General features: G+C 42.2%; 3 protein-coding genes and 1 long non-coding RNA gene across 8 annotated transcripts in view; 3 read left to right on the top strand and 1 right to left on the bottom strand.

The window, feature by feature from the left end:
* Positions 1–10,229, top strand: part of LOC127612139 (uncharacterized) — a 20,059-nt gene extending 9,830 nt beyond the window's left edge. The window contains exons 2-4 of one of the 2 annotated variants that reach the window (XR_007965597.1): positions 9,352–9,455; positions 9,529–9,586; positions 9,826–10,229. This is a non-coding gene — a long non-coding RNA (uncharacterized LOC127612139). Of the gene's footprint in view, positions 1–9,351; positions 9,456–9,528 lie in introns of both variants that reach the window. The other variant, XR_007965596.1, reaches the window with a different exon arrangement.
* An 18,234-nt stretch (positions 10,230–28,463) lies between these two features.
* On the top strand, positions 28,464–41,313 carry crfb1 (cytokine receptor family member b1). 3 transcript variants are annotated; one of them, XM_052083025.1, is made up of 8 exons: positions 28,465–28,722; positions 29,208–29,287; positions 29,458–29,578; positions 35,212–35,378; positions 36,195–36,361; positions 36,932–37,088; positions 37,258–37,385; positions 39,391–41,313. In XM_052083025.1, the coding sequence occupies exons 2-8, from the start codon at positions 29,239–29,241 to the stop codon at positions 40,132–40,134; spliced, it is 1,533 nt and encodes a 510-aa protein (XP_051938985.1). In that variant the 5' UTR covers positions 28,465–28,722; positions 29,208–29,238; the 3' UTR covers positions 40,135–41,313. The 3 variants fall into 3 exon arrangements, with proteins under 3 accessions (XP_051938986.1, XP_051938987.1, XP_051938985.1); XM_052083026.1 differs by lacking the exon at positions 29,208–29,287 and having other exon boundaries at positions 28,464–28,722; XM_052083027.1 differs by lacking the exon at positions 37,258–37,385 and having other exon boundaries at positions 28,464–28,722; positions 39,391–39,581.
* A 6,225-nt stretch (positions 41,314–47,538) lies between these two features.
* crfb2 (cytokine receptor family member b2) lies at positions 47,539–56,364 on the top strand. Its single transcript, XM_052083028.1, has 7 exons — positions 47,539–48,390; positions 48,960–49,089; positions 50,406–50,581; positions 52,291–52,439; positions 52,697–52,856; positions 53,433–53,548; positions 55,187–56,364. Exons 1-7 carry the CDS (start codon positions 48,342–48,344, stop codon positions 55,901–55,903), a joined length of 1,497 nt encoding a protein of 498 aa, XP_051938988.1. The 5' UTR covers positions 47,539–48,341; the 3' UTR covers positions 55,904–56,364.
* A 919-nt stretch (positions 56,365–57,283) lies between these two features.
* On the bottom strand, positions 57,284–71,142 carry il10rb (interleukin 10 receptor, beta). 2 transcript variants are annotated; one of them, XR_007965561.1, is made up of 9 exons: positions 70,960–71,142; positions 70,457–70,586; positions 69,849–70,036; positions 65,156–65,316; positions 62,686–62,839; positions 62,277–62,434; positions 60,800–60,972; positions 58,238–58,580; positions 57,284–57,905 (listed from the first exon to the last, which is right to left on the bottom strand). XR_007965561.1 is itself a non-coding variant. In XM_052083050.1 (8 exons), the coding sequence occupies exons 1-8, from the start codon at positions 71,048–71,050 to the stop codon at positions 58,358–58,360; spliced, it is 1,278 nt and encodes a 425-aa protein (XP_051939010.1). In that variant the 5' UTR covers positions 71,051–71,142; the 3' UTR covers positions 57,284–58,357. The 2 variants fall into 2 exon arrangements, 1 of the variants encoding a protein (XP_051939010.1); XM_052083050.1 differs by having other exon boundaries at positions 57,284–58,580.
* Positions 71,143–71,634: the final 492 nt, after the last annotated feature.

Genomic DNA, 71,634 nt, shown 5'->3' with positions numbered 1-71,634 from the left:
AACAACAATGCGCATTCACACTCACACCTAGGGACAATATAGAGTGTTCAGTCAGCCAGCCATGCATGTTTTTGGAATGTGGGAGGAAACTGCAGTACCCGGAGAAAACCCACGCAGGCCCGGGGAGAACATGTAAACTCCACACAGAGAGGCCGGAGCTGGAATTGAACCCGGTACCTCTGCACTGCGAAGTCGATGTGCCAATCACTGGACTTCCGGGCCGCCCATAGCAATATTATAATCAGTGATATTTGGAGTAAGTATTCCAGCTGTCTCAGGTTTGTGTGTGCCTTCTCTAGACAGCATGTTGAAGCCTATTCCACCAATGTTCAATACAATTTCGATCAAGTCTCATGAAGCCACTAAAGAATCCAATTAAGCAATGTTTTATTCTTGGAGATTCTTTTGTGTTTTAGCTTTGTTTTGAGTCAATATTTGTCTGACATTCAATTGTTCTCTGACACAGGACAGCACATTTTGGTCTGAAATGCCTTGAGAGTCCTCAGATTTAATTGCACCATGCACAGAATCAAGACAACCAGCTGCACACACAGCTGCAGCAAAGCATCCCCAGAACTTAACCAAGCCTCCTTCATCATTCATAGTATATATAGCGTCCTTTTGTTTTTACATACATCAACATAAATGCTTAAATGCATAGCTGATCTGACTAGCTAAAAAAAAGTCTAGCCGTTTTGTCTCATCTGTCCAAAGAACATTCTCCCAGACGCTTTGTGGCTTGTCACTGTGCATCTTGGTAAATCAGTCCAGTTCAGTCTTGTCAGTTCGAAGTTATTTCAGTGACTGTTGTGGCTTTTTACATTCTTAATGGAAGGGTACCAACAATTTTGCATGTGCCATGTGTACGAAAAAAAGAACACCGCACATACTGTGAAACATCTACGAGGCTATTCATTTTAACATTATTATGCCTGCAGCCGTACATTCATTATACGCTTTGCTTTTAAAGTACAGAATGTTATTTCTTATTTTATTTGAATGAACACAACCAAAATTTCTACTTTAAAGACAACATTTTCCTGTTGTGTAAAACGGTCTGGCAGGCCTCCGTTGCATTCAGCTTAGTGACATCTCTCATTGCTGGTGATTACCAACCAATCATATGCACAGGTCCAGTTGCCGCTTTGCTGCCAAAAGACGGTGATAATAATTGTGGAGCACATGTTTTGATGTCAAATATTTAGTTTGTAATGTGTTATCCTGGTGACTGATTGTGGAATCTTGTCACACTTGTTTATTCTATTAAAATTGTTCAACCTCCTCGGGATGAGACCCCCATCGGTTGAATATACAGTGGGCCGTAAATCCTCACCGCATGGGCTTGCAATGTGCCTTTTAATGCAACAGCTGTTTTTTCTGAGAGAAAACTCAATTGTCCCCTCCTCCAACCCCTGTTTCCAAGCCACTCTCTCACCTCCTGACTCCTCCTCTTTCCTGTCATCGATGCTTGCCTTTGTAAAACTCATTCCCCTCCCTGGGAGCCTTTGTTAGGGCATTGCTTTCCAAATCAATGCTATTTTCTCGTGTCTTTCTTTTCTGCCCTGACTACAATTTCCAACTTTCATTATTCTATGAAAAGGACTTTAAAAAAAAAAATTTTACATGAAATTAAGCCTTTCAGGGACAGTGGTTACTACAATAGACAGCTTATCATGTATACTGGAGTGGTTGATCAGTAATCACTTAATTGTAAAAATGCACGGGTATTGTCACCAACGAAAACTTCCAATTACTGTTTCTCAACCGGCGCCGTACATAGCACACACACAAACACACATACAATCAACCTTAATATTCAAAAAACAATTTTAACAGTCTCCAACAGAAAAAAAAACGGCACCACAAACCCCATTTCACGTCTAAAGTGAGGATAACACTGCATACTGAATATTTTTTAGACCTCTTTTTAACCCAGTAGCGTGTTACATTTATGACAGAGATGGGCAACTGGTCTCGACTAATTTCTGAAAAATGTTTGCTGTTGGGGCGGCACGGTTGCTTGACTGGTTAGGACGCCCCCTTCAGAGGGCAGTGGTACAGGGTTCGATTCCGGAATCGTCCCAAGCTGTGATTGTGAGCGTGGATGATTGTGTGTGTTTGTGTGCCCTGCGAGTGGCCTGCAACCAGTTCAAGGTGTCCCCTGCCTACTGCCCGAAGAGGATCAGAGGATGGATGGGTGGATGTTTGCTATTGCTAAGCCATTATACGATGTAATTTCAATGTTCGCCACAGGATGGCAGACATCACCCAATAGCACCTCCAACCACAGGGCTGGACTTATGAAGAAGAGTCATGGTAGCCACAACGTTGGTCTCAAAAGTTAAAAAGCTGTCGAGAGAAGTAACAGTTTGTTTTTATTTTGTGTAGTAGTAGATCATTTCTTTGTGCATTTGAAAATTTAAATATTTGAAGGTATTCTTCTTTACATTGGCTCACTTAAAAAACATGCGTATGGACATAATTTGTCCTGATGGCGTTTTTTGCCATACGTCTGGGAAGGAAATGTGTGGTTCTATGTGGCCCTCCCACTGGCGTTGATTAAAAATTGTGGTGGTTTCGGTTGTCCATCCCTCATTCATGAAATCAATGAACTGCTACAGAGAGCACCACATTTTATTTCTGCATCTAACAAAAACATTTTAAAAGCCAAAAAAGACACTTGGTTGAAGCTTACTTTCAAATAAAATAGCCTATGTCTCCATGAGCAGTCGGCTTAGCTGTCAACTTCAATTAGGTAAATTTCACTGAACAATTTAAAAATATATTTGCATTCAAAATATTTATTAAATTAGAAAGAACATTGGGCCTAACCCCAACCCTATTAATGTCAGGATGCGTGGTGGTGGTGGAGGACCCCAAAAAAGCAGGCAAGAGGGAGGAGCAGGTTATACTTGACGAATTGTATTGATAAAAACACAGAAAACTAAATCCAAAACAAAGTCCTGTAAACAATACAAATCCAAAGTATCAAAAAAAAACAGGCTATAGCTAAAAACTAACAGTCACCAAAACATGATCGGGAACATGACCAACAAACAGGATAGCGACAAAGAATGGGGAAAAAAAATCACTTGTAAACACGTCAAAACGGCCTGAATTGTTCTGACAAGAATAATTAAAAAAAAAAAAACAGAGACATAAAAAGAGACGGTCAGGCTATGTTTACAACACAACTCAATTCACCGCGTTACACAAGACGTGAGTTTGTAGTGCGTGCTCTCATCCATACATATCCGACCTAAGTGTTATCAAAAGCCCAACATTCATACAATTTTTTTTTAAATCAGGAATTTGAGATCGGAAACAAATGCACCAACAACATGAAGGCTCAGCTTGACCAAAGCTTTCCTTTGATTTCACAACTTCCCCCACTTGGTCTCGTGTTACACAAAATAGAAACATGCTTAAATTCCAGACCGCCCTGCAGTGCTGACAACCAACAATATTTGCACAAACTGGTTCAGAAACGCTTGGAAAAGTCAAGCTTGGCTGAGCAAAAACCCTGTCAAGAACCCTGATAACAATCAATGCTGGATCAATAATCAATGAACACTAATGGTGAAAGCATTTTTCTCAAAGAGGTCATTTTGGGTTGGAGTGGCTATCAGACCATCAGCAAAACCACCAGACCCTTAACCCCTGCAGGGAGTCTCGAGGGAGCTAGAATTAGAAAACTGATGTGTCGGTTACTTCCTTTCAAAAAGAGATCCCAATGTGGAGAATGTGTCTGTGTTTTTAGGGGTCAGGAAGCGAGTCTAGTGAGTTTAAAAAGGTCTGTCACTTATGTTGTTATTTAATTGACTATTGGCTATTTTCCTCCATTTACCATGAAATGACACTGCTGCGTCAAAATGTTTGTGTTGCAGTGTTTCCCAATCTTTATTGAGCTAAAGCACATAATTTACAACAGAAAAATCTCACAAGGCACCGCCACACAAAAATGTCACCAAGCATGGAAATCGAAGGCAATTACAATGATGTACATTCTGACATCTCATGGAAAAAGCAATTAATTATTTTGCACGGACCTGCATTGACAGATGAGGAAACAGAATGTTTTTTTATCGCAGGGGTAAAAAGTGAAAGGTCTTAGACTGGCCAAGTCATTCACTGGACTTTAAACCAAAAGAGCCTGCATTTTAGGTCCTGAAAATGAGACTAAAGGCACAAACACGAACTGAAAGTGGCTGCAGTATAGACCTGGAAAAGCCATTCAAAAAAAGAAAGCAACGATCTGGTTAAGTCAAGGGCTCGCAGGCTTCATGCCACCACATAATAAATATTACCGGTACTCACTTTCATCAATATAATCAAGTCCGCTCCAAGAATTTTGCTCACTCAAAAGGTTGGTGCTAAAGGTGCTACAACTGGATGTAAATACACCTGTTCCTCCAATGGTATGCTGCGTTCAATAGACATTGAAAGCAGAGTATGCAGAATGACAATAAAAATAAATGTATTGTGACCACAGCAACCCTTTTTCACTAAAAGAGAGAGCACCCTGTAAAAGGCAACAGGGATGCACACTGGCAGCCATGTCAGTTGGCTGGTGCCTCTGTGCATGACCATGCATGAGAAAATAAGCTCAGAGTGCAGTTGAAAGGATTATTGACTGTGCTAAAGTGAGGGTCAAGGGTCATGTGAAAGACAGCACAGGCAGAGGACAGAAAGGGACTGTGACATTGCTCCGCATGAGTCCTTACACCAGTGTTACTTTAGAAATAAAAATGCAGTCAGATAGCGAATCTAAATCTAAACTCACCAGCATTCAGTACAGTATTTCCCAAAGCTAAATTACCAGTGTGTTTTTCAATTCTTCTCCACCTGTTTCCAGACAGTGTCCCATGGAGACCGACAGGGGTGTGTCCTCTCTCCACTGCTCTTCTCCCTCTACACAAACAATTGCACCTCAACAAGTCCAGCTGTCAAACTCATAAAGTTCGCAGACGACAGCACGGTCATCGGTCTCATCAAAGATGGTGACGAGTCTGTGTACCGACAAGTGGAGCAGCTGGAGCTCTGGTGCAGCCGACACAACCTCGAGCTGAACACGCTCAAGACTGTAGAGATGATCATGGACTTCAGGAAACATCCTTCTGCACAGTTGCCCCTCACACTATCCAACTGCCCTGTGTCAACCGTCGAGACCTTCAAGTTCCTGGGAATCACAGTCTCCCAGGACATGAAGTGGGAAGTCAACACCATCTCCATCCTGAAAAGGGCCCAGCAGAGGATGTACTTCCTGAGGCTGCTGAGGAAGCATGGCCTGCCACAGGAGGTGCTACGTCGTTCTACACGGCAGTCATCGAATCGATTCTGTGTTCTTCCATCACGGTTTGGTTTGGGGCTACCACAAAAAAGGACAAAATCCGACTTCAACAGACAGTTAGGACGGCGGAAAAAAATCATTGGCACCGCCCTACCCATTCTTGAGGACTTGCACACTGCAAGAATCAAGACAAGGGCACGGAAAATCCTCCTGGATCCCCCGCACCCTGCCCACCACCTTTTACAGCTACTCTCCTCAGGCAGGCGCTACAGATCCACGTGCACCAAATCCAGAAGACACTTGAACAGTTCCTTCCCTCTAGCCATTAACTACCTAAACAGTCACTGACGTAGTCACTCCTCTTGTACAACAAATACTGATACTGGTCACTCTGAAATGGTTCAATGATATTCTGCACCAACTGTACAAACTGTACCGTTGTATTCTACTATTCTGTATTGTATTCTACCACTGATCACTTTAGCTCTGCTTGATACTTTGCACATTGTCTCACAGTTGTCACTGGGTGGTACCACCGCACTACGGTTCACTTACATTACGAAATGTCCTTCCATACCTATTTGTCATGTCCTTGTTTATGATGATACTAATGCAGCATGTTATATCGGAGACAAATTCCTTGTGTGTTCTACATACTTGGCCAATCAAGATGATTCTGATTCTGATTCTTATCCTATTATGCATGTTGGATTTAAGTTGGCGGCCGGGTGGGAGAGTGGTTATCGGGTCGTCCTCACAGCGCAGGGTTGCCCTAGTTCGATTCCGGCTATGGCCTTGCTGTGTGGCGTTTGCATGTTCTCCCCGGGTTTTCTCCGGGTACTCCGGTTTCCTCACACATTTCAAAATCATGCATGGCAGGTTAATGGAAGACTCAACATTGTCCCTCGGTGTGAGTGTGAGAGCGGATGGCTGTTCATCTATGTGTACCCTGCAATTGGATGCCAACCGGTTTAAGGTGTCCCCCGCCTACTACCCAAGGACGGCCAGGATAGGCACCCCATAAAGCGGATTGGAAAATGCATGGATAGATGATTCAGAGAGTTTATGGGTTCATCCATCCATCCATTTTCCGAACCACTTCATCCTCACTAGGGTCGCGGGGGTGCTGGAGCACATCTTCGGTCAGTAGGTGGGGGATACCCTGAACCGGTTGCCAGCCAATCGCAGGGCACACAGAGACGAACAACAATGCGCATTCACACTCACACCTCGGGACAATTGAGCGAGTTCAATCAGCCTGCCATGCACGTTTTTGGAACGTGGGAGGAAACCGGAGCACCCGGAGAAAACCCATTCAGGCCCGGGAAGAACATGCAAACTCCACAAAGGGTGGCCGGAGCTGGAATTGAACCCGGTACCTCTGCACTGTGAAGTCGACGTGCTAACCACTGGACTACCGGGCCGCTGTATGGGTTCATGCAGATGGAAAATCTTGGGAGTGATCTTGAAGATAAATAACACCTTTTAAACTAATTTAGGATTCAAACAGCCTTCTGGAATTTAACTTGTTTGTAAATAGGATCTTCTTTTTCTCCTTTCGGTTTGTCCCTTTTCAGGGGTTGCCACAGGGAGTCATTAATTTCCATCTTTCCCTGTTCTCTGCATCCTCTACTCTGGCTCCAACTACCTGCATGTCTTCGCTCACAGCATCCGTGAATCTCCTCTTTGGTCTTGCTCTGTGTCTCCTGCCTGGCAGCTCCATCTCTAACATTCTCCTACCAATGTATCCACTGTCCCTCCTCTGTACATGTCCAAACCATCTCAGTCTGGCCTCTCTTTTTTTTCTCCAAACTTTCCTGTCTGAGTTGTTTGTAAATAGGATAGTGTCTATATTTTGACCAACCCCAAAGCTCAAATGTGCTAATGCTCAAAGGAGAAGCAAAGGACCTGGATTTTAAGAAGGCCTCAACCAACAGTGCCACCTCACCTGGGCACCACCATCAACCGGGACCTCAAGTGGAAGCTGGCCATCAGCTCCCATTTCAAAAAGGCTCCCCAAAGGATGTCCTTCCTGCGAGACCAAGCTGCCAACCAAAATGTTGCAGTTTCACACGGCCATGATCGAGCCTGTCCTCACCTGCTCCATCACGTGTGGTACACTGGTGCCACTGGTAGGGACAAGCGCAAACTGCAGCGGATTGTGCTTGCTGCTAATAAGCTGAATGTCATTTCAGGACCTGTCAATCTCCAGGATTTCAGATCAGATTACAGGTGACACATCCTGTTCAACCCTCTGCCTGAGGGCAGAGGGGTCTAAAATCCATTCGGGCCAGAACCTCACGCCAAATGAACAACTTCCCCAGCTATCTGACTAAATATACTAGTATCACTTAAAATTTCAAAACTACACCTGATGTAGTCTACAGCACATTTTTTATTGTCTTTTTTGTGTCTGTACTTCTATTTTATTTTTATTGTGACGATTTGTTTTTCATGTTACACCATTGGACCAAAAAATAAAAATCCTAGTGGCAAACGTACCTTTCACTGACAATGGCAATAAAATTGATTCTGATTTTGCAGTGAGCTCTTAAATACTATACATCCATCCATCCATTTTCTAATCCTCACGAGGGAGCCTAAACTAGCTATCTTTGGGCAGTAGGCGCGGTGTACCCTGAACTGGTTGCCAGCCAATCACAAGACACACAGAGACAACCAACCATTTGTGCTCACAATAGGGATAATTTAGAGCAGGGGTGCCCAAACCTTTTTGACCAAAGATCTACTTTTCGATCAACCAGCCTCGACCCCTTACCACGCAAGCGCTCATATGCACACACTTGCACACGCATGTCATGATGACCAACAGTCATAACGGCCCCGAAGATGAACCAAAGAGAAAAATAAACCCAAGAGTTTAGATTTTATGAAAAGGATTTCCTGCCTACATGACGCGGTTGCATGCAACACACTCTTGCAGCCTGTTAACGATCGTAGTTCACGCGTACTGTTTTAAAATGCTTCTCTCGGCCCTCCACATTGCCATTCTTTGCGAGTGCCCTCGCCGAATTCGACATGAAACACACTCTGAATGAAAATAATGATAATAATAATAATAATAATAATAATAAAAGCTACAGTATATTGCAACAGCTCTGTTCGCAAGCTGCAATTGCCAATTGCTGACCGCTAACAACTTCCGGCGACGCAGGTCACGTGCCACCATAAGTTAAAGGTGAACTGCTTTATTGTATTTTATTTTTTAAATACTTTTTGTCTAAGTGAGACTGATAGGATGATTAGGTTGCAATGTGCATTAACACAAAAAATATATTACTAACAGCCACAAAGACAAACAAATGTTTGTTTTTTCCTCTACACCCCCTCGCAATTGACTTGGGAGCAGTCCGCGAGCTACTGGTCAATCGCGACCAATGTCATGGCCACACCTGAGCCATGCATGTTTTGGAATGAAGGAGTAACCCAGAGTACCTGTCGAAAACCATCACAGGCACGGGGAGAACATGCAAACTCCACATAGAAGGCTGGAGCCTGAATCGAACCCTGCACCTCTGCAGTGTGAGGTGGACGTGCTAACCAGTAGTTCTTAAATACTACTCAGCGCTAAAATATTTTGAGTGGTCACCATGTCACTAGTTTGTGATGTCGGCAAGAAAGTGGCAGAGTGACCCAGACAACAACCTGCATAGTGGTTGTGACGGACGGACGAGCAGACACAATTATCCCTTCACCCTTTCAGGGACAGCGGCTACTCCCATGGACAGCAGCTTATCATGTTACAGGGGGCATGAACGGGTTAAGGGAAATGAGCAGCAGTAATATTCACAATTACGCCACACATAGGAGCAACCTATCTTAACATATATTAACCTACAAATGAAAAGAAAAAAAAAGAAATACAATAGCAGCATCTGAGTGGAGTACCGAAGGAGAATTAATATCAAATTTAAGCAGGAAGAAATTGAGTCTGGTTTTAAGGTATAGCCTCTTGGGACATGGCAAGTTGTAAATTATAAAAGTGTCAGGTCTTCTGGCCCTCCTTTTCTCCCTGTGTGTCTGTGTATATCTATGTGTAGGTTTGGAGAGATGAGAGCGAGCTGGGACCAGGTACAAGCAATCATCATCTGTGGCAGACTCAAGCCATTTCTGAACTCATCTCGTGGCCTCACTCTGTCGCCCAGTCAGTCACGATCATCTCATGTCTACATTCTGTTAGCTCGATTCTGATTTCTGTTCTTTTCTTCTGTCTAAAGAGCCTGCAGCTGTACACCTGCTTGGGGCTGACCTTGTTTTCTTGCCTATCCAAATCCTGTATCCTTGCACCTCTCATCATTCTGCTCAGGTTCGCTATGCTTTTTTTTACCCTTAAAACAACAATAAAAATTGTGTCTACTCTGGGGTCATCTTCCCGCACCACAGACAAAAGTATAATTAGAGTCCAATTATGCCACAGCAGCAGCCATATAACTAGTACAAAGGGAAAAGGGGACTGTGATGTACAGCATAATGACATGTTTATCATGGGCCCTTTCTTTGACCACCAAGTCCAGAAAGTTGTCTTTTTTTGTCTCAAAGACATCTGAAGATTTCCAGCATTATATTGTGTAGCATCCAAAAAAATTAAACTCCGCTGAAACATGGAAACAAAATGGAGTCAACCAAAACAGGCCGTGGCAAACCTGGCTTCAGAATTACGGTCGCCCTCGTCAACATGTTTGCTGACATTTTTTGGTTGTTATTGTCCACATTCTTCTGCCGGTCAGTGACTACAAAAGAGGCAGGAGATGAGAGTAAGATTTTCCACCAACTGAGAGTCCATTTAATCTGTCTAAAAAAATATATCTCAAAGCAACAGAAGAACTTGTACTCAGAACCAGATGGGCAAGTCAGGTGTTCTGCTACTCATTACCATTAAATGTCAAAGGGGTGATTCTTTTAATCCACACATCTATACTATTTACGACATCCAAGGAGAAGTATCTGTCCTTGGTGGTTGCGCCTCCTCGGCAGCACGCCTGTACCAGGACAGATATTGATTGGGAGGAATGTCGGCGCCATTGACTGTCAGTGCTGGACAGACCTGTGGCGCTTGTGTTTTTTGCATCTGTAATGGGCAGCATTTTTCACAACCCCGTTGTTTTGTTCAGTGGAGATGTCGGCGCTGTTGGACAGTCGGCGTTGGTGCGGCTGGATGGCTGCTGAAGTTGAGGATGAGGAGAGAGGAGCTTTGGCGCAGAGCGCCGATGTGTATTTGGAACCGAGAGTCGCCGCTTGGAATTGAAATGGATTTCCATGGGACAGGAGAAATGAACCAATATTTTTTTTCATCAATGGATGCGACGGCTTTTTGTTGACTTTGAAACTTAGCTTGTAGCCGACGTGCACATTTTGAGCATGACGTCTCTGATCCACTGGTTAAAGGACACCTTGATTCTCTCCTCTTTCATCTCAAACTGCTTCAAACATCAAAGCGTGTGACGGAAAAGTGGTTATAGGACTGCACGACTGTCCGGGTTTTATGTTATGTGTTGTGTTTATTATTTTGCTTTATGTTAACTGTTTTGTCAAGCGCTTTGTTACAGCTGCCGCTGTTGTGAAAGCGCAATATAAATCAGCATGTATTGTATTGTATTGTATTGTATTTAAATGCACCAATGTTGTTTATCACACAGTATAATATAGGTCGGACTACATAGTAGTCCCCTCATTCTGTTTCGGATAGCCAGCACACTACTTTCTCCTCGTCACACGACCACCATACCCATCAATACTCATGTGCGCATTAAGCCCAAATATATATTTTAATCTGTAGATGATTTCTTTGTTGTAAATACTTTCAATTAAATAAAATTATTTAATTATTTCCATGGTGTATAGTTACAGTATCGCTTTGAAATTGTTGTTTTCCTGTTCACAAATGCATTGTGGTCTATATTAACCTGTTGAGTGAACATTGATATTACCTTTCCAAATGTGTTCCAGTTAGTTTGGAGTACTCTACATTTATCCTTCCCTAACATTCGGACACTCCTACAAAATGGCGTAAGCCCTTCTTAGTTTGCACATTTGGCCACACCCCCACACCCCTAATTATGTGGGACAATTTTGTCAAAACCACCATATACAAATATATAGAAAATTAGATTAGACGTTACATTTATTAAAACCCCTCAATATTAATACGCATCTGTACAATGTGATGTACAGTATTTTTGTAATTTCAGTGTACTTATTTACGCCCCCCTCCGCCCCTTATTTTGGATGATTTGTTTTAAACAAAATGTTTTGTGTTTTTCTTGAGAAACTACGATATGCAAGGTGAATTTTATCTGAGTCGAAAGCCAAAGAATCAAAATGGGTTTGAAAATTAGTTTTAAAAATGGACAGAGAGTGGGCTTGCCTATTTGTTCAGCGGTAGATCTTTCCAAAGCGAGGGACATGCGATGTAAAAAGCCCGATCCCCTCTGACCTCCACAAAATCCTCAGTGCCTGCAGTTCCATCTGGTCCACTAACTGTGGCAGCGGGCGGGACCATTTACAGATTCAAAGACCCCACCTCACCCCACCCCCGACTCCAAAAAAATAATCTTTAAAAGAACTCTAAAATTACCCATTAGTAGCGATTACACTGAGAGATAAAAATCCATTTGTGTCAGTGCTTAGTCTGTCTTTTTTTTTCCCTGTAATTTGTGAATCGTCAGAAAAAAGGGCGTTCCTCAGTAAGGTAGCTTCTGTCAGTATTGATGGAATGCCCACCTCTGGTAATAACTGTGCAGACTGTTTAGAGACTTTTGTTCCTGGATTATTTCAGTTGCTATTGTACATGGCACTGGTTAGCATGAATAACTGACAGAGCGAGCAGCAATCATGTTAATTATAACAGACAAGGCCTGTGCCCACACTCGTGCCCCCATCCGTGACTATGCACTCCAGTCATTGTGTTAATTATATTGTGGAAGCTGGCAGTTATACAAATAACCAACAATTGCGGTAGAGTAATTAATTATATGACACATCAATGTTGCGCGCCAGTGCATGATCAATCATACCAGGCCTTAGACCACCTCTTCCAAGTACAGTACGTTGTATGAGAGGAATTTTACACCCACACATCGATACATCAGTGCAAACGTATACCAGACTTTGGGTTTCAAGTGGGCAAATGTCAGTCCGGCCTTTGTGGGATAGTTGATGGGCCCGGGATCCACATGAAGTATAAACCATTGTCTTCCCGTCCACAACAGGTGTCTTGGTAAAAAAATAAATAAATAAATAAAGCTGGGGGGGGGGGGGGCACTTAAACTCTTATTCAAAATGACTGACTCCCTTCCAAAGATGTCTGTATCACAGTGACAGTGGCTGCAGTAATAGAGAACTCAAGTCAAGTTAAATATGCACTGAATCTAAAATGAGAATGTGTATTGAAAATTTTAATATACAAAAAAAATAAAAAGCAGGGTGTGGATAAAACTGGAAGACACTAGGAATGTCATTTTCTTTTTGGCACATGGTTGATTAAAACAAGAAAACGAGCACTGCTTGAGATAAAGGAAATGTCACATTCTATTCCATTTGTCAAAAGGAAAGAATCTTCTGACGGGCGTGTAATTGTTCCACTTGGCTATTCTTTCTCTTTCTGCATGCAGCGCGAGACATTTTCTATTCAGTAACTGGCAACCAGTCCAGAATATAGTTGCCCCAAGTTCCTACCGGTAGGCTGTTGCTCCCTCACGCTCATGAGTAGTATAAAATAAATTCCTAGATGAAGATCTCGAACCAGACAATCCAACTGCAGTAACTCAATACACTTAAACTACTCACTACTAACACTGACAACTAAATTTCCAATTCAGCATCAAACAAAACAATTGAAAGGACTATTCCAAACCAAATGTTGAGCCTGTTGTCTCAGTTTTGTGGCTGACATTTTGCCAAATCCACAGCGACTTGTAGTTGGCATTGTAAAAGTGTCCCGCGTTGAATTGAGAACCCTTTTTGTTCATGTATGTGAGCATAAGATTTACACACGTCCCAGCCACGTTTCCATGAAAGAGCACGGAGGAGCAACTGCTTCACCGCTATTGTTGCCTCCAAGTGTTTCTCTTCCACCCAAAGAGCTGGAAAGCCACTATGACCTAAAGCCAGATTGTAAATGTACATGAAGACGCCCCCATTTGCAAATGAATGGAACCAAAAGAATTAAATCAGAGTAAGGAGAATGAATGGTGGTAATGCTGTCAGATGTTGAGGCCGTACACACGTGCACTACACAAAGCTTACTTGTCACCAAAGCTGTGTGAAAGGAAGCCGTTATTCAAGAAAAAAAAGACTAAGGATACAGCAGAGGCTATCGAGTTGCTACAGTACAGTGATGGGGTAAGTGTGAAAAAAGTACTAGCGGCACTGTTGTGACTGTGACAGAGTCTTGCTCTTTGTTGCCATGATGGGGTTTGTAACTTTGGTCCTTTATTTGGTCACACCTGGCTGGGTTTGGTTTTCTATGTATAAGCTTGAGTTGCTCATTTGCATGTTGTCAGAATGTTCAGCCTTCTATGCCCTGCTGCGGCCAGCCCCGCTTTATGCTTATTACTTTCTATTTTTGCATATAAAGACTTTTACTTCGCCATTTTTGTCTCTTGTCTGTCTCTGGGTCCAAAATCCGCTCCTCAACTGACTTTACGTTCTGACCAGTTATGGACTCAGCAGACTCAAATGACAAAATCCAACACACCGTGAGGGCCTAAGGAACATTTTGAAACAGAGACAAACATAAAATGCTCACGAATGAAAAACTTAAAAAAGAGAAGTAAAGCAGATGCAACAAAAGACTGCTTGTTTTTATTTTCTCTGATCGTTTCACTTATGAGGTAAAGTTGAGAGTACAACCGATGGGGCGTTTTAGACATCACAGAGCTAGTGGGACTATAAAATCACTCCAGAGACATTCCATAAAGATTGAAAACATATCAAATCAATGCCTTGTTTGCCAACTTTGTGATCATGGAGATGCTGTCCTATTTCAGCGAGTTGATTTGTGAATAGATTTGAATAGACTTTTAGTATGTTAACGCTACTTGTAATACATCTTAATCACTGCATGTTTCCTGGTACAAGGATCTCCCACTGTCAAACTGCCTCACTTCCCACCCATTATCAACCTCCAATCGGTTCTCTGCCCATTATTCCCCATTTCCTACAATTGCCATTATTCCCTTCCTTTCATGCTGGGATCAGGTGGGAATGATGCCTTGGCTTACTCCCAGCTCCCTTCCACTGTGACTCAGTGATGGGAACTGGCGGCAAACTGTACTTCTGCATTGCTGTACATTTTATTTCTATTTAACCCTTTTATGCAAAAATTATGATAAGCTGTAACCTGATAAGCTGTCCGCTGTATTAACGGCTGTCTGTGAAATGGTTAAATTTGTTCATAAATCAAGCGGTAATGGCAGGAGTTAAAAAATGGGGAAAAAAACATTTGCAAAAGGAAGGTCGCTAAGACAGCCAAAGGTATCATTTTGTGGTAAACAAGTTAAATCTGTATGGCTTAAAAGAACTAAACTCACACACCTTTCTAAGGCCGCATATACACGTTTTTTTTTCTTTTCACCAAGTGCGTATATTACATACCCTGCATTTTTCACAGCAATCATTCAAAAAACACAATTCCAAAAGTTGTGTTTGAGAAAAACTGACATTTTTAATTACTCGTATGGAAAGCAGCTTCACTGGAGCCCCTGCCGGCTCATCAAGTGTCCGAACCCCTAAGCGTGAAAGGTTCGATGCAGCCTTGACTGATCATCAGTCAATTACTCGGCTGACATGTAGATTGGCAATTATTCACAAAAGGCAAGCTAGAGTAGAACATATTTCCTTGACTATGGGAGGAAGTTGGTGAGCCCAGAGAGAGAGAAAAAAACAAAGATGTAACAGACTCTAAAAAAAATGCAATGTCAAGAGAAAGTTCCAAATGTTGTTTTTCTTTTTTTTTTTTTATTCTGCCATGATTGCAAAAGAGCATCTGTTCTCAGTTGCTTTACATCGACAAATAACAATGAGTGAATAATAATTTGTTCTTTGACCTTACTCGCAACTCCGAAGACTTCATACCTGAAATAATATGTCCCCCGTTAACATGAACAGAAATGCAATTAATCCGTTCCAGTCTCTCCACAAAAACCAAATATTTTGGTCGTGTGTTTTTCATGAGAAAAATTGCACTGTATGTTATTGTACTTCGATTAAACTACCCCGATATAAAAAAACCTGTTGAGAAGATAAGTCGAGCCAGCCGTAGATGCTCATGCTATGCCTGGTGGTACACTGTGACGGTTTGATTTATTTTTTTAAAAGCTTCCCAAATAATACATGGACATCAATGTCGCGGTAGGGTTTTATTTTCAAATTGGTATCTACAGTGTGTGGTGGCTGGCTCGACTTGTCTTCCCAATTGGGTCAGCTGACCTGAGACGTCATCACAACTTGTTGCCACCGACATGAACACCACACGTGGTCCTTAAATCATTCTCAAATTGTAATTCCGAACCTCAAATTAATGCTTATTAACTAAACAAGTTTCTGATGTTGGCGGCCGGTGGGTAGCAGCTAGCTACTCGACTGTCAACAGCCATTAGACTGTGCATAGAGCCATAGAAAGTGCAATTTTCTCTCCTTTCTATTCGTTTTTTTTTAACCAAGTACAAATGTGCGATAGATATAGCTGTATACAGCCCTAATATCTACCCACTTAAAGATCAACAGTATTGAAGCATATCCACCTCCAAGTAGGTCTTGGAAATAATTCTGCTTTGTTTGCACAGCATGCAACAAACTACTGTAAAATCCCTCCCCAAATAACGTTTTCTTTCTCACTTTGTTAGGTAGAGGTGAAAGTTCAACTTCTTAAGAAAGGGGGCCCGTATTGACATATAGGAGGAGAGACGGGTCAAAGGGGCCTAAAAGCAGGGAGGTCAGCTGTGGATATTTGGCCTTTGAAAGACAATGTCCCCTTTGTCACGGTTGCAGTTATGCACTTGGACTGATACACTCTCACTGTTTACTCAAACAGTGGAGAGGGCAGGGGGCAGTATCATTTTTCCCCTGATGCTCAACTGGGAACTAACCAGGCTTCTTGTTGAGCACATGGCTGTCAGTCAATATTGATCCTGATTCATAAAATGTCACTGGCCACATCTCAGGTCAGTGAGGTTGGCTGCTCCTGGCGATGAGGATTCTTGCTTTCTTTTTGTGTGTGTGGTAACGTCACTGTCCTGTAAAAGTGCTTTTAATCATTCATTTACAATACAATATAATAAATCTTTATTTACAGTATATAACGGGTTCACAACAAATGCTGTTGTAGCAAAGCATTTTACAGAACAGTTAACTTAAATAACAAAATAGGGCAATATAACAACATAACATAAGACATGGACAATCGTAACCACTATTCCTGCATACGCCTTGTTGTTTGAAGCAGTTATAGATGAAAGAGGAGCGAATCAAAATGTCCTGTCGCCAGTGGATCAGAGACGTCATGCTCAAAATGGGCATGGCGTCCCACACAACTGCTACAAGCTACATTTGAAGGTCAACAAGAAGCTGTAGCGTCCATTGACGAAAAAAGGAATTGGTTCACTTCTCCTGTCCCCTGTAATTCTGCTTCAATTCCAAGCACTGACACAGTGACAAATGCACGTCCGCGCTCCATGCCGACGCTCCTCTATCTATCGATAAGTTCAAGATAATGAAAAATATAAACAATCAGAAAATAATAAATGCTGATACAACAGGTGTCACCAACATTTTTGAGGGTGAGAGCAACTTCATGTGTACCGATTGTGTGAAGGGCTACCAAATTGATACACGTCTGAAATAACATATTTGTCCAAAATACCTTCAATAATATGAGGATGTGTTATTTTTAATACTTGATGATTTAAATTGTCAGACTTTGATCGTGTTTCGAAATGTCTCACAGTACTGCCAATGTTTGCATTTTTAAATCATAATTTCTACTAGCAAATCACAATGTCCAGGCACTGGCGGGCTACTCAAGTGGTCTTCACGGGCTACCTGGTGCCCGCGGGCACCATGTTGGTGACCACTGTGATACAACATCATAAACGCATCCTTGTGCGGGAACCTTACAACAATGGAGCGTAGTCGGTGCAAAGTTTTCGATTTTTTTTTTGTGTGCCTTTGACCACAGTGTAAACACGAAATAAATCTTTCCATTTCTTGTTTTTGTTTGTTATTTTTATTATGCCTCAGCAGAAAATAACCAGTAATGGAAAAGATCGGCAACCTGGGAGTACTCGGTTCTCTCTGATACAATCAGGTTTCAATTTTAAAAGCTGATCAAATTATGCAATGTACACATAGTTCCAACTTTTTGTTGTTGTTGTTTTTTGACAACCCATCTAAGTCAAAGAACATGCATAGATGTTTTGTTTTAATAAATAATTTTAATTGTAAAAGTTAATGTTTTTTTTCATTTTCAGATTTTTACTGTTATGTCTTGTGATTTCAGACTTTGGGATTACATCCATTACCATATCGTTTTAGAAGCAAACCCTGATGTGTAAAGCACAAATCATTTTTTCTGTTTGTTTTATTTTGGTTTGTTTTATTTTCATAAAATTTCAAACCTTATGGCCTGAATTTAGCACCATAGAACCTGTTTGCTAAATACAAACAGCATAGCAGAGCTGCAGCTGATTATTAAGTTCCCATCTTTGAAGACTTCAGAGCTCTGTAGGAAAGAAAAACTGTATTTCTTCATTCCTACTCCAATGAAAACACAGCTAACTGGAGGACAACAGCAAAACTATGTAAAGATTTCCCCCTAGTGGGGAACGGTGAACCCAACGAAAATTTACACCACAAAAATGGTGTGTTGCATGTACTGCATTTTATTTTGTCAAAAGGTGACACAATAGAATCATCTGAACCACCCGATGAAATAAAAGTGAGTAAATTCAACACACCATTTAAAAAATATACATTATATATCATATTACCTCTGTGGGGGGTGGCCTGGTGGTCCAGTGGTTAGCGTGTTGACCTCACAGTGCAGTGCACAATTCCAGCTCCGTTCCTGATTTATACATTTGTGTTATTGTATTTAGGACTAAAATGTAACAATCTGTTTGAATGGAAATAGAAAAACAGATAAACATTTGATTTCTACTCAGTCAACTAACTAAACAACGTAAGTGATGGGATGTGTGTCCCATGCACTTTACATTTAATTAAAGGCCACGATGGTATCTAATGAAACATGCATGAGGTGATCACGTTTATTTGCTCAAAGTCTCCATAATTCATTGTGATAAGACTAAATGTGTATTTTATTTCACAAATCAATGTACTGTACAATTTAATTAGATGGAAAAACGGAATAAAAATTAATAGACAAGAAAAAAATACCAATAAAGTAGTAAAGCATTCCCATTTTTAAATGGTATTACTTCTATTCAAATTCTTATTGAGTGCAACATTTGCATCACTGTATGTGTTGTGTGACATAAGGGATCTATTTGGCAGGAGAATGATGCAAAGTTACATGACTGTTTGCAATTCTGTTCTCTTCTGAAATTATTCTAGGAAAGCAAACATGTAATTTTACATTTAGTTGTGCCCTGATATGCATCAACTCACAAAGAAACGGACCAGCGATGTTTGCTTCCCGTGGAAGAAGAGGAGTCAAAAATCAGGGTGTAGCATACAAAAGCTACGAGCAAGTAGGTCTTATTTTCATGCTCAGGGCTAGTCCAGCACAAGACACAGTGGGCTTGAATTCGACTAGCACAGATCGAGGGTGTTTGGCCGTTGTGGGAGGAAAAGCAGCCAACTCCCGGCCAATCAAAGTCGTTCCCAGCTCGTTCCCTTAAAATTGAGCGCACAGTCTTTATGGGGCATGGACTCGCTGTAGTCCATGCAGGATGGAGAAAGTGCTTTTACGGTAAAAGGAACTGCAAGATCGCTATGAATGCACACTTGGAGACCACCTTCCACTCCTCAACATGCATCTATCTGTCTATCTATCTATTGAAAGAAGACAAAATGATTGCACATTTCTTTCAGGCAGTGCCACTGCACAATGCCACTGCACAATGTGAAAGAACGTATTTCGTCCTAGGGTAGTTGCCATAGTTAGCGACCAAATATGGAGACACTTTCTGTCCTCCATCAGGCAGCTTGGTGTAGCGTTGTCACGTTCGGGCAAGCCGAAATAAGGTTGGGATCCCAGAAGTGCAGACACCAAGCAAGTTGGTTAACCCAAAAGGCATGACCAAATATTCAAAATGGCCCAATGGTGTCTTGAAAGCAGTCTTCCATTCGCCTCCCTCCCTAATGCGGACCAAATGGTAAGCACTGCGTAGATCTAGTTTTGAGAAAACGGTTGCTGATTGGAGGGGGGCAAATGCAGAATCCAATAGTAGAAGAGGATATTAGTTTTTTATGGTGATCTCATTTAGTCCCCGATAGTCTACACATGGCCGTAACGACTTATCCTTCTTTTCAATAAAGAATAACCCGGTCCCTAATGGGGACTTAGATGGCCTAATGAGGCCAGCCGAGAGTGAACTATCAATGTATTCCCATAAAGCCTCTTGTTCTGGCTGTGAAACCTGATAAAGTCGAGAACTCGGTAGAGGGACGTTAGACAGCAAGTCGATAGCACAGTCGTAAGGTCTGTGTGGAGGTAGGGATTGAGCACGATCCTTACTAAACACTTGGCGTAAATCATGATAGATGCTTGGGACGTTGTCCAAGCAAATGGCTTTGGGCGGGTCGGTGCGAGGTAGCCCTCTACCCCCCGCTGCCGACCGCAGACAATGCGCGTAACAGAATGGGCTCCAATTCTCAATTGCGGTGCGATCCCACGCAATGACAGGATTATGGGTCTTTAGCCAGGGTAACCCAAGGATAACAGGTATGGACCGAGACTGCATAAGATAAATTCGCCTCTGTTCAACGTGATTACCAGAGACCTTTACCATTAAGGGGCCCGTGATCTGTTTTATCTCCGCCAGGAGTCGACCATCGAGATCGTGAACACGTTTAGCCACATCTAACTCCTCTATCGGACAACCCAGGTCACTAGCCAACTTAGTGTCAATAAAACTATCGTCCGACCCCGAGTCCACCAGTGCCCGAACCGGAAAAGCCCGTGAAGGACCATAGATTGTCCCGTCCAGCTCAAGTCTCTTGGAGAGTCCCGACCTGGACTCCCCTCCTCTAGGCTCCCGATATTGTGTGCTGGGTGCAGACTCACGGTTGTACGTGCGAGTAGAAAAGCGGGTTGGGGTCATCGGATGGTCGTCAACTCGATGTCCTTGTTGGCCGCCGTAGGCCTGGTCACGAATCCGTCGTCGTCCTACCCCCGGCCCCACACGTCCTCCGCCCAGCTGCATAGGCTCTCCCTCAGCGGCGACGATCCTGGCACCGGGGTGCTGCTCTGGTCCAGACGGCCGCCAGGATTCGCGGTAATCCGGCCAACCGCTTGCATGTCGGGGCTGGACACTGGCATTCCCCGTTCGTCCCTACGTTCCCGCTCGCGATCCCGCAGGCGGTTGTCCATAACAAGGGCCAGCATGATGAGTTCTTCCAAATTGGTGCTTTTGTCGCGGGTTGCCAGTTCGTCCTTTAATTATACATTCAACCGGCGGCGAAACAAGCCACACAGGGCGCGGTCCCCGTAACCACTACGGGCGGCCAGAATACAAAAAGAAATAGAGTATTCGGCCACTGATTGCTTTCCTTGCCGATAATCTAGTAAACGACCTTCGGCCTCTCTTCCCATCACTGGATGGTGGAAGACCCGCCGAAATTCTGCCACAAAATCAGGGAAGGAAGACCGAAGGCCGGGTTTAGCATTGCTCACTTCCAACGCCCATGACGCCGCCTGACCAGTCAACAGACTCATTATGAATGCCACCTTAGTTTTATCCTTGGCATAGCTGTATGGTTGTTGGTCGAACACCAACAAGCATTGGTGAAGAAATTGTTCACCGAGCCCAAGTTCACCACCAAAACGCGGTGGGTGTGGGATATCGGGTTCCCGCTCCACCGTTGAACCCAAAATTTCGAGTCGATGGGCCAGCAGGGAGACTGTGCCCCGGAGTACCGCGAGCGCTTGTTCCTGCTGACCCACCAGTTGTCCTTGGCTGGTCAAGGCGGTCATAACCTTGTTGAGGTCTGCGGGATCCATGTTGGCTGGAGTATTCTGTCACGTTCAGGCAAGCCGAAATAAGGTTGGGATCCCAGAAGTGCAGACACTAAGCAAGTTCTCCGTAGAAAAAAGGGTTTAATATACAAAAATCCGCACCGACAAAGTCGTAACATAAAGTGCTGGTCAAAACAAGGACCAGAGGGCACAAAAACTTATAACAAAAAGCGCTTGCACAAAAGGCAACGGGGGAAAATAAGAATCGCGAAGGCAAACAAAAAACAATGTAACCACTACACGCAAGCGAGAGCCAATTCACAAACTAAAAACCATACTTACAAAGTACTGGGCACCGAGAGTTCAAAAAGCGAAACACGACGAGGTCTATAGCAATAGCAGTCAATAAGCAAGGAAGTAGCAAGGCAAAAATGCAATACTCCAGCGATATGTGCATATCAGAGGGCTCCTTAAATACAGACTGAGACTAATCATAGATTGGCAGCAGGTGTGCACAAAAGTCCGCTGATGCCACCTGCTGTCCAGACTGACACAGAACCGTGACAAGCGTGGTGGTCAGAGGTTCCGCAATAATTTCTCTGTTGAACAAAGGAACAAGTACAGTGATCCCTCGCTCGGTTCGTTTATCGCGGCTTCAGTGCATCGCAAATTTTTTCAAACATATTCATTAAAAAATAATAATAAATTATATATATACAGTATGTATATGTATATATTCATATACATGTAGTACAGTACTGTATATGTTGCTCTATGTGACTTGCTGTTGTTTTGCTGACTTTCACAGCTTCTTGCGGACCATTTGCGGACTTTTTGCGGATTTAAAAAAAATCCGTTCCATCAATGCCTTTAAGCAAGACCTAGAAAAACAAAACTGGACCGAGGTCTACTCAAACGAAGACCCAAATACAGCGTTTGAAGTATTTCAGTCTACCATAATCTCCTTATACGATAAACATTTTCCATTAACTAAAGTCTCCAAAAAGTATAAAGACCCAAGTAAGCCATGGATAACGAAAGGCATAGAAAACGCATGTAAAAAGAAAAACAATTTATATAAATTGTTTGTAAAATTCAGAACTGAAGAAGCAGAAAAAATATATAAAACCTATAAAAATAAACTAGTAAATATTATAAGAACCAGTAAAAGAGATCATTATCATGCACTATTAGAGCAGAATAAAGGTAACACACAAGAAATATGGAAAATACTTAACCAAGTAATCAGAAATAGTCCTAAAAAAATGGATTATCCAGAGTATTTTATCAAAGGCAAAAACACTATTTTGGAAAAAAATGCAGAAATAGCAACTGAATTTAATGAGTATTTTGTCAACATCGGCAGTAACCTAGCAAAACAAATTCCTTATCCAACAAACTTGTTTGAAATAGATCTATACGTAGAAAAAAAAATCCTCCACGATGTTCCTTACTGCTGTAAAACAAGAAGTATCAAATATTATAAAAACCTTTAAAAATAAAAAGTCAACTGATTGCTTTAATATAGATATGACAATAATCAAGCAGATTATAGAATATGTAGTGCGTGAAAGGTCGCACATATGCAACCTGTCATTCAAAGCTGGTATCTTTCCATCAAAAATGAAAATTGCTAAAGTTATTCCAATCTATAAAAGTAGAGAAAGACATCAGTTTACAAATTATAGACCAATATCACTACTACCACAATTTTAAAAAATATTAGAAAAACTATTTTCTCACAGACTTGATAGCTTTATACAAAAGCATGCGCTGTTAAGTGAGAATCAGTATGGCTTCAGGGAAAAACGGACCACCTCAATGGCAGTTATGGAGTTTGTGTGTCACGTCGCGTGGTCGCCAGCAGGTGGCGGGTTTTCTCCTCCGCCATCTGCACACCTGTCCGTAATTTCGGGCTGATTACCCCCCTTTATTAAGAGACTCCGGCAGTCATCTCACTGCCGGAGAATTCCACGCCGTGCCATATTACTCTCGCGCTCGATTTCGCTATTTGTCATTTGACCCGTTGCCTTTTTGCCTTACGGACGATACTCTTGTTATTCGCGTTTAGCCTCTAAAGATTTTGTATTATTCGTATTTCCGCCAATTCAGGCCCTCCTCGCGCTTTCTTGTTTTCCGCGAGCGTTTTCAGTTGTTGTTTCCTTCTTTGTTATTCCTGGTCCTTATTTGACCAGCGTTTTGTGTTACCGTTTTTTTCCCTGTCGGGCTCTTTCTGTTTTTGTCATTAAAGACACCCTTTTCTTTGACAAGATTTTTTCGTTGTCTGTTTTCCGGGGATCCAACCCTTTATTTCCTTGTTCTGCACGGAGCGATCGTTATCGCTTCAGGCAGAACGTGACATTGTGGAAGCAATAGCCACTAATATAGACAACAAAGAATTTACTGTTGGGGTTTTCCTAGATCTAAAAAAGCTTTTGACACAATAGATCACAGTATATTATTGAAAAAACTAAAAAGATATGGCATTAGAGGTGTAGCTTATAAATGGATAAAAAGTTATTTAGAAAACAGATATCAGTATGTGCAACTCAACAATAAAAAAACGAATCAACTGAAAATCACTCACGGAGTTCCTCAGGGGTCAGTGCTTGGTCCAAAACTATTCATCTTATATATAAATGATATCTGCAAGGTCTCAAAACTATTTAAATGTGTCCTATTTTCTGATGATACAACTTTCTACTGTTCTAGAATAAATCTGAAACAGCTCCTGACAACCATAGAAAACGAATTAAACAAATTAAAAAACTAGTTCGACAGAAATAAATTGTCACTTAATAGAAAGAGCGTATGAAACCAAGTTTCTCGGATTAGTTAATAGACTCAAAACTATGTTGGAAACCACATATCGATAACGTAAAAAGAAAATTAGCCAAGACCGTAGGGATCCTCTACAAAACCAAGGAAGTGCTAAATAAGAGATCTTTGTACACATTATACACTTCATTATTATTACCATATATGACCTACTGTGTGGAAATATGGGGAAATGCCTGCAAAACAAACGCACTCCCTATTCTCAAACTACAAAAAAAAGCAATTCGAATTATTAATAGCTCAAAATATACGGAACACACAAATCCACTATTTATCAAATTAAACACGATGACATTTTATGACCTGGTTGACTTTAAAATCGCCCAATTAATGTACAAAGCACACAATAACCTGCTCTGCCAAAACATTCAGAAGTTTTTCGAAATTCGAGAAAGCAACTAGGAATTAAGAGGTACCAACTTATTCAAAAAACTCAAAACAAGAATAAACATCAAGCAAAGAAGTGTATCTAGCAAAGGTGTTAATCTGTGGAATAATCTCGAAACGGACCTGAAAATGAGTAAATCGCTTGCTGAGTTCAAAAACTAATTCAAAAAAATAGTACAAACAACCTACATCAATCAGAGTTAATAGACCTGAATAGACCTTACCAGGGAGGCTGAGGAGTGTGATCCCTCTGTAGTTGGAACACACACTCCGGTCCCCCTTTTTAAAAAGAGGGACTACCACCCCGGTCTGCCAATCCAGAGGCACTCTCCCTGTTGACCACGCGATGTTGCAGAGGCGTGTCAACCAGGACAGCCCCACAACATCCAGAGCCTTGAGGAACTCCGGGCGGATCTCATCCACCCGTGGGGCCTTGCCACCGAGGAGCTTTTTAACCACATCGGTGACTTCAACCACAGAGATAGGAGAGCCCACCTCAGAGTCCCCGGGCTCTGCTTCCTCCAAGGAAGGTGTGTTGGTGGAGTTGAGGAGGTCTTCGAAGTACTCTGCCCACCGGTTCACAACGTCCCGAGTCGAAGTCAGCAGCGCCCCATCCCCACTGTACACAGTGTTAGTGGTGCACTGCTTCCCCCTCCTGAGACGTCGGATGGTGGACCAGAATTTCCTCGAAGCCGTCCGGAAGTCCGCTTCCATGGCCTCACCGAACTCTTCCCACGCTCGGGTTTTTGCCTCGGCGACCACCGAAGCCGCGGTCCGCTTGGCCAGTCGATACCCGTCAGCTGCTTCTGGGGTCCCACAGGCCATAAAGGCTCGATAGGACTCCTTCTTCAGCTTGATGGCATCCCTTACTGCTGGTGTCCACCAGCGAGTACGGGGATTGCCGCCACGACAGGCACCAACCACCTTACGGCCACAACTCAGATTGGCCGCCTCAACAATAGAGGCACGGAACATGGTCCACTCGGACTCAATGTCCCCCGTCTCCCCCGGAACATGGGAAAAGCTCTGTCGGAGGTGGGAGTTGAAACTCCTTCTGACAGGGGATTCCGCCAGACGCTCCCAACAAACCCTCACTATACGTTTGGGTCTGCCAGGACGGACAGGCATCTTCCCCCACCATCGGAGCCTACTCACCACCAGGTGGTGATCAGTTGACAGCTCCGCCCCTCTCTTCACCCGAGTGTCCAGAACTTGCGGCCGCAAATCCGATGATACAACTACAAAGTCGATCATCGAACTGCGGCCTAGGGTGTCCTGGTGCCAAGTGCACATTGGACGCCCTTATGTTTGAACAAGGTGTTCGCTATGGACAATTCGTGACGAGCACAGAAGTCCAATAACAAAACACCACTCGAGTTTTGATCGGGGGGGCCGTTCCTCCCAATCACGCCCCTCCAGGTATCACTGTCATTGCCCACGTGAGCATTGAAGTCCCCCAGCAGAACAATGGAGTCCCCAGCAGGAGTACTCTCCAGCACACCCTCCAAGGACTCCAAAAAGGGTGGGTATGCTGAGCTGCTGTTTGGTGCATATGCACAAACAACAGTCAGGACCCGTCCACCCTCCCGAAGGCGGAGGGAGGCAACCCTCCCGTCTACCGGTGTGAACCCCAATGTACAGGCACTGAGGCGGGGGGCAATGAGTATGCCCACACCTGCTCTGCGCCTCTCACCGTGAGCAACTCCAGAGTGGAAGAGAGTCCAACCCCTCTCGAGAGAACTGGTACCAGAACCCAGGCTGTGTGTGGAGGCAAGTCCGACTATATCCAGTCGGAAATTCTCTGCCTCACACACCAGCTCGGGCTCCTTCCCTGCCAGAGAGGTGACATTCCATGTCCCAAGAGCTAGCTTCTGCAGCCGAGGATCGGACCGCCAGGGTCCCCGCCTTTGGCTGCCGCCCAGCTCACATTGCACCCGACCCCTTTGGCCCCTCTCATGGGTGGTGAGCCCATGGGAAGGGGGACCCACGTTGCCTCTTCGGGCTGTGCCCGGCCGGGCCCCATGGGTGTAAGCCCGGCCACCAGGCGCCTGCCAACAAGCCCCACCTCCAGGCCTGGCTCCAGAGGGGGGCCCCGGTGACCCGCGTCCGGGCAAGGGAAACCTAGATCCATTTATTTTTATCATCATTGGGGTCTTTTGAGCCGTGCTTTGTCTGGCCCCTCACCTAGAACCTGTTTGCCATGGGTGACCCTGCCAGGGGCATAAAGCCCCAGACAACTTAGCTTCTAGGATCATTGGGACACACAAACCCCTCCACCACGGTAAGGTGACGACTCACGGAGATATATATGATTTAGTAGATATAAACACATAACGGGGTAGGACTAGATAAGTTTTTTACTTCATCCTACTCCCTTGAACATAATAACTGTGTTGAATGAAGAATGATTTCTTTCTTTTTACTTTTTTATCTACCTTATTTTCTGTCAAATTATTACTGTATATGTTTTATGTTCAATAAACAAACAAACAAATCAGCAGCGACATCTGCTGAGTGAAAAAGGAAATGCAGTGACAGACATTGATAAACACTTATATGGATTTTTTTGACACTTTGAAAATTGCAAATATTTTTTAAAAAGCAATCAAAACATTAAAAATATAATAAAACATAATAATATATGTAAGGTGGCATAGTGATGTTTACAAATATGATTGCACATGTTAGCAGGTTACAGATATTGCACATGTTGTTAAGAGATTTCAGGTATTGTTGTATTATTGGAGGTAGTGTTGTTATACCTTGTTGAGAGCAATGATGGCTCTGGGAAATAAACTGTCTTTGAATCTGTCCGTGTCTTGTGAACCCCCTAGCGTCTACCAGTGTGCAGCAGGTTGAAGAGTTTGTAAAACAAAATCACGACGTATCTTATTCACGAGAAAGCTTACTTTTCAATGTCAGTGGGGTTTTGTAGTTTCTGCTTTTCCCCCCCCTTTTTTTGGAAACGAGTCCTCATTATGGTCTTTTGAATAATTAAGTTGTTGACCCCGAACTCAATTGATTACCATCTATTTTCTAATCTATTCATCCTCACAAAGGTCGCGGGTGTGCTGGACCCTCTCCCAACTGTCTTTGGACAGTAGACGAGGTACAGCCAATCGCAGGGCACATATAGACGAACAACCATCCACGCTCACAATTTCGGGACAATTTAGACTGTACCATTAACCTGCCACGCACGACTTGGAATGTGGGAGGAAACGTTTCATTAGATTATTCATATTTAAACTTAACTGGTTTTAAACGCTCCAAAGGCAGATAGTACAACTAAACTGAGTTGGGTTGCATTTGAGGACAACGGAATGTTTACAGAATTGAGATTTCACTTTTCTGTCAATTGCACGGCCTCTTGCGGCGACTGAAATGAGACAGCTTTAGAAGTCGGATAGAACACGGAAACCAGAGCATGACGTTTGGAAAGTACCCTCTAACCACAAACCGCTAAACAAAAGTAGAGAAAGACAGACAGAGAGAGAGAGAGAGAGAGTTTAGTATTCATTTAGGACAGAAAAAATACATTTAAACTGTCCTTGTGGTGTTTTTTGTTTGTTTGTTTTTAAACACAATTGGGATAGGCTCCAGCACACCCCACTGAGGATAAAACGGTACGCAAAATGAATAAATGAAGGAAGGAATCTTATATTAGTATTTGTACGATGTCACAATTTGAACCGTGGCACCGATTGCTGTTCAATATGCAGTTAGAAGAATTGCAGTGAAACAAGTGTATGTCGCGTGCCGCTAGGTTTTACTTTGAAGACGTAAAAGGAAGTGGTCGGCCGGGTAAAGACGGGAGGATGTTTTACTGAGTGAGTCAGTGACAGGCGCGAGCAAGCTTGTTTCTCGGAAACCGCCGCTACGGGCTTGTATTTCGGTCAGATAGTTAAGCGTGGGCATTACGGTGTTGATTTTTTATCCCCATTTAGCTCTGGAGTGAGATTATGCAATCATTGAACCGCTAAAAGTAATAGTTTTACTCGTCGTAACGACGGACAGAGATAGATGGTGTTGGTTGTTCGTAAATAAGGTGAGCGAACATTGTTTACATATCAATACTCCAACATTTAGTAGCTAGTTTGGAATTGCCTTTGCAGTACATAATATAGGTATGTGTGTAAAATTTCATATATTGATTAATTTGCATGATACCAGCGTGAAGAGACAGATCTTAAGACGATTCCAGACCCCTAAGTAGCATTTTCCCGACAAATATTAAGAAAGTTATGACTTTTTAAAATCATTGAAAAGGCACACATTTCTGACCAACGTCTCAATGCAAAGTAATTGGGGTCCTTACTTATTCAGCGGCAGATGTACACATACTTAATTGATAATGATGGCATACCTTATTGTGATATCTTAAGTAAGTATAATTTATTAATGTATATACACATAATTAATAACGATATCACACGTTATTGTGATAGCTTAAGTGTCAGGAAAAATTAGCTCAGGACTGTGTCATACTGAATGTGTTTTACATCTTTATTTTTTAAACTGCATTCCTTTAAGAATGACTACGACAGCCTAAGCATATACCAAGATGAACTGGATGTGTTTTTGTCTAAATGTGATGTTCCTGCTTGAGTCTGGTGAGTAAAATATATATATTTTTCTGAGATTTTAATAACGTGAAACCTTCAGATTTACAACATACCAATCAAAATCGGGGTGGGGGGGGGGGTTTGTTTGTTTTTTTTAAATATGTGTTTCTCTAACTCGATCTGCAGCACTAACAATGCCCTCATTATATTTTGCACAGTGCTTGGTATACTCCCTGCGCCATTGAATGTGTCTGTTCACTCTGTTAACTTCCTTCACATCCTGCATTGGGATCCTGGGCCTGCCACCCCCCCAGGTGTACAGTACAAGGTCTTTTCAAGGTAAATTCCCCATTCATAATATTTTATCACAACCACAAAACAACTAAAAGGCTTTCAATAAAGTGGAAGCTGTAAGAAGAGTATGAAACTCATTTAAACATTTCCGATACCCTCTTTGTTTATATTGCAAGGAAGCATTTGATGTTACAAGTTTTGTTTGAATGGTCTATCTTTTTTTTTTAATTGTTATCTCTATTACCCATTCCAGTTTTTTTCCTGGCTATATTACAGTATTTTAGTTTTTTTTAAACTTAATTAGGTACTACCATCTTTAATATACTTTTTATTTTCTGCTACTTTGTGAATGACCATCACCTCATGTGTTCAGCCTCTCGTTGGTTGATGGCTGTCTCAAACCTGGTTGATGGAAGCAGCAATTGCCTGCTGTGTTGGGCACAGTGCTTTTGGCATAAATGACTGAAGTGCATGCCCTCCTCAGTATGCCTGAGCTAGGAAAATTGATTTAGTCACTCCTTGTCAAAGCCACTGGCTTGTGTGCTTTTGAGATGGTATGGAAAGACTAATAAAAAAAATAATGTTTCAGTCACATACAGCACATGTTGGCTTTGCGTCTATATAAATCCGTTTCCAATTAAAAGCATATCGCCTCACCTCGCAGACTCATCCTGTCGTGCATTCTGACCCTCGCTATGGCTCATGTTTCCACATGTTGACTCCACCATATATTTTTGAATGTTAACTGCCTGTTGCGTTTATTTCGCTGATCAGTTTTTTGACGCAACTCTAAACGTCAGTAATTTTGTGAGACTTCGGTGAACGTATAGATTTAACTTCCAGTGTTTCTATATTTCCATAGCTTTTGTGACGTCAAAAACCAGGAGATGACAAGAAGTGATGGCAAGTGAAATGGTCCTGTCACACTTGCAAGGAAGGGAAGTGAAATAGTCCTGTCAGACTTGATACTAGAGAGAGAACTGAACCGCGACTTCGGAAAGGAGCTGGCTCAGGCGCATTTTTTTTAAACTTGACCTCATGGGATGACATTTGTACTGAAATGACTTATTGGAGTGTGATTTTGATTCCACATTTTCAGTCCATTTAAATGTAATCACTACTTGGTTACATTTCTTTTCTTGCCAAATACAGGAGAAGTTACCAAACCACCAAAATTTTATTTGAGGGCTTCTGTCTTGATAAAATATTTAGTTTCTCATGAATGAACTGATGAACACCTGCATAGAGGCAGTACTTGGCTTTGCATCAGTTATGAACCCACCATCAGAATAAGTTCTGAAAATGGATCAAATTTGGCACCGTGCTTTTAGCAAATATATTCAAAGGAAAAAAAGTACTTTCTCCCCCAAGGAGATTAATGCTGACATGGTTGCCTTATTTGCTCCATCTTGTATTATCACCTGGGCAAAGGTTGACAGCTACATGCTATGGGGAAAGCCTTGAAGGTGACCCAAGATTTGAGTGTCCAGCCACAGCCACCTCCCGGGAAAATATCGGCTGCGTTAATCACATCATGATGGATGGTAGACACTTAACTGCTAATGAGATGATGATGTCATAAGCATCTCCCGTGAAAAAATTGAGAACAATGTCCCTCACGAGCTTGGTATGTCAAAGGTTTCCTCTCGGTGAGTCTCGCACCTTTTCAAAAGAAAAACCATATCGGTGATATCACACGTCATCAACTCGGAACTTGATTATTCATTGAGAGCATTAGACCTACTCAGGAGCAAAGCCTTTGAATCTTTAGCTATTTGGACGTTGTGACATTTTAGTTTTTACTTTATTCCAACTAAAAATGGCATTCTTCCATGACACCCATGATTTAAAATTTAATAGAAAATCACTTTGTAGTTCAATCCATATATTCACATGACTTGTCATTATTACTTTATTTCAGGCATGTCCAAAGTCCGGCCCGCGGGCCAAATGCGGCCCGCGGTCGAATTTCATCCGGCCCTCAGCCCCTGTCATAAAATCAGTGCCGTCTGGCCCGCAGGTTGGGCGCAATGGAACACGTGTTGCATTGACTGAGGTCTCGTAGACTGGGGAGTGATGTTTCATAGAGTACTGCTTCCCTCTAGTGGCTAAATGAGTAATAGCATTCACTAAATGAGTAATAGCATTTAGACACTAGAGGGCATCACTCACGAGTTAACAAGACATCACTCCGTGTTTATATTGACTGATATGTCATATTTCAAATGATCCTTGCAGTTGTGGAGTAAGGGTGTGGAAAATAATCGATATTAATCGATATATCGATGCGCACGTGCGAGATGCGAGTGCATCGGCTCATTCACTGGGTACGACGCGATTGACGGGTGAAATCGAGATTCATCACGATGCATTGGTGGGTATCGGTAAAATCCGATTCAAGCGCCGTTTTATTCATGTTAAACGTCACCTATGTTCCCTTTCCTAGGCGTAATGAATGCACCATCATTATTTTGTGTTGAATACGGACGGAAGCCGCGAGTCACATACAGTCCAGTACACAACTAGCGAAACACTATGGAAGTTAGCGCAAGCAGCAGCGAGGAAACTACTGTATTTAATCCTCCGCAACATTCAGATCTTATGTTTGAAAATGCTACGGCTTCGAAAAGAAAGACGGAAAGATTGATAAAAGCTCTGTAATTTGCAAAGAATGTCGTACTACGAAGCCATACAACGGCAGCACCACAAATATGCAGACCACTTAAACCGATGGCACCACATCACCGACAAGTTTCCCCCCGCCTCCCCGTCCAGTTCCTCGTTGGACACCGGAGAAACACTTGGCAAACCAGGTCAGGATCAGAAAAAAATCGCCTCTTATTTTGGGGTTCCCCTTGCAGCCCACTGTGACCGCGCAAGGAAAAACTATATATGGATGACTCTTTTGGACATTTCATTTTGACACTCAGTGAGAGTGGTCTGTGTACGCTACAATACACACAGCAGCTTTGAGGCTGTGACTGCAACTTTTTTTCTTTGCGTATTTGTATCATGTTTAATTGCACAATATCACAACAAATTGCATTGCATCGTATCGGATCGCATTGATTTGAACTAAATGTGTATCATGTCATATCACATCGTGAAGACGTTGAGACGTATCGCATCGTGTCGCCAGAAAATTCCATGTATCGTTTAAGTATCGCATCGCTGGTAGTGCATCGAGATGTGTATCGAATCGTCCTCAGTGCTGAGATTCACATCCCTATTGTGGATATGTGTATTGCTTGTTCATTTCCCTGTTGTTCGAGTCAAAGGTTTTGTGACTATTGAAAAGTCATGGTGATACATTTTATGTTTCAAATCAATCAATTTGCACTTCTGTTTAAGAAAAAGTCAAGTGAATAAGCAGTTGCATGTGATATACCTGTTTCAAATGAACCAAAAGAAATTCTTAAGATTGTTGAAATTAAAATAAAAATCGAAATGTGAAACAGACTGGCTTGCTAAAATTTGTTGAACAATATTGTTGTTCAATGTAAAGAATGTCAGCCAAGGTCGGCCCCCCGACATTTTACCACATAAAATCTGGCCCCCTTGGCAAAAAGTTTGGACACCCCTGTTTTATTTCCACCATGCACCGTATTTTCTGCACTATAAGGCGCTTCGGAGTATCAGGTGCACTGTCAAGTCAAGTCAACAGTATTTATAGAGCACTTTCAAACAGCCATCGCTGCATACAAAGTGCTGTACATGGAGCAATTTAACATGCACAATAAACAGTAAGACAAATCAGTAATAAAGACGGTACACACAGTAAAACCAAGAACAAATCTAAGTCATGCTGAGTTGAATGCCAAAGAATACAAGTGAGTTTTGAGGAGGCTTTTGAAAATGGGCAGCGAGGAGGCTTGCCGGATGTTCAGTGGGAGGTCATTCCAGAGAGAGGGACCAGCAACAGAAAAGGCTCGATCCCCTCTGAGTCTCAGTTTAATTCTTGGTACTTCTAATAATGTCTGGTCCTCAGACCTGAGGCGGGTGTGTAGGGGCGGATGAGCTAAGAGAGGTAAGATATCCTTTATTAAGATTAAAATATCCTTTATTTGTCCCGTAATGGGGAAATTACAATCAGAATTCAGAAAGGAAAACGCTGGGTAGGGAGAGGGGAAAAAAAAACACGCTCGAACTATCCTCTTCTGAGGATAATTGAAGTCCAGGATAAAAAAAGACCCTAGCACATAAATAAGCATATGACAGTTACAACAAGTCACAAGACATAACATATAATAAGGGGGAGGATGAATGGGAAGGGGGGTGGGGGGGTGAGCGGGGGGTAACCGCGACGCGGCCGAAATGACCAGCTGCACGGTCACCGTTGCGCTGCGCATATCGAACCACGTCACGGGGGAAAAAGAATCGGAGCAATGAAGACGGTGATAACAAGGATGTGTATGCGTTGTCCAGTTGTGTATGTGTATGCGTGTACAGCTCATAGCTGCTTCCTCGAGGTCTGCTCATCGTGAAGACAGTTCCGGCTTATCAGTCCATGGCCGAGAAGGAGGGGGGTGGTGGTGGGGGCCCTAGACTCCATGCGTATTTCCAACCAGGGGAAAGGCCAGATAGTGTTGTTTGTTTTGGAGAGACGGCCGCCAACAATTCCAGACAGCCTTGAGTCCTTGGTCTCAAGGTGGCGCGAGATTTTTATAAATAACTAAAATAAATAACTCTAAAATGTATGGGGAGCCAGTGAAGGGATGCCAGAGTAGGAGTTCTGTGCTCCCGCTTACAAATACCAGTCAAGAGGCGAGCAGCGGCATTCTGGACCAGTTGAAGGCGCTTCATGGAGTACTGGCTGACTCCAAAGTAAAGGGCATTGCAGTAATCGAGTAATCTGTCAACGATTGGCTATTTTAAAGCTGTTTTCATATATAGGGCACACCGCATTATAAGGCACCTAGAATACAAGTTACAATAGTGGCTGAGGTTGCATTAAGCATCCACTAGATGGCGCTACGCTAATGGAATACAATACATTACAGCTTTATTCAGACAGCGCTTTCACAACCACTGCAGCTGTAACAAACAGCGTTACAAAATATTTAGAAGACTACATCCAAGAAATCGGAATATTGATCCATATATAAAGTGTACTGACTTATAAGGTGCACTGTCGGCTTTTGAGAAAATTGAATGCTTTTCAGTGCACCTTATAGTGTGGAAAATATCCTCCTGACATTTGTGAACCTAAATATCTCCCACCCCGTGCATCCAATCGCATTAACTCCTTTTGTTACTCTATAGAGGACATTCAGTGCTATCCAATGATACCAAATTTGTAGGGGTTAGAAAAAGTATGAAAATGGCTTCCCTCAGTGCAAGCACTTTTTATGGGAAGAGGAAAAGTAATACTTTTTATCAAACACATTTTGTCTTAAAATGCTGTTGGCATTTTATTTATAAGACTCTTATGAACACGTTAAAGTGTTGTTTGAGTTGTTCTAAGTGTATTTGAGCCTAGTATTCAAGTGTTTAAAAAATGTAGTGGAATTTCAAACATTTCTTTTGGAGTGGTCCAATTACTTCACATAGATTGGGGAATTTCAAAATAAATGTGATAGGACAAAAATTTTTTTCCTGGTAGTCAGGAGGATATGGCAGTTATTAATTTATTTACTCATAAAGCATGAATTAAAACATTGATTTTTTTTTTTGTGCAGGTTAAGCGGAGAAACTGAGAAAAAAACACAGAATGGCTACATGACAACCGCAACATCTTTACAGCTGAAGTTGGACAAATATAAATATTATTTTACTGTCCAAGCATTCTACAATGGAACCTGGTCTCCAGAGTCTGAAGAAGTCTCCTTCTCTCCATTTGAACAAAGTATGTCAGTGTGAACATTTCTGCATGTAATCTTTTTGTTTCAACCAAATGTACTGGACGTTTCTGGATAAAAAGAATTAGGAATCATGTTAAAATACGTATTCATCACTCTCCATCCATCCATTTTCTCCACTTATCCGGAGTTGGGAAGCCCAGGCCCTTGGTCCAACTCTGTCAGGGGACTCCCAAGACATTCCCAGGCCAGTCGTAAGACAGCCTGGAACACATCACCTGGGAGGCATCTTACCCAGATGCCCGAGCCACCAATGCAGAGGAAGAGCAGCTGGACTCTGAGTCCCTCCCGGATGACTGAGCTTCTCACTTGATCTCAAAAGCAAACCCCAATCCCCAACTGATGAAAGTCATTTCGGCCACATATATCCAGGATCTTGTTCTTTTGATCATGACCCACAGCTTATGACTGTAGATGAGGGTAGGCGCAATGATCAATGAATAAATGGAGAGCTTTGCCTTTTAGCTCAGCTACTTCTGAACCATTTCAGCCTCAATAAAGAGTCTGGATCATTGCAGACGCTGTTGTGAAAAAGACCCCAAGATGCTTGTACTCCTCCACTTGGGGCAGGATCTAATTTCCGACCTGGAAAGCACACTCCACCCTTTTCAGACTAAGGACCATTGTTTCAGTCTGAAAAAGGGGATGATTTTCATATTGATGTCTGACTTTCCTGCTTAAAATCCTGTCTCCACGCCCCGATCTGGATAAGTCCACAATCAGGGGTTTATTGTATCTCAAAGAGGAGCAAAAGCAATCCATTATACTGTACAAGTAACTATATGTTCTCTTATTGTTCCTAGCTCTAATAGGTCCTCCAAAAGTAACGGTGACCGAATGTGGCAACTGCATTCAGATCAACATATCCCTGCCAGAGGCTGACAAAAGCTCAGGGATACCAAACAATGACATCATGGCCATCTACAAAGCTAAGTTCAGGGTCTTGTGGAAGAAATCTAATAAAACTGAGGTGAGAGATCCGACTTCCAGAAGTCAAACAAATTTAAAAATTGCTTTTTGATTGCAATTTGCAAATTCTAATTTGATTTAGTTACCGGTACTATTCAGATTAACAACAATAATCAGCAACAAAAGACTGTATCGGGCATATGCCTTTTTCATATTCCCTAAGACTGTTATAAGGTCAAGGAATGCGTCCTGATTTGATTACCGTATACAGTAGTTGCACTCCTGCTTTTTATAAAAAAATGCTTGTACGGCACCTCTTTCAAGAATGTCGTTTATTAAATTTAACTTTGGCGGCGGGGGACTGTCGAAACCCTGTTTGTACCCTCCACCTGTATATATGCAGGACGTTTGCCTTTGTGATTCCTGAATAATGTACAGAGAAATTAAGGAAAGTATTATGGATATTTGCAATAAAAACCTAATTTACCTTGGTAGACTAGGTAATGGAATAGGGAAATGTTCTCAATGTCCGTGCATACAAAAAATGAATATAGAAATAATTATACACCAGATAAGGGCTAAATACATTTCATTTGTCCATTCACTTGTTGAAATTCTGTTTACTTTGCAGGAGGTTTACAAAACCCAAGCCAGGAGCGTTAAAATTAACAATTTGGAGAAAGGCAAACAGTACTGTGTACAGATTCAAACTGAGATTACCATGAATAAAAATACTGAGCCATCAACCTGGGTATGCACCACCACATCGATTGCAGAGTTAGATAGAGGTAAGTTGAACAATAAACGCAATCAGTTTGTAAATTATCAGGACTTTTGCTGACACAGTGGAGCTTCCAGGCATGCCCCATGGAGGTCGTACAATATTAAATACTACAAACAAAAACTCAATATGTGTAAAAAGCGTGTGTTTGTGCGCGCGTGTGCATATCTCCACAGTACCTGTTCTTGGCATAACTCTTGGGCTTCTGATATGTTGCATTGGTACCTTGATGACATTGACATATTGTCTGTATTACACTGGATTCCTTTGTAAACTTCAAGCAACCCTCCCAAGAGCACTAATTGTAAGTATAAAAATTGTGTTATACAATATATTTTTTTCAAAGCACAAAAATAAAACAAAACTCATTTTATATTGTATTCGGAATCAAAGCTGTTCACAACTCTCAAGTATATGTAACCAGGTGAGCCTTACTTAGATGCTTGTAGTGAAGGCTTCCTTGTTTAACAAATGTAACACTGTCACTTTAAGAGCCACACTAGATCAAAACACGCGGGAACATATGCAGCGTGTGAGAATCAGACCAGAAAGGGTGACATGTAACGGAGGGTAGTCGCTGAACTGTGCCACTGCTTGTCCCAACTTGATACACCCATGATCGTCCTCGTAACCCTGGCGATATTCAGGTAATTGGTAACTAGTTTACCATGACGCATGTTAGGTGTTAATTTTGGACAGATGATTAATTAGTTGAATGGTATTTGTAGAGCACAATATCTGGAGTGGTTTGGGTTGGAGTTTGAAATCTACCACTAGTGAGTCGTGTGAACAGCTGTACAGCAGGGGAGATCATTTATGTTTGACCACATGCTTTGTACACACCCAACACACCGGAACATATCGACAAGCCACTGCTGTTGTCTATTGTGGCGTAATTGTCTGTAATCTGTTGAATGATTTTCTTTGATATCTTAGATCCCTTTTCGACCTCTTTTAAAATTCAGTTAACATCTCAGTCTGTCATCTTAATGCTGAACAATTTTTCATTGTTCAGTAGGGAATAAAGCCCACCTAAAAATTATTTTGTGTCCAGTCCAGTCTTTCCAAAGACCTGGCTACATATATTATACCCAAAAAGCTGTTTTTCCAAAGTAGTATCGGTACATATTTTCTGTCTAGTGTACACTAGCGCAAAGAAGCATCAATCTATCCCACTTGACTTATCATGGGTTCCCATGTGTTAGATGTAGAGTGGCTGGGCCTGCACTCATGGGGCCCGACTGGACACAGTCTGAAGAAGCAATGTGGGTCTCCCTTCCCATATACCCCTTTCCCACTGCCGCAAAATCACGGGTAAACACGCTTTTTTGGGCAATGGGAAAGGAGTGTCGATCCGTGTCCACCAGCACGCCATCGGAGGCGGGTTGTGATCGCCTCGGATCACCTTCGCTTGCAGTGTAAAAGCCTAACACGGGACTTCCCAGTAATTACGTGATGACATAGGGCGGTACAACATCGGCCTCATATATAGCATGCCCCCACAACCAAGCTATGAGATCGACCCTTAAGCTGTTGTCTCAGTCTTAGCAAAGAGTTGATCCCCCGCTGCTTTTCGACCATTTTGAGGACAGTAAAAAGCTTGTTAAAAGAAAGAACACTTGCTTCCATGTTGCTTTGTTTACCACGAAGAAATCTGTCGCATCGTCTACGCAATCACAGTGTGGTGACGTAACCAGACGCAAAGTGGTGGAAAGGGGTTGGGGGGGGGCAGAATCGCCTTCTGTTGGTCAATGGGAAAGGGACATACAGTATATGCCAATTGGTTGTGTGTCGCCACGGATCACTACTACCCATTAATTTCAGTGGGAAAGGGGTATTAGGCTCAATACCCGTGGGAGCGGCCCAAGCGGTTCGGATGCTTCGAGAGCTTGGCTGTGGCCAAATTCTGGGACCTTTCCCCTTCCATTCCTGGCTATTAAAGCTTGCTTTACAGATGTGGAATGTGATGTCGAAGGAGTGTGTGAGGTTCTGACTTGACTTATCGGGCTTACTTCAACATAAAACTTGGGCGCTGGTACCAATTCTCTTGAGAGTGGTTGAACTCAATTTCACTCTGGAGCGACCCACTGTTAGAGGTGCCTGGCTAAAGAGTACTACACATAATCCTCACAGCTTCTCTTAGTTTATTATTTTTTGTTCTTATATGATGGTATAATACTCTGGTTTGTGTCCCAGGTCCGTGCGACAGTAATGCTCCAGCTTGGGCTGACCCGAAACCAATGTTTGAAGAGTACCTTTTGGCCACAAAAAGTACTAATTGCTATTTATCTTTTTTCCCCTCACTGTAGACGGTCCTCATGCATGCCAAATCTCTGCCAGTAGAGGAAACGAGCCCTGATCTGATCTCAGTTTGCTCGGATACATTCAAGCAGAAGTACCCTATCATCACATCATTATGTCCTACCCCCAGAATCACCTGTTCAGACGAGGAGGTTGGTGAAGAAGAGGACGAAAATGAAGGAAGTAATTTCTATATTAACAGAGATGGTGAAAAATTATCAAGGGAAAGTTCCTGTCATGACTCTTGTAATGTATTAAGGACAAGTTTGACTGCAAAGTCACGTGCTGAAGCAGATATATCTGATATATCATCTGAGACTGTTCCAGCGAAGCGCGATCAACTCAAAACTGGAGTTGAAAAGGACACTTTTTTGTCTCGGTGGCCAGAAATGGAAGTCAAGGAGCAACTCATATTTGAGTTGGAAGAGGAAATGGATGAAAAGACTATCAACATGTCTGAAAATGTCAACCTATCATCAGTTACCCTGACTGCCACAGCCATCCACGAGAAAGGACAAGTAAATAGTGAAGACGCACATGCTGATTCTTTGAGGCTGTCCGAATGGGAACCTTTAATGCTCGCAGCCACAAAGCAAAGTTTGCTACACACAGACATGCCAACAGACTCAGATGACTTGACATCAACAGAGTGTACGTGTTTTGGTGAGACCAACTATGAGCGTGGATGCGATGATCTTGAGACACAAGATAAGTTGAGGGAAGAACAATTCTTAGGATATATGGGAAGATAATATGCTTCTGCAACACTGTTGCATACATTAATGACAAAAAACAAATTGACACTCTTGTTCATTTTAAATGCCAGGTCATGATTCTAGTATCAGAGATTTAGGAGTGCTGCAGAGAGGTTAGTTGGTACTACAAAGACTGGGGATTTAGGGCAGGGGTCGGCAACTCAAAACATTTAAAGAGCCATATTGGACCAAAATAGACAAAATACAAATATGTCTGGAGCCGATAGAAAGCCTTATAATGAAGGCAACACATGCTGTATGTATCTATATGAGCTATATTAGCCTGCCATTAACATGACTAAGTTTGGTACAAATACACAACAAGCATTCATTATTAAAAGTTTTTTTTCCCCTGCAGTTCATCCTGTAGGGGAAAAACTTTTTGGACGGAAGATACTTTTCCGAACTTTTCGAACAGCCAACCCCCTGTGATCGACCCATTATCGCACACGCGCCCATAAGCACACACTTACACACGCATGCCGTAATGAGCAACAGCCAGAATGGCCGCTATGATGAATGAGGCACGGGACGCACTTTCGCAGCGTGCTAACTATCGTAGCTCACGTGTAGCGTTTAAAACTGTTTCTCTTGGCCGCCCAGATTCCCATTCATAGCAAGTCCCCTCGGTGAATTGTACATGAAAGGAGCTGGGGGGGGTTTCAAACAACAGCCCTCTGACTGACATCCCGCCTTGCTAATAGAAACGTCTGTACCGTATAAAATTGCTTCACTTGGCCGCCCAGATTCTCATTCTTATATTCTGAATGGAGCTGTTTTTTTGTTGTTGTTTTTTTTTAACAGCCCCCCGACTGACATCCCGTGTTGCTAATAGAAACGTGTGACGCAGGCTATGAAGCAAATATTCGTTGATGAAAATGTTGAATATTTAATATTTATTCTGACACATTTTTACAGCATCGGAAAACGTTAATAGTGTTTGTGTCATGTTTGTCCTCTGACAGAAACCATACTGCAATATCTGTTTCTTGTTATTTGTGTATTTGAGGGCTGGGTTAGTTGAGTAGGGGTGACGTCATAGAGAGGAGACGAGCCAGGTTGAGGAGTCAGTCTTGAGTGTGGAGCGCGTGGGCGTGAGTTGTGGCCAGCAGCAGTTCCTGTGAATGTGTTTTAATTGCTGCCTCTTTTTGTTTATTAAAAAGCGAACAGACTGCAGCAGCAACTGCGTGCACCCTTGACCACATTGAAGGGCTTTACAATATTAAAACAAAAAAATATATTTCCCTCCCATCTTTTTCCATTTTCAAACATTTTTGAAAAAGCTCTAGGGAGCCACGAGGGGGCGCCAAAGAGCCGCGTGTTGCCAACCCCTGAAAAACATATGCGCGGGAAGTCTGTAAGGAAATTGCATCTGTGGCCAAGTAGTTCATTTCAACACTCGACTCCCCCCCCCCCCCCCCCCGACAGCCCCCGAAAGAGGAATGGCTTTTTAGGGGGTCAAGTTGAAAGAAAAAATAAACGGCACTATTAAAAGAGCGGAAATTCCCATCACTGATATCTATCTGCCTGCTGCAAATTCTTTCATTCCATCTCCCCCTTCATCCTGAGCTTATGTACGCTTTCCTGGATCCTTTTGTTCTACAAAGTAATTTACCTTCATTTGTCTGTCCGAAGGATCCATCTAGCACCTCACAACTGGATCCTGATTAATGTGAAGAGCTACCAGTTCTTTATACACTTGTGAAATAACAAATTTGATCAAAATACCTTAAATCAGGGGTGCCCATTAGGGAGAATCCTGATCTACCGGTAGATCTAAGACAGGTCCCGAGTAGATCCGAGGAGTGTCGAGGAGAAAAAAAACACACAACCATTTGTGTGTCTTTGTACATGTTAGTAATATATTTTTTGTGTTAATGCACTGTATGCTGCACCATAATCATCCTATCAGTCTCCTTTTCACAAAATAAATCTTAAAAAAATAAAATAAAGCAGGTAAATCTTGAATTTATGGTGGCGCGTGATGACGTCACCGGAAGTTGTTAGCTCTCAGCAGTCTGCAATTGCAGCTTGTGATCAGAACTGTTGCGCTCTATCTTTTATCGTCATTATTCTCATTCAGAGTTTGTTTTGTGTCCAATTCGCCGAGGGCACGGGCAAAAAATAGGAATCTAGGAGGGCCCAGGGAAGCACTGTAAAACGGTACGTATGAGCTCAGTTTCAGGCTGTTTCTCATCAGGGCGTGCGTGTGTACGTGTGCGTTTGTGTGTATGTGTGTGCGTGCGCGTGTGGGTATGGGTAGATCCCGGGAGGTTAGTTGATCGAAAAGTAGATCTTCGATCCAAAAAGTTTGAGCACCCCTGCCTTAAATAATGTTACTGAATTACTGATTCATAATTTATGTCATCGTGATGTTGACTTCTCACAGTAGTTGGGAAACAGACGAATGTCAATGTGCACCACTCTAGTTCTCTAAATCTCTGCCATTTTCAAATGATCAATTCTAAAACATTCCCAGAAACTCACAATGACCAATCACTTGTTAGTCATTTTTAGAACAAGCCTACGGGCTACTGATGTGGCCCTTGAGGGCTACCTGGTGCTTGTTGATGAGCCCTGCACGGAAATGTAGGCCATGTGTACACCTGTTCTCCACTCTTGCATGTCTCCTTGTTTCTCTCTTTTGTTGATCAGACAGTTCTTTCTCTTCACAAAATCCTCCACCATAGGTCCTTCCGAGTTAAATTTTTTAACCCCAAACATGGCCATCACCTCTGTTCCTGTAACCACTCTATGTCCATTGAGGTCTGCACTAACCACCATTTTAGCCCCTCTAGAATTTTTCCTTGCTCTCCGACACAGGTCCCTGTGGCCATGACAACATTCGGCATCACACCATCCATTTTCTGATCCGCTTATCCTCACAATGGTGGCGGGGGGTGCTGGAGCCTATCCCAACTACGGGCAGTAGGCGGGGGACACCCTGAACAACCATCCATGCTCACACTCGCACCTAGGGACAATTTTCCATTGGATTGGATAAAACTTTATTGTCAAATGTACTGTATGTGCAACATGTATCATACAGCACAGATGAAATTTCTTCCCTCTCAACATTGAGTGGTTAATCAGCCTGCCACGAATGTTTTTGAAATGTGGGAGGAAACTGGAGTACCCAGAGAAAACCCACGCAGGCCCAGGGAGAACATGCAAACTCCACACAGGGAGACCGGAGTTGGAATTGAACCCGGTACCTCTGCACTGTGAAGTCGACGGGCTAACTGCTTTTGACCACTGGGCCACCCCTCAGCATCACACTTTCAATCCTATTTATGGAATATGATGTGACCAAATCTGGAAAATGTGATGGCTGACTTTCTATACAGGCCACAGTAACGAGCAAGACAACAGAATGATGACATGTTCGCAGCCACAAAGCAAAGTTTGCTACACACAGACATGCCAACAGACTCAGATGACTTGACATCAACAGAGTGTACGTGTACTTGACAGTTTGAAGCTGAACTTGCCCCAAAAAATAGTAATAATAAATAAATAAATACTACTAGTACTGCTACTACTACTACTAATAATAATAATAATGAAACTGTTCTTCCAGACCTGCATGTCATGATACAATATAAAGCTCATTAAATGAAATATGGTGCTTTGATCGGTTCGCTGACACTTGAGGGTGTACCCTGCCTACTGCCTGAAGACAGCTGGGATAAGCTCCAGTATGTCCGTGACCCTTGTGGGGGTAAGCAGCTGAGAACATTTGATGGATAGATGGATGGGGGAGAAAATGTTGAATTGAAGGTGTTTCTAAACTTTTGACTTGCACTGTATGAGGAGCAGTAGCGTTCCGTCAGGGCCAGCAAGGCCTTCTCTGCTGGCCTAAACATTCTCAGAAAAGTAAATTTAATAAAATTAATAAACTTTTCTGAGAGTAACAAATTTAATTTGTTATTTTATTTTCATAAATATGTAAACAAAATTATTCTCTGTATTCCTTATGTCACATTATTTCCACTTAGTTGAGTGGCTTTCAATGTTCTTTTAAATAATATTGAAATCCACTCGATAAATAACTTATTTATTATGGTAGAGTTTTTAACCAATCATATTTCAACTAGCTTGTGTTGCCAGGTAAATTAAACTTGCTTGGGCCTTCAGATTAAACAGAGCAGGCCCCTGCGCGCTGTAAGTGAACGGTCACAGTCAGCTTGAAATAGCCAATCAGATCCCGAGTCTGCGGACCAGGGCCAGCTAGAAGGGCTTACGTCGAGACTGGACGTGTGAGTTCGGTGAATTGATTAGCGCCTGCTAGAGGGAGCTGTCACTGTATTTTAACCCAAAATGGCCGAAGAAGATGTTGATCTGGTTACAGAACTACTTTCCACACAATTTTCAAGACGGACCTTCCACGAAAAGCTGGATATTGTGCAAAGAGGTCGCCCAACTCCTGCGCTAGCTAGCCTGTCCCAGCAAGGAAAAGGGTTTGTCCGTCATTTTCAGACTAGCAATTATGAACGGTACCCGTGGCTCACAGCCTCTGAGAAACACTGCAAATTGTACTGCTGGGAATGCCTATTGCTTGCAATTGACCGATTTGGTGTTTAGAGCCACACTGGATTGTTTTACCAAGGCAGCAAGGAAACATCAGAGCACAGCTGGGCGCTTACAAGCTACGGTGCATTTAAAAACGTTTGGGGACACTTGCGTAGATCTGCAGCTCAGTGAACAGGCACCAAATTGGTGAGTAAATGAATTTTATTTTACATTTCTTCTTGTCATTTTATTTAGTTAGGATTAAATTAATGGTAACGAAATAAGTCAACAAGTCAAGTCAAGTCAACAGTATTTATAGAGCACTTTCGAAGAGCCATCGCTGCATACAAAGTGCTGTACATGGAGCGATTTAACATATACAATAAACAGTAAAACGAATCGGTAATAAAGGCGGTGGAAAGCACCAAGCAGTAAAATCAAGGACAAATCATGCTGAGTCGAACGCCAAAGAATACAAGTGAGTTTTGAGGAGGGGTTTAAAGATGGGCAGCGAGGAGGCTTGCCGAATGTTCAGTGGGAGGTCATTCCAGAGAGAGGGACCCGCAACAGAAAAGGCTCGATCCCCTCTGAGCCTCAGTTTAGCTCTTGGTACCTCTAACAAAGACTGGTCCACAGACCTGAGGCGCCGGGCAGGTGTGTAGGGGCGGATGAGCTCAGAGAGGTAAGGTGGCGCGAGATTATTCAGAGATTTGAAAACAAAGAGGAGGATCTTGAAAATAACTCTAAAATGAATGGGGAGCCAGTGAAGGGATGCCAGAGTGGGAGTTATATGCTCCCTCTTACGAGTACCAGTCAAGAGGCGAGCAGCAGCATTCTGGACCAGCTGAAGGCGCTTAATGGAGGACTGGCTGACTCCAAAGTACAAGGCATTGCAGTAATCCAGCCGGGATGTGACAAAGGCATGAATTACTGTCTCAAAGTGTTCATGTGATAGGAGAGGTTTTATTTTGGCCAGCTGTCTAAGGTGAAAGAAGCTTGATTTAACAACGGCACCAATTTGCCGATCGAGTTTGAAATCACTGTCCAGTTTAAGGCCCAAGTTTGAGACCGTTGATTTCAGATAAGGAGACAGGGGGCCCAAGTCTAGAGGACGGAATGTACAAGGGCCACTGGGACCAAACAATATCACCTCTGTCTTCTTTTCGTTGAATTTCAAGAAATTTTGTGCCATCCAGGTTTTGATTTCTTCCAGACAGGATAGGAGTGGCCTTAATGAGAAGGTGTCTTTCTTGCTCAGTGGGACATAGATCTGGCAGTCATCTGCATAGCAGTGGAAGGGAATACCATGTTTCCTTAAGATGGAACCCAATGGGAGCAGATACAGCGAGAACAGCAAAGGCCCCAGAATTGAGCCCTGTGGAACACCACATGACAGGGGAGCAGTGCGTGACTCAGAGCAGCCAAGGCTGACACAAAAGGTCCTGTCAGCTAGATAGGACCTAAACCACTCAAGAGCACTGCCGCCAATGCCCACCAAGTGCTGCAAACGAGTCAGCAGAATACTGTGATCCACTGTATCAAATGCTGCAGTTAAGTCCAATAAAATCAGACACACGTGGTCTCCAGAGTCTTTTGCCAGGAGGATGTCATTAGAAACGCGTAACAGGGCTGACTCCGTGCTGTGCATCGTCTTGAAACCTTACTGGAAGACCTCCAAGATGTTATGTTCATCCAAGAAAAGTTTCAACTGCATGTGCACCACTTTTTCCAGAATTTTGGAAATGAAAGGCAGTTTGGAAATGGGCCTGTAACTTGACAGCACATCTGGATCAAGACCAGGTTTCTTGATCAAGGGTTGGACCACAGCATGTTTAAACTGTTGGGGAACTACACCAGAAGAAAGGCTGCTGTTGATGATATCCAAGACCGATGCACCAACACTCGGGAGAACCTCCTGAAAGAAGCGTGGGGGAAGCGAGTCGTAAGGGGAGCCAGATGGCTTCGTCTGGCGAACTACATCCTCCAAAAGCGCCAAGGACACCGTATCAAAAGAATTTAGTACAGCTGAACATGGAACATGGACAGAGGGGTCAGATGCGGTATTTGAGATAGAATGACAGATACAAAAATGTATCAAATAAATCTGCTCACTTGCAATTTATAATGGCGCATTGCAGTCACTTTCATGCACAAAAGTTCATTCAATCACCGCTGCTCAACATTTTCAGTTATTTGCTGTTGTATAGCCGATTCTCAAAATGCAAATGATCTGTTTATTTTCAAAGATTGTTTTTTGTTATTGTTTGGTTGGTGTCTTATATTAAACTGTGACACTGCGCAATTTATTGGACAGACTTGTTTAAGATCACACAGCGTAATTTGGGTGGCATTTTATTTAGTATTTTTAAACCATCTTTTTATTTTCGATAATATCTGTAAATTTAGTTTCCTGCTGTTAGCAATCGCTTCACAGCACGTGCAGATTGGCATCCTTCTGTCTAACATCCAAGAATGACAAGTTGAGTGAGGTGTTTCCATCAGCCATGTATCGGCGTGTTTTTATTGAACAGGTGGAGAGAAAAAGGCGCGTCCCTTTTATAGGGCCGCACGTCACTCACTATGAAACAAAAGTAGAGCTATATTGCCCCCGACTGGCTCAGTCGTAAAAGGCAATCATACAATCCCAACACCTGCTCTTAATTGTGAATGCATACTTGATGGTTTTAAATGCTCCTGAAATTAAGTGTTGCTTGACGAGCCTATATTGTGTATGTATGTGACGTCACTGAAGGCCGATGGTTGAAATGCACGGCCCGCTGCTGATGAGTGAAGATTCATAAAACATAATCGTTAGAGTAGAAGTCACATACGTTGTCAAATTCTGCGATGGTGCCTATATCTTTCAAACTATTTGGGAATGGTTTAATGAGCGGCATTAACTTAAAGCAGTTTACTAAAAGGCTTTTGAGCAAGTCCAATCCGTTAGTTCATAGGAAGATATGGCACATCCAATATGGCGGACACGCTGGCATATTGCAGCAGCTAACCAACGTGCTCAAAGATACTCTTGTCTCTACGTTTCAACACAAACGCGATCATGTGATTTCCTATCTGGTGCCTTCAGGAAACAACAGAGTAATCAGACCTCTTAAAAATTCCACTATCCCAATACAATGTAGTTATTGCCGCTAATGTGTATTCCTGTACACCTCATTTAATAATCCCCCCAAACATAACCCTCTATAGTTTGGCATCATCTGTAAAGTGTATACTGCATCTTTTTTTGACAAATTGTATGCAAGTTTTCCTTGTACAGCAGGTCTGTAAATGCAGCGATTGTACGACTACCGGTACTTCAAGCTTAGGTGTGAAGGTCCCGGGCAAAATAGTACAGTATGTGGAATGTTTTCCACTGAAGGTAGCTGCAATGTCTATTATTTTATTTTACTTAACGTAAGCTTGTTTAATTATTTCGTGTTATCTTATGTCTAATCAGTCCTATGGTAACAGTTGGAAGTATTATTTTTTTGTCATTGTCTTGGGTTCTTGTTGAGCTGTGTAATGGGGTATTTTCATCCAAAGCAGTCGAAAGTACAGTAAGTCTGTTGATTTTCATGACATAATGTGGTTTACCTCAACAAGACACCGTCTCAAAATCATTCAGAAAGTGAAAGAGTCTAGAGAGTGGTACACCAAGAACCAGAAAGGCGACCAGGAAACAGCGTGCTGAGATGATATTTGTCTTTTGGGCGCTGACGTCACTTTCCCGTGTTCTCTCAGGTGTGTACTCCACATTGTTATGAGTATCACCTTTCAAATAGTTTAGTTCTTGTCTGACACACTTCCTCAATATATTTATCCGAGAGATGCAGTAGTGTGGCAATGATATCGTTGCGAACGAAGAGGTTAACATTGATTAAATTTCAAAATAACCATAACGAAGGAACCTGAAACCATTGACAATGAGTGGTCACTCGATTGTCCACAGTCTTACAATTGATCAGGATTTAATTCCACATTACATTTTTCAATGCTAAATTTGTATAATTAAAGAATAGATTAATATTGTATTGTGAAGGATAAAATAATTTCGATGTTACGTTTAGTGACCGTCCAATTTAGCTGTATTGGCAACTGTCACAAACAAAATCACTGGATTATTCCGGATTTTGACTCAACCGGTTGCCACACATAGTTACCATGGATTAATGCATCAATGAAATGTTTTTTTCATTTGCTGATTGACAAAGCAGAGTTGAAACAAGGAGCTGTGCAGTCATTGGCATCACTTGAAAAGAGATCAGGAACACATGCAATAGATTACAAAGTCGTTTGTGTTTGTTTTTCAGCTTCCAGTGAACTTCCCCAACCAGTCAACGTGCGAATCATCTCAATTAATTTCATTCATATGCTAACATGGGCACCTGGACCAGGCACACCTATGGATATTTACTACCAAATCGGTATCACTACAGATGTGTGAGTTTCTTCATTGTTGATTTTTATGAATTATTTTAGTTCAATGACATACATCCCAGCTTTATTCCAAGGAGACAATTCTTGTGAATATTGTGGCACCTTCAAGTTCGACCGTAACCAGTCAAACGTTTGGAATTGTTAGTTGTAGAGCCAAAACTTTTGCCATCATAGCAGTTTACCATAAAGTGTTAAAAATTGTTTCCAGTGAGGGTTGGACTCCGCCAAGGCTCCCCCTTTGTCACCGATTCTGTTCATAACCTTTATGGACAGCGTTTCTAGGAGCAGCCGAGGCATTGAGGGGGTCCGGTTTGTTGGCCTCAGTTTTACATCTCTGCTTTTTGCAGATGATTTGCTAATGTTGGCTCCTTCAAGCACGGTTCTCCAACTCTCACTGAAGCGTTTCGCAGCCAGTGTGAAGCGGTTGGGATCGGGAAAATCAGCACCTCCAAATCTGAAACAATGGTCCTCAGTCAGAAAAGGATGGAGTGCCCTCTCCGGGTAGGCGAGGAGATCTTTCCCCAAGTGTAGGAGTTTAAGTATCTTGGGGTCTTGTTCACGAGTGAGGGCAGGAGGGACCGAGAGATCGACAGGCGAATCGGTGCAGCGTCTGCTGTGATGCGAACTTTGTATCGGCCTGTCGTGGTGAAGAAGGAGATGAGCCAAAGGACAAAGCTCTCAATTTACCGGTCAATATACGTTCCAATCCTCACCTATGGTCACAAGCTATGGGTCGTGACCGAAAGAACGAGATCCCAGATACAAGCAGCCGAAATGAGTTTTCTCCGCGGGGTGTCCGGGCTCTCCCTTAGAGATAAGGTGAAAACCTCGGCCATCCGGGAGAGCTCAAAGTCGAGCCGCTTCTCATCATCTGATTAAGATGCCTCCTGGATGCCTATCTGGTGAGGTCTTCTGGTCTTGTTTTCTTATCTCATCAGCTAACCTTGCACCACCCAGCCCCGTCAACGCCTCGACTGCACATTAAAATTACATCCATAAAGGTTATGAAAAGAGTTGGTAACAAAGATTAGCCTTGGTAGCACCCAGCACTCTCTGGAAACAAATCCGATTTCCTGCTGGCAATGCAGACAAAACTCTGAAACTGATAATTACAGGGAGCGAACAACCAGGGCTGTAGACTTTTTCTTATGAGGAGCACAGTGGCCCCTGACCTGAAAATTTGAGGGGCCCAAGCGGAAAATGTAGGGACGCAAGTAATACTCTATTTTGGGGTCCATTGAAGAAGCTTTTTTGTGTGCATTGTTGCATGTTGATGTCTCACATTGCTCAAGATGCATTCCTGTTTTTGCATCATGTAGGGGAACTGCCTGGGTCCCAGTGGCTGGCTGTCAGCATGTCCAGTACCAACTGGTTTGCAATATGACAGAGGCCTTCTCTGATCCAAGGCAGGTCTACATAACCCAGGTTACAGCTAAGTGGCGAGCTCAAGCCTCTCGACCAGCGACCCACCCTGGGTTCCAGCCCATCAAAGACAGTTAGTGACACTTCATTTAATTTTGCATTTACCTTATTTTCTGCACTATAAAGCATACCTCTCAATTTCTTCAAAGGCCGACAGTGCGCCTTATTATTGGATGTGGTCTGTCTGTCTCTCTTTCGTGCTTCATGCGGCATCCTGTGGGAGCTTCATATGGATCAATATTCGGATTTCTTGGACATAGTATTTTAAATATTCTGAAAAGCGCTTTGTTACAGGTGCAGCGGTTGTGGAGGCGCTATATAAATAAAGCGCTATTGATTGAACTGTAATTATTCCATTAGCGTAGCTTCATCTAGTGGATGTATAACGCAACTGCAGCCACTATTTTTGCTTTTATTCTATCTATGCGCTTGATAATGTGGTGTGCCATATTTATAAAAACAGCTTTGAAATAGGCCATTCATTGAAGGTGCTCCTTATACTCCGAAGCACCTTCTAGTACAGAAAATACAACAATTAACTTTCGTATGTGTTCATCTATTTTTTTTTTCCAAGATTTATCTGTGGATCATATAAAATCCCAAAAGTCTTTCAAACACGAACATTTCCATAGCATGTGTAACTTGTCACCTTCTGTAACATTACATTTCTGGCACATTGCTGAAATAACCCCATGAACATTACGTAGCCTCGGTGGGGTAAAATATATTCTATGTTAAATTACATTAACCCCTGTTTCGTAGAAATCAAAACTGTCTGAGATTGTCTCAAGTTTTGAAATTCTTTGTCTCCATGAATTGTCTCCCAAATCTGTCGAGTTCTTTTGGACCCAATCACAAATTAAAAAAATATTTGAAAGTTTGTGAGTTTGTAATTTACATTTAAATTTGTTGAAAATTGGACAAAATATTGCAATACAAGTCTCCCACAGTCGGCAAGCGAGAGATTCACTCCGACACCTTACCACAGCAACGTCTTGACTAAAATCTGAAGTGAACACAAAGAGGAAACACTGACACAGGGCACAAACACCTAGAAAATTGGATGTGATGACAAGCCTTATCAAGAAAAAACAACCAACAACAGACAAACCTCAATACAGTTGCAGATGTGAATGGCTGCTCAGTTCCAGGAAATGAGTGGTCGAGTCACATGAGCAGACAGCTAGACATTTTTCGAACTGCAAACTGGGGGAGCGTCTGAATATTAGCCCAAAACTGTGGCATATGAAAACAAAGGTTCTGCCAACTGCTCTCATTTGTTGCTGAATTTCTTTTGATTGTGGAATCGTATGTTTCTTTTATCATTCTTGTGCCCTACTTTGACATTATTTTTGTGATTTCTTGACTCAGCAAATCTGATAATGGTCAGGGCTAGGTGTGGCCAGCATAACTGAACTCCGCTTTCCAAATATTGTGGTTAGTCAAAGATAACTCATGTTTTTACAAGGGGCATGAATCACTTTTTTTCTAAATAGAGCCAGGTGGGTTTGGATTTTTTATCCCCTTAATCAATAAAATAATGTAGAAACAACATTTGTACTGACTTTGTGAGCTATTAAAAGTGGCATGAAGATCTGAAACATTCAAGTGTGACAACAATCTGAAATTAGGAAGGGAGCAATTCATGATGAAAGTCATTGTATTGTTGATCCCTTTCATGCACCCTATAACCTGATAACACTGTAAGATGTCCACTGTAGTAACCGCTGTCCCCGAAAGTGTGACTCAGGCTTGACTTTCTCTTTAACTTGTGTGATTCAGCTCACCTGGACCTGCCGGTGGTGGCTGTGACTCCTTGTGGAAAAAATCTGTGTGTGGACCTTCTGTCTCCAATGCAGCATCTGTGGGAGTTCTACAACTCACTCAGTTACCAATTCAGGATCGAGAGCAGCGATCCAAGCAGAGCTCTGGTAATGTTGACGACTAGTATACTTAAAATGTTGAGAAAACGAGGTGTTACTTCTTTCTCTTGCATGTGTCGTGGGTGGTGGGAGACACACACGTGAATTAGTTGATTAGCTAAATATGGGGCCACTCTCTAAATCTTATGACCTTACAAACCACCTTGTTGTTCCCTCACTTGCTAATTAATTACTATTAAGGGTGGGCGAAAGCCCTGATTTTTCTTGCACTAATGTGTGTGTGTGGTCTGTGTTGGTGGGTGCAGTTTTTTCAGAAAACCAAATCTCTGAATGGAACTGTTCTGAAGAACCTGGCTCCCAGCAGGCGCTATTGCATCTCCGTTCGAATCTCCGACACCCTCGTCCCAAGGGAGTCCAACTATAGCCAGCAACATTGCGCCGTTACTCCGGGGAGTTATCCTTCAGGTAAATGGCTCTCCTTTTGACTTGACAATACTCTCTGTGACAGTGTGCCCCCTTGTCCGATGCAAAGTGAAGCTCCAGCATGTTGAAATGGTTGTCAGCTGTCTGCTTGCTGTTGCATTTGACAAGGTTCTGATGATCTCTGCTGTGCTTACGCTACTTGGAGGCTTTTGGGCAAACGATAAAAGGGTGTCGGAGAGAAGCGCATGTTTGAGTTTGGAAAAACCGGAAGGGATTTCGTATCGTCCTCTTACACACAGAACGAGTAAAAAGGCTCTCATGAAATGGCTCTCATGTGCAGTACTTAAAAGCACGACTGGAACGGGCTTTCTGATCCTAACTCATTTGTGCGTGCCTGTGTGAGTCTTTCAATGACCTATCTGACAGGGGGGAAAATCCGTAATGATTTCATTGTGTTAATGTGTGAGAGCATTTCAGTAGTACCTCTGAGAGGTCTCTCAAAATATTTCCCCATCCCTTTAATTGAATAAATGACATTGGACAGCATCTCTATTGTTTGCTTTGCATGTTCATAAAGAAAATATGTCTCTCACAAGCCTTTGTTGATGCTCATTCTAGAATCTGTGACCTCAGCTGTGTTGTGTGTTATTTCCATTGCCACCATCGTCATTGCGATCCTTCTCGTCTATACCGGATTCCTCTGTCTGAGAAACATTCGTATGCCATCCGTTCTGGTAAGTTAGCCGGTAGGTGAGATGGGAACCATACTTCACATGTCGTAACTCCATAACTCATAAGGCTGAACACCAAATAAGAGGATTGAGATTGAGGTTGATTAAGAAGGACCTTTTCACACCGCACCGTTTATGGTGTGACTTTGTCACGGCTCCCCGACGATACGACGTTTCATGATGCAGTGCCACCCCCGTTGAAAATGTTTCAGTTCCGGTACAGCACCGCTGTGACGGCCATCGGCGTAGCCACTGAGAAGAGATGGGGGAAGAGCGATTGCAGAGTGAAATGAGAAAGATACTTTGATATTAGCTTTGTTGTTACGCTCCAGTGAAAAAAAAGCACGGACAAACCTGAAGAAGTATTAGGCACACCTCCTCGCAATCTCCAAATTGCTGGAGCTCACAAAGGAGCCTGAGCTCCTCAATACCCTGCCGTGCCTTTAGGATGCAGTCGCCGTCTTACAGTCATGTCAGCCAACAGCAGGGTTATAAAATTTGAGATCTGCCGTTATTAGCTACCTCTTCAAAAAACAGTGCAAGCACAAAAATGCTTCTCCTCCTCGTCCCACGCCCGAGACCAAACACCGTTAACTAAGCAACTTTGTTTTTGAAGTTGTTTTGGTTCTTTATCTGCACACATGGTGAAGTCCGTGACGTCTTAGAAGAGTGTTGAGCATAATCGGGAAAATAGGATTCTTCTGTCGGAAGGTTTACTCTTGATCTCATCTGGACTTGGACTTTGTGGACTGTGACTTGACACACGGACCGTTGGGACTCTGACTCGACATGGACTCGAGACAGGTGGACTCATATTTTATTAGATGCACACTCCTTCTTGATAGTAGTTTGAAATGATTTGTCCATCTCATTTACAGGGATGGCAATTTTCCGCGGATACGTGTAAATCCGCCGTTTTATTTCTTAAATTTTTCGTCGAAATCCGTTGAGAAAATTTTAGGGGGGGTCAGGTACCTTATCGTCGAGTTTTCACGAGCTCTCCCGATCAGTCGTTCTATCTTCCGATTGTAAACATCCCTGCAATTGGACGTGTATGATGTCTTGTTTGTTGTGATTGGTCGCCCCGTCCAGGCCATGCCCCTTTCCGCATTTTTCATCACTAGCCATTGCCATCTTTGCATTTACAGTAATTTCTCGCTTATTCAAGATTAGTGGCAGCTCACTTCCTGGTGCACTTTCTGTTCTTTGCTCATTACTGTTTGTCACATATGGGTCAGCTACCACTTTTCGCACGTTGCACGCACTGTTTCCAGTTCGTTGTCTTTCTCTCTTCACCATCCGATGAGAAAAAGGCCAAAGAAAAAGTCAAATAAACTCATGGAGGTAGATTGCTAATCTATTGTCAATCTCATCCAACACTGAATGCTAATGCCTTGTGTGATGTTCGTTACACACAAATTGCAAATTTTTTTTGACTTTGGAGTTTCACCGCCAAAGTTGACTTTGATAAATGCATTGCTCATGTCTTCTGGATGATTTTTTTTTCAAGGCCCTGGCAGCTGTTAATCTCCTGAATGTTGCAAAATGTTTGGATATTTGCAAATGTCACAAAGTTTGTGGTCTTTTATTTTATGATTATCAATTTTCCTCATTTCCTCCTCTCTTTTTTGTTTGTGTTAGACATCCATCCATCACACGAAAGAGGTCTGGGTTGTTGTGCCTCGCAATGCATCCCTGTCTTCCCTCCTAATTATGCCAACACTCCACTCCCCATGGGAAGAGAAGGACTGTCAATTATCAGATCTTTGGAATACCGAAAGCTCTTCTGGAAACGGAAGTGGTTACAAAATGCGTTTGGCCTCGGATTTATTGTGCTCGTCAGCTCTGTCACTTCCCGTCACGTCTCAGCCAGCGTCACTTCCAAACAACACTGCAAACCCCAATTCTGTGTTTCCATCCGTGGATGTTTTTAGTCCCTTGCCCCAAGCGTGGATTTGGGATGCTGCATCCCAACATTCATCCACAAACGCAGCCTCGCTTTCTGACAATCTCTCGAACTCAGACTGCGGTCCAGTTTCAGACCAAGCCAGTTTTACGGCTGAGAGGTTACATCCAATTGAGGTGGAAAATTGGGAGGTTGAAAAAGGGGACGATCAAGATGTTAACCTCCACTCTCTAATTTTGGGTAGGTTTGTGGAGGTAGAGCAGAAAAACATTTTGGACCAACGGAATGCGGATACCGTTGATTTGCAGGAGCATGACAGCATTTCCGTGATGCTGCCAGAAACTTGGGACGCCGAGGGTGCACACATTGAAGGAACTTCCTGCTCTGATGATGAAGAAGAGCAGCAAGATGAACAGTTTTTATACATGAGACGCCCGGTTTCTATCTTATAGGACACAGCGCTGGCTATACAGAGCTGCTAAATGTGACCGATCATCGGTATTTTTTGACAGAAATTGAACCGCTAAAGCATTATGTCCATAACACTGATTGTTCCAGAGGTTTGTTTGGGGGTTTTTTTGATTTTTTTTTTTTAATCCAGTGTCTCACATTAAGGGTGGCCGGCGTGTCACAATGGCGCCGTGTTGGCCCACCCACCAAAACGCTTCTCAGATGCTGGCAGGTACAAATTAGATTCAGGAATATAAAAAAATATAAATATAAATATAAGATGACCTTGTTTTGTCCAACAACATTTACATTGTTTCAACAGCAACAGCGGATACAGGAAATACAAAAATGAGAAGCTATTTGTACACTACACAAAAAAGGAACTGAATCTATCATCCATGCATAAACAAATCTGTAATCTGTTTTATTTTTTTAACTTAAAAATAAAAGTGATGAGTTTCAATTTGACTTTTGAGATCTGATCAATCCGATTCAATAGAGGGAATTGTTAAAGGTTGATTAATCCATAGACGGGTACTTTGGATGAAACGTCTCAGAGCCTCCAATACTTAATTCAGGCGGCAACTGCATCCACCGTAGCATGGTAGCAACAAATACAAAAACAAATATTGAAGCCATAAAGGAGCAACATGTACCAGTTGAGAGAGTCATCCACCACAATAACTCTTGTGGTCAAGGTGTTGACAGAATGTCGAAAATAGGGAAATTCAGAGAAATTGCTCAGGAAATGAATTGCCGTCTGTTTGGCAGTGCTGTATTTACTGTATATCCGTTTTGTTTCAGCTAGTGAGGCTAAAATCACCAAAATGCCATAAACATTTACTGCATGAATTGAATTGCACACCCACGACCCAAGTGCAGCGCAGATAATGGATGGATGGAAATGATTGAAAATAAATAATTATCATTTAAAAAGCTATTTGGGGCGGCCATGTGGGCCAGTGGGCCAGTGGTTAGTGCGTTTATCTCACAGTGCGGTGGTCGTGGATTCGATCCCGTCTTGGGTCTTCGTGTGTGGAGTTTGCATGTTCACCCTGGGCCTGCGTGGGTTTTCTCCAGGTAGTCCAGTTTCCTCCCACATTCCAAAAACATGCATGACCAGCTGATGGACACTCTAAATTGTCCCTAGGTGTGAGTGTGAGCGCGGACGGTTGTTCGTCTCTGTCTGCCATGTGATTGGCTGGCAACCGATTCAGGGTGTCCCCCGCCTACTGCGCAAAGATGGCTGAGATTGGCTCCAGCACCCGCCGCGATCCTTGGGAGGATAAAGCGGTTTGGAAAAAGGATGGATAAAAAGCTATTTGACACTTGATGAATGGGCAGACACCCAATTGTTTGTTACAATAAGCATGAAAATGTCAGTTTTCCATAATATTTTAATTTGGTATAAAAACAAGATGACAATACACACATCAATGCAGATTCTATAAGAATCAAATTGCAGGCAATTGAATCATACAAACAAAATACTGTAGAATAAAAATTCCCCAATAAACATAGAAACCCAATTCCAATGAAGATATTAAACGTAAAGACGACAATATAATATTGTCATCTTTTACACTTCATAATGTGAGACATTTTCAATGGGAGACTGGTCTGGACTGCAGGCACTGGATTACTACGAAGCCACGCTGTTGTAACACCTGCAGAATATGGTCTGACATTGTCTAGCTCGGGGGTCGGCAACACGCCGCTCCAGAGCCAAATGCGGCTCTTTAGTGACATCTAGTGTCTCCCTGGAGCTTTATAAAAAAATGTTTGCAAATGGAAAAAGATTTTGATCGTAGGCTAATACAATATAGCTCAAATACAGATATAGATACATGTTGCAGCTCCGAAAAAGGAGACCTGTGTTTTTTAAAACGTAGTGTCGACAAACGGACACGTCTGCGCCCAACTCCGTGCCTTCTCACACATCACCCCCGGCAGAACGTTCAGGGGATTAGGAAAGGGACACTGGTACCAACCTTAAGTGGCATGGTGGACGACTGGTTAGCACATCTGCCTCACAGTACAGAGATCATGGGTTAGAATCCAGCCTCCAGCCTGCCTATGTGAAATGTTCATGTTTTCCTTGTCCCTGCGTGTTTTTTTCTCCGGGTACTCCATTTTACTCCTGCATTCCAAAAACATGCACGATAGGTTAATTGATCCTCTAAATTGTCCTGACGCGTGACTGTGAGAGTGAATTGTTGATGTTTGTCTATGTGTGCCCTGCGATTGGTTGGCAACAAGTTCAGGGTGTACCCCGCATACAGCCCGAAGTCAGCTGGGATAGGCTTCATCATGCCCGCAACCTTTGTGAGGATAAGCGGTTTGGATGGATGGATGGATAGAGACCCTCCTAAATTGTATGACTACATTTTGAGGGAAAAATATGCCTTTGTTGTAAAATTTGTTTTGTTTCACCTGAGAGGTTGCACTGCATATCTTCATAAACAACGGTCTATAAAATGTTCAACCGCACTCTCACACCGACTGTCATGCCCTGGACTCGTGTCGTGTATTTTCACAGGATCCAAGTCAACAGGGTCTTGGTCGGGCCCAAAGGAGGATTGACTGCTGTTTAACTGATGTTGCTGGCATTTGCTGCCATCAGTGGAGTAAACTCCAGAGTCTGTGCTTCTCCTTATGTCCTGATGATTGTACAGAGCACTGGAATGGACACAGAACATAGCAGACCTCGTTAGAATTTACATACCGAATATTACAGATCTGTGACATGTGTTAATATGGGAGTTCAGGATACATTTTTCTCTGAACAAAACCTTGATGTTCTGCACTGATGACTTTATGTGTGTTGTATCGCTTAGTTCAGACTTATTTTTCTTCTTTGTGCAACTACGACAGATCACTTCCGATTCCGAACGGTCATTTTCTCTTCAGCGACACGCGCCGAGTAGCAGAAAATAGTTGCGGCCAAGTTTAGTATTCGACAGCTGTTAATCAAGCGCTGACGAAAAAGACTTCGCTTTATAGAATTGCTGTGTCAAAGTGCGTTTTGGGGATTTGGTGAAAAAAGTAATGCATGAGAATTGTAACACAATTACAATTTAGGTAAAGTAATCTATTACTTTTACAGAGTGATAAATTATAGTTGAGAAGAACCGGACTTCTTAACTGCTTGATAACTACCAAACTGAAAGAAGAAGCAAAGAATGATGTCTTCAATGGATTGGAATTTTAAAAAATAGAATGAAACAATCTTTGTTCTGCTGACTAGGCTAATTGGGAATTTTGTTGGAAAGCACGAGTCAGAAACTCAATTGAGACTTAGTGCAGGGGCGGCTGGAAATGAGAGTCTGAGGCTGCATCAAGTATCCCACAAAATGGGCGTTCAAGTATCCAAAAAAAAAGTAAAACTAATCCAATTTTGTCAAGGTCAATAAAACCTCAGAACGTGAATGGTTCTGCAGAGTGTGCGCAAGATTGGCGAGTCATTCCTCCATCTAATCTCCCTGACACTTTACATACTCTTCAGCTTGTGTAATTATATCAGATGTATTGAAAACCGCAACTTTCCCCATGTATTCAAGAAGTGGGTCTACCTTTGTGCACAACAAACATTCCGTCTGTTTTTTCTTGAAATTGTCCGTTTTCGGTGTCAACCTTTCACTTCACGACAAAAAAAAAACACGATTGGGACTGGGTGACAGCATATTTTCCTTCCACATGGTTTCACTTTAGAATTATGTTTCGCCGAAAGCTGAGATGAGCCTGAGGTATACCGTACTGTAGTATCCCATAAATGACAACAACAACAAAAATTTTTAAAGCACAAAATGGCCAGGTCAATTACATGGCAAAAAAAGGTGGGGGCTGCACGAAAATTACACTTTGGTCTCAAGTGTGGGGGCTGCAAAAATATAATCCTGCGAGTCCCCAAGAGGCTTTCTTGGCTCATTAAATTCAATAAGTTAACGTCATTATACATACACCTTACATGATAGCTGACCAACAAGGCCTTAACACTCCCAGAAGCTCGACCAAGATGTAATGGGATTATTTCCAACAGTCCTACCTGTATTATCTTCATTTTCTAGCATTTGTCAACGTAATCTGCCAAGGGCCTTCATAATCAAGAGGAGGCCCATGACACATACGCGCTACTAGCGATAGCAGATGGTTTTTTTGTTTTGTTTTTTAAGCAATCAGATTTTAGACTCACAAAACTGGGCCTTCACAAAAGTTGAGCGTGACATCACTCAGAGGCATTCTTTCAATCTCTGACCGGTTGATCAGAGCTGAATCTTGCAATTTGTGTGCCGGGTGACTGACTGTCGGACAACATTAAAAATGTATTTTCGAGGCGGACTTTCCAAAGAAAAATTGAGACATTGTGAGGATGGGTCGACCAATGCCATAGCTGACTGATGTGTTTCAACCTTACGAATGGATTTAATTGACATGTGCACATTAGCCCTGAAGAGCACAATGACTTGCTAGCTCTGACTTAAGAGTTAGAAAACTAACTCACCCTGAAGAGGAACGATAACAAATTGTCATCTCTGGTGACTATGTATTTTATTTAAGGTTTTTGGCCTGTTCAATGATATTCCAGTCAAGTTTAGGAATTGTTGGAAGGTCACAGGTTAACTGTGTTTGTTGTTTAAGTAATAACGGTACTCGGCCCAAATGCATCCTTTGCTCTTTGGCTCATGGTATTGCATTTTTTGGCTGTTATTTTGGAAAAGTCCAACATTGATAGTGGCAACATTAGAAGGTGGATTAGGTCGCTAAAGGTTCTGGTCACCACAATATAGTAGAAATCACGGCATTTCAACATTCAGTTGATGTGATTGCTAGTTTGTGACATGAGCATGAGCTAGCCTTAAAAATGATAATTCCGTAAAAACAATGCAAAGTGAACTTACGTTGAACTACTAGCAGGCTCCAGACCGAAAGGGGGCATCAGTGGATCTTTTGAGGAGTGACTGTGATGTTCCGGAGGTTTCGGACATATTGTGACGATATCGCAAAAGAGTTCAGCTTCAGATTCCACGGGGAGAAGACAAGGAATATCAGATCCAAGGGAGTCAAGAGGATACTGGGAAGATAAATGGACATAATGGCATATGTCACTGGTATTCACCCCGCCCCAAGATCTTATACTGTAAATTAAATATTGTTACTATATTGCTTTTTGTGAGGTTACCAATCGTTAATTTCAGGTATGGCACCACTATTTTTTTTGCTTTTGTGACATCTCAAAACATTCAAATAAGACAATAAAATATAATAAAAATATAAAAATAATCAAAAAACGAAATGAACAACACCACAACAAGGCTTTTTTGTCACAAAAATATTGAACTGCACTCTATTGGACTGCTGAAATGAACTATGAACAGAAGTGAACCAATTCAATGAGTGTGCACGTGTAAATGCACTGTATATAAATTTATACTTCATTTATAAATATTAAGTAAACACATATTTGTGTGTGCGTGTAAAACAAAATGAAACAATTGCCCTGACACATGGGCACACAACATGTCTTGTACCGCATTCTGATTTCATTTCCCTTGGTTTTGCAAAAACACTCTAGCTGTGGTGTGGCATTTGAATGAGGCTGAGGATGTGTGAGGTGCACGCGGAGCCTATTTTGATGGTTGCTGCACAAATGAAAGTGTACTGCTGCTTTCCCTCGTCATGGGCAAAAAGCAATCCTCACGGGTCGTTTTAATTTCTCCATCACTACTGGTTTGAATGCACTCTAACTACACGCTATAACCCCCCCCCCCCCCCCCCCCCCGCCGCCCCCTCTATTTTTACTTGTTCTGCATCCATGTTCCTGGCTTATCCCTTACACCCGCTGCCACCTGCTGGACACATTTTGTACGGTTTACAATGCAGACAAGCCTGATCGTTATTAAGGGGCTGCGTCAGATGAAAAAGAAAAAGGAAATGACTTATAAATACGTACTGAGTAGGCGGCCGTCACAGATTTTCAAGATGTATTTATACGTCATGGGGATTGAAAAAGTTAACGGTAGGATGGATAAATGGATGGATGGATGAAAAATGCCTTACGAAAATAAGGTTAATGTGCCAGTGTGCAAGATCTGGCCGCCCATGTCATGTTATGTGGCCCGCGGGAGCAAATCATGTGTGTCAACTATCATGATTCTTTCTGAATTCTGTACCGCAGTGTCAAATTGTCGTGGGTAATAAATAATGTTGAGATTTTGCACCGGCCCTCCGAGTGAAGCCATCATTCTGAAGTTGTCCGCAACAAAAAATGAGTTTGACAGCCCTGATTTAAAGAAACAGTGAAACAGTGAAAAAAAATAGCATCTTGTGTTAAAAAACGTTAATTTTTTTATGCATGTGAGTGTATTGCCTCCATACCTTTTGGAAAAATTGTGGAAGGTGGATCAAAGGACAGAATGTCATCTTGAATGTCTCATAAAATCTAAAGAGAATATACAAGAAGAGGGCCACAACTGTACAACACATCACCAAAGAGCCCAAGAAGTACACAACAATTTGCCACCAAGGGATGAAGCCTGTTGAAAAGTAAAAACACAAATGATTATTACTGTGTCATGTAGCATGTCATGTATCCTATCAATGCTCACAGTCGACTTGTAGTCATTTGCATCTGCACAGTAGTTTTAAAATATGGACTGTATTTTCTTTTTCTTATTCAAACAGTTACATTTGTTAATCTGACCTCAAAAGAATATCGACAAAGGATGGTTTGAGTTAGTTAAAACTCAAAATATATATTTTTTAAAAACTAAAACATTTTAGATACCATCAGTCTGAATGCAATGTGGCAAGCTGAATTTGCTGCTCTTATCGGGACGGTCAGAACGTGACTGGACCCGAACACAGTACAATGTCCAAGATTTCAGGTCTGTCAGAGTTACCATATTTGTACTTGTGTTCATAATTTGGGGCTGTGGAGCCTGAAAGCCAGAGACAAGCAGTTAATTATTGTTATACAACACTATAAATACAGTACATAACACATGGCAAGACATCACACTCGTTTTCTTACCCACACAAAATGGCTTACGGGGAATGCACGGTGGGAGACAAAACTCCTGAACCGGTCCAAATAACGAGGTACTTTTTTGAATATCATAATCACTAAAATACTGTAGTTAATGCAGTTTAACTGGAGTCTGAAGAAAAATGAAGAAAATGGTTTAATGTCTGAAGTTTACATTATTGCAACGCCTGTTGTGCGGAATTCTGCTTAGACAGACTACAACGTAGTAAAAAGTACCGTCATTTCCGAACTATAAGCCACTACTTTTGTCATATGCTTCCAACCCTGCAGCTTATTGAATGATGCGGCCTGTTAAAAGATTTTTCCAATGGCCACCAGGGAGCGCTAGAGCAGAAAAGGTAACGGTGAGATGCGATCATGTGTCACAATGAAAACAACCGGCCACGAGAGTGCGCATTTCATCTGTGTTTTGAGCTGGACTGCAATCCGAAAGCGGTGTGGCCAGGTCAATGACAGACTTGACCGAACACAATATAACTTTTATGAAGGGTTTATTCATGACTGAACATAGTCTTTTATGTTATTAATGCTGTACATTTTCTGAGATATGTCGAATGGGACTAAGAATTAGAAAAGTATACAAAAATAGACAACAGTAGTGGCTTGAGAGCACTTTCCGGCATGTATGTGCCCGAAACACATGGAAAACAACAAATCTCCCCAGCTTCACGGCTGTTCACGCGACCCATCATGCGACACCGTTCAAACTCCCAAACAACGATATTTTACTCAATATCAGCCAGGTTATAATTCCGATTGCAGATACAACAGAAGAATAAGCACAGCTCAGCGTTCGTCTCACTTCACTTCCTGATCCAAGTCTCACAAGATTATCCAACGCTCCTTTTAAAGTGACAGTGCTCCACTTATTAAACGAGGCAGCATTCACTACAACAGTCATAGTATTGTTCACCTGGTTACATATCAAAACAAAACCTCCCGAAAGACATTGTTGTGAATGTTGACACGAAAGCGTGGATGGTAGAAAGCCAAATGAGGAATGGCTGACCCAGTATTGCGATAAGCAAGGATTTTTTTCATTTTAAAACAAAGCATTACTTGACAGGTAACGGTGCCTTTAATTTTCTTTTACTTATTTAAACCAGCCGCGTGAGTGCTGTTTTATTGCCGTAGTGAAACAAAAGTTACGGTATGTTATTAAACGGTGAAACTTCTTTCTGTGTCCCGTCTTTCTTTGCAAATATCTCATGTTACAATTTGGTCACCTGTGGCTTATAGATAGGTGTGGCTTGTGTGTGGAGAAAATGGGTTTCCCTTTAAAAATGTAGTGGGTGTGACTTATTATCAGGTGCGCTCTATAGTCTGGAAATGATGGTACAGTGAAACTCCTCTACAATGAAACCTACATGGGCGAAAATACCCCATAGTGTGAAAAAATCTTGATGCATTAACACCATTCCCACTTTCCTGCCCTCCATACAACAAAAAAACTCCCCGTTGTCCTACACATATATATAAATCTTTTTGTCTGCTCTTGCCTCGCGACGAGATTCACTACAACGAAGATTCATTCGTAAACGGCAACAGCAATCACCACACTGGTTTACACATGCGCAGTAGTCCAGGAAGTATTTGTTATTGTTAGATTCAGACGAGTATGGACGTTGCAGTGCTAAAATGGCTACAAAACGGACCTTTGGACGTCAAGCAGCTAAGACAGGAAGAGCTCTGATGCTGGAAGAGAGGGTAAAAGTGATCAAAATGAAAGACGGAGGAAACAAAAGACATTACCCACGAAATTGTTGTAAGTGAAAGTGAATGCTGATCGTAAATTTCTTTCCCTTTTTTTCTTTCTACACTGACTATATGAAGTGTCAAATAAGTGTATGCTCATACTTATGCACTATTGGAATACAAATAAAGAGCACACATACCTGTATGTTTGTGTGTGTGTGTACACATACGTTTGTGTGTGTGTGTGTGTGTGTTTCCATCTGAGATTAAATTTGCTACAGTGAAAACCCCCTGTTGCAAGAAAGTTCATGATTTTGTTGTAGAGGAGTTTCAGTGTACCTTGGAAATCTATACCTAGGAAATAAATCTGCAATATAAATGTACCCCATTTATCATCGATTGTACAGTTAAATTTGCACCTGCGAGGTAAGATGTTAATGAACTTTCCACCTTCATGAGAAAAGCGAATAAAATTTGTGTGGGTACGAGAAACTTTAAAGTTGGAAGTTCCTACCCGCTTGTTTGCATTATGTTCCGAGTACACAATGTTGTAGTACATCTTGGGAAGATTCACTTTCATCGAGCGATTTGAACTGGTCAGTGGATCGGAGATCAAAACATCGAGGTTGTTCACAGAAACAGCCAATTCCACTTTGGATGGTGGACCAACTGCAGCTACAAAGACAGAAGAGAAAGGAGATCTGAAAATCAGTGGCTTCAACAATTAATAGTATTTATAACCCCGGATACATGTGGCATAAATGAAGACAAGGAACTGAGAAAATGACCCGCAGTGAAGTATCGGGGTTACAGCAGGGGCGATGCTACATAGGGTTCTCACTTCTTGGCCACCCAAACGTGGGGGAGGATTTTGATCCGAGGGATTTTCATGCCATTTTGATTCACATGAACGCAGTGTTCGTAAAAGCCCTTGACACATCGTCACAATTTTTTTTAAGTAATGGATTGGCCTGAATATAGGTTTTTTTTGCATTGAAATAAGACTGAAAAAGTGGCGGTGGTCTTATATTCGGAGTTTAGTCATTACACCCATTCACAACGCTAGATGGCGCCAGATATCATTGAAGCAAATGCTGAACGTGACTCCCCAGGCCAAAGTGAACCCCTGTCACGAGGAATAAAAATAAAAATAGCGGTAGCACAAAGAAGAAAAATAAAAAAAGAGATAACAGAAAATGGGGAAACGTAGCAACAATCTGGAAAAGTGTGTCAAAGATCGACCAGGTTAACCGGCAGCTGAGGAGAAGTTATGATGTAATTTACATTTAAAAACCAGAAGCCATTCATTTACGAATGTGATTTGCACTTCAGTTTACATATTTAAATGTTCAGATATTAAGATTTGAATGAGGCAAAATAGCATGCTTTTTCTCTCAAATACATTGTTAGAATCATTAGTTTCAGATCTACTGTAATTATTTTCTGTATAAAAAGACTGAAGTCTTTTTTCAAACTTTAGTCTTGAAAAAGAGGGGGTAGTCTTATAATCAGGGCCGTCTTATATTCGGATCTGGCACAAACCCAAGCAGCTGTTCAAAAGGTGAAGTTAGATTGCTGAACAAGGTTAGGGATGTATTCACACCAGAAAGGTCCTTTGGCCCCCTGTTTGTCCTAACCAAAAGTGGACCCAGTTTTTACATCAAGTCAAGTACAACTTTTTGGGCAAATAGCCTGTGTGTGCAAGATACAGCACAGATGAAATTTCCTCCCTCTAAATGAGACAAGAAAATAAGTTTGTTGAGGTTCGTATTCACACTGTGCTTTTTCCAAGTGAACTATACAGTGGTACCTCTAAATTACGAACGTCTCTTCATATGAAATTTTCAAGTTACGAAACATCTCAAAAGAAAAATATTGCCTCTTGTTACGAAATAAATTTCAAGATATGAAAGGTAAAAGTACAATATGGACTGCTACTCGCAGCTCCGAGTTTCCTGAACGCAACAAACTTATAGCTGCTCTGCCATTGGCTACTACCGAACATCATTTTGGCATCCCATTGGCTAAGTGGGACTTTTATCGTTATGTGTCTGTGTGTGTTGATAGACGTGTCGATGCAGCGTCCTTGTCATTCACCCCTCGGGCAATGAGGTGTTCTGAGAGTTTTACGTAAATGTGAATCACCCAGAAAAAGTGTTTACTAGTCGGGGCGATCGCACACTATGCCGATGTTTGCCTTGGACATTTTAGAAGGATTGTTAAAAGCAGACAAAAACAAATGCCCTTGGTTCAATTCTTCACAAAACACCAGGCAAAAACCACTTCTGAGAGAGAACATGAACAAAAGAGGGCAAAAAACAATAAGGATACAGTTAAAAGTTAAATGATTATATTTTTTTATTCTTTACACTATGCTCAACCCTAATTTATTGTGCAATAATCTAACATTTTAATGCTTTTTTTTAAACGTCTGAATTGGGGGTGTGGTGGTTGGAACGGATTAGGGCATTTACATGGAAAACGCGTTAAAAAGAAACCAACTTACAAAATTTTCTAGTTAAGAAATTTCTTCCAGAACAAATTAATTTCATCAGTAGAGGTACCACTGTATTCTGTAAAGATGGACACTTGTGACGATCTGTGCTTTCATTGGACAGAAATGACAAGGGCAGCACCAAAAATACAAACCCGTGTTTCTACTGTTATTAGAGCTGATTTGACCCCCAACATACTGGCACTGGAGTACCTAAACAAAAGACATTGGATGACGAATGACCAACATTCACGACGGGCTAATATTTCCCATGATGTCAGGCTACGGTGACTTGTTAGGCCCAAGATTTTGCTCATATTCTTAACCCATTTAATCCCACCGGTCACATTTGTGAAGGACAACAATGATTTCATTTACATGGCTCGAAAAATGTTTATTACTGATTACTTAAAAGGGCTACCAATGACACCTCATTTTGACTTTTAAATGTCTGAGAACATTTTGGGATTAAATGGGTTCATGGGGGCAGATAAGAAACAGATTTATTGACCAAGTGTGTAAAACATACAAGGAATTTACTTTCACAGTTACAATCTGTCCAGAGGAACATCAAAAAAACAATGACCAACAGGGGGTGACAGAACGGGAAGCCTGGCGGTTTGATGTTGTGAATAGAAAACAATAGGGAAAAGAAGGAGACTCCCCCACCCCTACCCCCCACCAGACTCCAACCACTCTCTTTAAATGGGAGCATGGTTTGAGCCTAACAAAAATGGGGTCAATTTGTTGAATCCTCAATCAATTTTCCAGGCCGAGCCAACTACTCTTCATTCTTTTCCATTTTGCGAAGCGACTTGACCACCGCATTCACTTTGCGATTGAGTACTGTCAACGCATGAGTTTGAGTGTTCATCGCCCACCCCACACCCTTCATGTAGGCCACGAGTCGGCAACCCAAAATGTTGAAAGAGCCATTTCGGACCAAAATAAACAAAAAACAATTATGTCTGGAGCCTCAAAAAATGAAAATCCTTATAATGAAGGCAATGCATGCTGTATGTGTCTATATGAGCTACAGTCAAACCTCGTTTTTTGTCCATAATCCGTTCCAGAAGGCTGTTCGAAAACCGAAATGGTTCGAAAACCGAAACCACGCTCTTTTTAAAATAAAAATGTTTACTGAACACGTGTGCTCACAACGGAAAGCAACACGAGAAAGCGTCGACTTCCTCGTCTCGCCGTAAGGAAGGCGAGATCGTGTAAGGAAGGCGAGAGGAGTCAAATGGTGCATTCAAGTGCGCTCAGTTTGTTCGAGCACCGAAATTTGTTCATCATCCGAGGCATAAAAAACGTAAAATTTTTGGTTGAGAACCGAGACGTTCGAAAACCGAGGTTTGACTGTATATTAGCCTTCTATCAACATGACTTAGTTGGCTACAAATACACGAGTATTCATGATTAAAAAAGTATTTTACCCCCTGCCATCCTGTGGAGGAAGGGTGCCCAAAACTTTTTGACGGAAGATCTACTTTTCGAACAACCAACCTTCTGCGATCGACCCGTTACTGCACACGCGCGCATACGCACACACTTACACGCGTGCAGTAATGAACAACTGCCATAACGGCCGCTAAGATGAACGAGGCACGGGACGCACTTTAGCCACGTGCTAACTATCGTAGCTCATGTGTACCATTTAAAAATGCTTCTCTTGGCCGCCCAGATTCCCATTCTTAGCAAGTACCCTCGGTGAATTGTACATGAAAGGCAGCTAATTTTTTTTTTTTTTTTTCAACGGCCCCTGACATCTCGCCCTGCTAATAGAAGCGTGTGTCGCAGGCTATGACGGAAATAGTCGTTGATGAAATGTTGACATTTCATATTTATTCGACACGTTTTTACAGCATCGGAAAATGTTAATCTTTGTGTCATATTTGTCCTCCGACAGAAACCCCAAATATATATTTCCGTCCCATCTTTTTGCATTTTCAAACATTTTTGAAAAAGCACGAGGTAGCCACTTGGGGGCGCTAAAGAGCCGCTTGTTGCTGACCCCCGAGTAGGCTGTCAGCTTATTCCCTTCCAATGAAGCTCCCCCCCCCCCCCTTTTTTTTCCCTTTCTGAATTCTGAATGTAATTTCCCCATTGCGGGAAAAATAAAGGATATCTTAATCTTAATCTCCTCCCGCCGGCTGAATCATCATGTATGAAAAGTAACACATGCTCATATTATTAAATGTAATTTGGACAAATGTTATTTCGGACGTGGTATCAATTTGATAGCCCTTCACACAATCAGCTCTCACTCTCAAAAAGGTTGGTGACCCCTGATTTTGACAAATTGAAATATATACAAAGCACTGCAACACCATTTTAATCTAATTTGATTTTTCATCGCATTTTTTGGGGGGTGGCGGGGGTGGGACCGACGGATTGGAAATGACTTGGCGGACCGGTGAAATTTACTGACGCAACGATGGAGTGACTGACTGATGATTACAGTTTGGTTCGGCTTGAAATAATGACGGACAAATGATTACAGGCAGGCGCCAAGGCGGCTGACGAATAATGAATAACGGACTGAGAACATTTTGTAAATTGCCCACCGCCGGCTGTTACAAGCATTACACCAAAGTGATACAATACAGACATACGGCCGCCTTCAGCAAAAGGTGGCTTGCCCAAAAGAAAGTGGACAGAAGGAATTGAAGTGTCTTAATTTTTCATTTTTCACTTTCCTACAATTACTTACCATGCTTCTCTGGACAAAATTCTTTCTGCACCCAGTCTGAATGACTGTGATTGTCATTGGTGCGTACACGCACCATGTACATGCCCAAATAGTGCAGGTTATATGCGGTAAGGTCACAAGACTTGGAATACGTCTTGTCACAGGCAATAGACCAGTTGTGCCTTTTCTTGGAATCGAGCTTGTAGATCCTGGAAAGACAAGAACAACAACAACAACAAAAAATGCCTATCTTTAAAACTTGTCTCAAAACTCGTTTTTATTATTTGGCTTTTGACTCAGCAGGAGACTTGATTTCTAGTTTTACTGTTTTTGTGCAATCTACTGTCTTTATTATTAATTTGTTGTATGGTTTATTTTTGCTACATGCGCAGCACTTTGTACACAGCTATGATTGTTTTAAAGTGCTCCATAAATACAGTTGCGATTGAGCCAAACAGGACACTCCCGCATAACAAACGACCTCGGTCAGAAGTTGCTATATTTTTTCTCACATGAAAAATTGATGTTTCCACAAAAGACGTTTGATTTAGTAATGTATCTAAACCAATGAAAAGGTCTCATTCACAGACACCGCTCAAAATTGTAATACAGTATGCAGTTCTACTCACGAAATATATTGGACCGAAAACGAAACAGCTTCCGTCTTCGAAGTCGTCTCGTTCCAGTCCCACTTCAGTGTGTAATTGGTGTTTAAGGTAATCAAAACTACATTCCGTGGCGGAGGCAGCGCTTCACTCACTAAAACAAAAAAGGACAACTTGACTTTCGTGTTATCGCTACCCGCAAAAAGACTACTACTGTGTACCGGCGCATATGGGTTATTTAATGTGTTCCAACTATAACTCAAAATTGGGTGTCACTTGATCTGTTATTTCTGTTCTTAGACTTAGCCGAAGATGGGTTTTTTTTGCCATCGATATGCCTCAAAGATTCTACATTTTTATAAAAATATATATATACACCAACAAAAATCAACCTGTCGATAAATAAATAAATACAACTTCCTGTCTACAAGTACAGTACTATGTTTCCTAGACGTCAAATTGTTAAGACAGCATTGTTAGGTCACAGTACAAACGCACTAACGTCAGGCAAATAAACAAAAACTTACCATGACTTGCATGAATCCTCACAAAAAGAGATAGCAAAAGGAAAATTAAATGGTCACGGAACGTGCCGTTATGTGTAGTCATGTATTCCATTACTTGTTCTCTTCTGGTTCAAGATGGGGCGAGATTTATATCTGAAAAACAACTCGCGTTCTTGTCGGTCCCAAATGGGAAGCCTTCTCCAATCTCCATCTCAAAACGGCAGTCAAAGAGCTGTAGGTGCGTTATTGCCACCGTGTGGACTGGAGTGGTATCACTTTTTAAAAATAATTTACAAGGAGGGTGATAAACGGATGCAAAAAATGGGGAAAATCCATTCAGATTCACAGACCGGCAACCGGGGAAGCATTTCACAAGAGTGCAAGGAGAGAGTGAACGGTATGCGGAAACGGTGCTGCACTTTCTAAAGTGGGGAGTTGTGGAGGGTGCCTTGCTCAAGGGCACCTTGGCATTAACCAGGAAGTGGACATGAATCTCCCCAACAGGTAATTGCGGTTTTGTTTTTCTTTCACATTTGTCTGGATTTGAAACATTACGCCTATTACAACCCTAAATCCTTACAGATGACTTACTACCTGTCAATTACTGTATGTTTTGTTCTTTAAATAGTGTCGTTTATGAGGTGTTTGCTTGTCACTTTGTTACAGCTGAAGCTGTTGTGAAAATGGATGTATTGT

Source organism: Hippocampus zosterae, chromosome 12 (genome assembly GCF_025434085.1).
Source record: "Hippocampus zosterae strain Florida chromosome 12, ASM2543408v3, whole genome shotgun sequence".
Classification (NCBI taxonomy): Eukaryota; Metazoa; Chordata; class Actinopteri; order Syngnathiformes; family Syngnathidae; genus Hippocampus; species Hippocampus zosterae.
This window is presented reverse-complemented; position numbering and strand designations above follow the sequence as displayed.

Bases quoted from the DNA above. Each gene is read 5' to 3' on its own strand.
- crfb1 (XM_052083025.1), top strand. From the start codon at position 29,239: ATGAACTGGATGTGTTTTTGTCTAAATGTGATGTTCCTGCTTGAGTCT. The intron at 37,089-37,257 runs GTAAGTTGAACA...ATATCTCCACAG, and splicing joins GATTGCAGAGTTAGATAGAG to TACCTGTTCTTGGCATAACT. The intron at 37,386-39,390 runs GTAAGTATAAAA...CCCTCACTGTAG, and splicing joins CCCTCCCAAGAGCACTAATT to ACGGTCCTCATGCATGCCAA.
- crfb2 (XM_052083028.1), top strand. From the start codon at position 48,342: ATGATATTTGTCTTTTGGGCGCTGACGTCACTTTCCCGTGTTCTCTCA. The intron at 50,582-52,290 runs GTTAGTGACACT...TGTGTGATTCAG, and splicing joins GTTCCAGCCCATCAAAGACA to CTCACCTGGACCTGCCGGTG. The intron at 52,440-52,696 runs GTAATGTTGACG...TGGTGGGTGCAG, and splicing joins GCGATCCAAGCAGAGCTCTG to TTTTTTCAGAAAACCAAATC.
- il10rb (XM_052083050.1), bottom strand. From the start codon at position 71,050: ATGGAATACATGACTACACATAACGGCACGTTCCGTGACCATTTAATT. The intron at 70,587-70,959 runs GTAAGTTTTTGT...TTTTTGTTTTAG, and splicing joins GAGGATTCATGCAAGTCATG to TGAGTGAAGCGCTGCCTCCG. The intron at 70,037-70,456 runs GTGAGTAGAACT...TTGTCTTTCCAG, and splicing joins TTTTCGGTCCAATATATTTC to GATCTACAAGCTCGATTCCA.